The following is a 72,089-nucleotide window of genomic DNA, read 5'->3' as shown; positions in this document are numbered from 1 at the left end:
ACATAAAAATCAGGAAAAACACAAAAGAATTTCTCTTCTATGCACCCTGTGTCAGTGACAAGTACAATAATAGGTCACAGCTGTTTTCTTCTCATCAGAAAGCGTCAAAGTTTAGCTTTCTTTGAGAAAAGATGAAAGGCAGCTGATTGCTCAGTAGTATTGGTCAATATCTCAGTGGAGAAAAAGAATAAAGCACATGTTAAACAAGCATGGACTTGCATGGTAGCAGAGAGCTGACAGGGAGAAGTACTGTACTTGGAATGGAAACAAATGTTAGGTAGCCTGTATCAACACGTGAGCTGCACGCCCAGAAAGCTTGAGTTCTAGGTGTGAACCTCCTCTGTCTTTCAGCCTCATTGTTCAGAGGTTCTGGGCGTTTGAAAATTACAGTTCTGCTCTACTGAAAAAAAAATAATTACTTCTTTTCTGAGAAATGGGCAAAAGAAAACATACTTTACTTAAGCAGCAAGGATATGTAATATTTCAGCAGTTAAAGTACAGAGTAATTTGATATCCTGTGAGGGAAGGCACGATACATTATCATTCCAGATTATCATCACTAATTATTACTACTAACAAAAACTTGCCACTGAGAGAACAGTTTGTTTATTGTAGCTGAACTATATGATTCATGCACCAATGTGCATGACAATTTCTTTTCCCCTTAAAGTCCACAGAAGATTTTGTTCCCTCTCAGGGTTAAAATCCACCCTACTTCTAAAGCTGCAATAGGAAGGACAAAAGAAAAAGTATATTTTCATCTTGCTACATGAAAGCAAGGGCAGGCGAAATTGTGAGTCCCTGAAACTCCTAGATTGCTCCATTCCATTATGACTGTTAACAAAATCCAAGCAACTGACCCACTAGACAAAAATGTTATGTTCCAACTAGAAATACATTGGATAGAGAGTATCTCACTCTGATTTTTAAACTCCTTTGTTTCCCTTTTTTGCCCAGTCAGCATGTGACTCCATAATCATGAGACAACTATAGCACAAGGCAGATGGTGTGTGTGGGAAAGCCAAGAAATGAGTGCCACAGAAATCCATTGTGGAAAAAAGCTACTTCGGACTCATCCACAAGAGAACTACTTCCAGTGACACAGTTTCAATTCATTTTAGTTGTGAGTACACTTAAGGGTTCTTCTGCTCCCTATTTTTATACGTGTTGGTGTGAAGGGGAACTTCTAAGTGTAGTGGGTTTGGTGGAGCTACTTTGTGTGTGGCAGTGCCATGCCAAGCGTGCTCCTTCTGGGGTTATTTGCATGTGATGTAAGAGGCCTCCTTTCTACCAAAGGATGGATTTGGAAAGAAAAGAGTTTTTTTGATCACCACAGGTTTCCACATTCAATTGATTCATTCTGGAAATATCTTATACCTAGTGCCCACCTTCCTTCTTTCAGGTTCAATGTTGCCAAACCTCACATCAGTTCCAAGCACCTCAGCACAAATAACAGACTCAGAAAATGTCAGCAATTGTCATCTTCAGAGAAACAGTCATGCAGGATAGGATAATGCCATCAAGCTGTTTTACTGCCGTGCATTTCAGCATGGTGGGTTATCCCAGAACATTTAAATCAAACATGCAAGTCCCAGATGATGGGAAGGAAGGATTAAAAAAAATATTTTTTAAAAGTACTTGCTTTAAAAAATTGAAGAAAAATCATGAATCCTGATACAACTGAGTTGTAATTTGCAATTGTGTTGCCATTGCTAATTTCCCCTCAGAAGCATAACTAACTGTAATGGTAGTCTGCTTTGGTTTAGGGAACTGTCCATAACAACTTATTTTGGGACTGTTTCTGGGTAATTTGATTAATGATTGATTCAAAATCCACAGTCACAAAGCTATTTAAGCAATGGATACTGTAGCAGAAATGTTGGTACCTGAATAAGCAACTGTGATAACTATTTCAATTACATTGTGTTCCCTGATTAATCACACATTTTACAAAAATACCACACCTCCTAAACACGAAAGAAGAAGCTCTCCTGGGAGAAAGGAGAATACTCACAGAGAATTCATCATGAAGTTGTCGCATGATTAGTCTTCACACCTTGACATACAATATTTCTCACAAAGCCATGACCATCATTTCAACAGCTTGCCTAATGCTTTGCTATACCACATCCCCAAACCACCAAATAAAGCAGATATAATTTGCAGCAGAAGCTTGATGGATATTCTATTAAAGGGCGCAAGTTATCTCCTTGTGTACTCAAATTTATTAAGTTGCAGTCTATAACCATGAGACAGTTTCATGGAGCCTTTGTTTTATGGCAAGAAAAAAAAGACATGAGTGCTATTCTACAACAGGTAGGAGAGATGAAGCCATTAGCATTTGTACAGAAACCTTGTCAATCGAGTGATTTAGTAACAAGTTTGCATCCTCTCTAATTATAAAATTCACAGAAATATCACATTACCTAAAAACTAAAAGACAAATTCTCTCTTAATATAGGTCTACTGAGAGCTATTTCCATGGATAATTTGACCCTAAATTCTCAGCTTCACTGGCTACAACAGGCTGCTTATTTCGCACAATTACTGTAAATTAATAGTTAATCTGTTGCCCAAAATATGTGAAAGTGCTGCAAGAATTTTCATGAGGACAATTCCTGTCCAGGAAAGCCAGAGTAGGCATTTAATGCCACCTCAACCCTTTAGATTTTCTTGCAGTTCCAGCAGGCATGTAGGAGCTAAGGGAATGATAAAAGATGTACAGTGCACATCTTTGCTCTGGGGGTGAAAGGAGAGACCAGTTGTGTGACAGCTCGAAGAGAAGCTTAACTAATATCTTCTCTGACCTCAAGGGACACAGGGCAAGCAAGTGAGGATCTGAAGAACTGAAGTTCTTCCTAGGTGCAGGGATCAGAGTCTAAGACTAAGTTATGAATAGCAGACATCTTTTTATTTTAGCAGTCTTTGCAAAAAGTTGTGGTTCTTCTAAATGTATCTGTATTACCTTTTTATAGCCTGTTCTGATCATACAGCCTGCAGATAGGTATCAGTGTAGCCTTGACCTCCTAGATGAGAAAATCCAAACAGAGAACAGTTTAAACAAGTGCAGGACAGGGTACCCTCTGCAAGGTCAGATGAATTACTGAAGAAAGGAGAGACACCATTAGAATTTACCACATTGATTGACAAAAAAAGTATTTTTTTTTAATTAGATGGGAGTTATTGAATGCAGGTACATTGTTGTATTGCCATGATTAGAAAGCAGACAAGGAAAATTGAGTAGTGTTACTTACTTTTTCCAAACACACAAAGTATTATTTTTTATCATGTCCTGGCTACTCTAGACACTTAAGAGACAAGTAGACAATGGAGGAAACATATATGTTTAATTACTAATAGCCCACTGACCCGAATTGGATGAAATGCTTGAAATTCTTGGTTCTTGAGGAAGCTGAAGCTCATTCCTCCTTCCTCACTTGCTTTTTATTCAGAATGCCTGCCTAGGACTCCAGCAACAATCACTTGCAGCAACTTTGACAACTCAACATTTGCTAATCCTAAAGACTGCAGAAATATAGCTGTTCTAAATTAGAAAAAGAATTAATGCAGAATAATATCATAAAATAACTGAAAAATTATAAATACTCAGCTTGAAACTGTGCTCAGTGTAATTAATTTTTTGCTTTTCATTTAAGCTACAATTCACTTTGGTTTAAAACATATCTACATTATCTTCCTATTTCTGGAATAATACATACATTTGATTGGGTGGGGTGTTTTTAATGCACTGCAGCAGGCAAATTCTAATTAAAGAAACCAGAGCTGGGAATTAAGATCTGGGTATGTCATAGTCTCCCTAATTCATGCTGGATGCAAAATTAAGGCAAATATTTGCACTGACATATTCTATTGTTATTTGTAGAGAACTGCAAATCCACTAAAACTACAGAAAGCAGGGATATATGGAAGTCAGCACTTGCAAAGGCTTTACAGTGTAAAGAACTAGATTCTCCAACCTTATTACATCTATGCTTAGGAAAGACAGTGTCTCCTTGTCTGTGTGATCCTAATGAGACTTCTATCAAGGCTTTTGAAGCATATGCTTGTATGCAAGAAGGCATACAGTGTTGCAGCACTCCTCCATGATACAAGAAATGGAAGAAGGGGGCAAAGTAGCAGAATGCCTGGAGGGTCCTTTGGCTCCTATACACCACCACAATGGCCAGGGCTACCTTTGGGCACAGACAAAGTAGTCATTGCCAAGCATCGGCTATTAGCAAGCAGGCTCCACTGCCATTTTGACACTCCAATTTTGTCTCAGCCACAGCCTTGGAAAGCCAGGCTAGAGCCTGATGCTGGGGGTGGGATTGCATTACTGCTGCTAGGTGAGGAGGTCCTGTTTATCTTCAGTGGTGAACCAGCTCTCGCTGTTTCTCTAACAGTGGTAAGAACAAGAAACCAAACCCTCCAGTACTCATCTCAGCTCCTTCTCCACTTTCTTTCATGAGAAGTAGCTTCACCATCCTTTGGCTGGCAATGCTCAACACCATACGAGTCATTTAAGACTCTCTGAGCTGGGTTTGGCTGTCAGACTCCCAATGTGGTGTGCAGGAAGTCAACTTACTGCCCTGGATAGGTAAAGCATGAAAATTACCCCTGTGTCTCCAAGGCACCAGAAGAGACTCTCAAGAAGACCTGTGTCTCAGAGGCATGCCAGAAACCCCAGACCCCCAATGGTCTGCTTAAGAGCAGTGTCCCAATACTCCCATCCTTTCGTTCCAAAATTAGGTGCTGTGAATGGGGAGCTGCAGGCACTAGGGCTCTATTGAGGGCAAAGCCTACATAGGCAGGCTGCTGTGACAATTGTTTTTCATGCAGTATTTTAAGGCATTTATCTCATTATCTATGAAAAGCTTAAATCTAGTCTGGAACTATTAAATTTCAGTGCTTATTCACACTTTCAAGGTGTGGCATTGGAGGATTGGCTATATTTAGACTAGAAAACCCATACACTGTGCAGAAGTGTTTGCAAATTCTGATTCTTTTATACTCTGCCATGCTCATGGAAAGTTTTCTAGTGTTGATAACTATATGGCTGCTGAATTTCCACTACACTGTATGGATTTGTGTACTTAGGCTGAAACAAAAATTAGGAAACAAGTACTACCATAACATTTTCAATGCAGCCAAAATCTAATTTCCTACATTTATTTTTCAAATACAAGTATGTAGTCAGACATGCACCATAGTGAAGCCACTTTAGCATGAGGGATTTTCAAAGACTATCTGGCCACCAAAAGAATCCCTTTTCTTGACAATTTTTGTTTATACCTGAATTTTCTTCAAAAAAGTGTGTTCCCACTTCCTGACAACTGCTTTCCCAGCACCTGGCTGAGATCTGTAAGAGAAAGCACTGTAGGCTTTAAATTAATCTTGCTGCATAGCTGTCCATGAATATCTAAAGAATACCTGTCTGCATGTATAATTGTGTCACATGTCTTCCAATTCACAATGCTTGCATGACTCTCAGTGGTAAGATGTGTTATAAGCATTTTCTAGCTCAGTAATGTAAACGAGGCTTAAATTATTTGCATATGTGCAGACTCTGAGATGAGCCCAGGGTAGGACCCATTTTAAAACATGCCTACGAGATTTCTGGAAAAGTCCCTCGTATCCTCCCAGTGTTGGAGTTACGTGGTGGAATGGAATTATTTTGTAAAGTGTTTCTGCTATCTAAGCTGAATTATGCTGAACACATTGAGGCACTTATAATACCTGAAAACTATAGATAAACTGCTTCACTGATTATAAGTTTGCTCTGCAGTACCTGTAATATATAAATATGGGCTGTTCAAAATCCCTGTCTAAAATATTGGATGTAAAATTGACTTCAGCTAAATCATTTCCACCACCACCACCCCTTTGTTCTGTCAAGGTTGCTATTTTTTCTTGTGGGAATGTTTTCTTTTGAGGCTGAAGCAAAACCAAGAAGTTTCAGCACAAATACCAAATATTTCCACTATGTTTGACTTCTGTAGTGCCTCATCATAACTACTGTTTGTTTTCTTTCTGCCCTTATTCACACCCTTTGCTATGAATGATCTTCCCCACTGGTTTGCTTCTCCTGGGAGCATTCTATGGCTGTTGTGATTCAGCTGCTGTCTTCTGCTTTCACTGGAGAGATGACCACAGCAAACCAAAAGAAACATATTTGGAACCCAGCACAGGCAAAAGCAGGGAGAAGGCAGCCTTCCCAAACCTCACATTTCCTGTGTTTGCCTGTACATAGGTTTTGTTTCAAACTCTTCCACAAACAGAAGTTTTCTTGTGGACAGCACTTGCATTTTGAACCAGCCCTCATTTTCCCCCCAAGCCCAGGCTATTAGAACTGTACAGAATTCGAGCTACCATAATGCAGGCGTGAAGGCTGCCAGTGCAATCCTACATTCATCGTATATGGGTGCTGCTTGCTGAGTTGGCTGCTTTCCTTCTCAGGGAAAAAACTAGCTTATGAAATAAGAACTCTCTTTTATTTCATTAAAAACCAAGCTGTATGCAACATCACTACAAAATTATGCAAATTACCTTGTCATACATATCAGACTGACGGTTCTAAAGAGACTGGAACAATGCCATTATAATATGGCTTAGAGCCATGTTGCCTTACTCTGCTAAAAACTCACTTTCCATAGACCACCACTTTCACAGACTGCTATTTAAAAAAGATGTGCTTGGCTGTGAGGGATTTTTGTTAATCTTTTTTTGTCTACATATGGTATGCAGTGTTTAGACTTGTAGGCAATGGCATGAAAAACAGTCTAAATTAACTAGAAGCAACTAGCCACATACCATTAAAACTGTCAGACTGAGCTGCAGGTCATGGCACAGATGGGCTGCCAAATATGTGTCAGAACACGTGGATAATCACCAGAGCACATTTCAGACAGAATTGTTAGTGAATTGAAATAACTAGCCAAGCTATTTCATGGAGCTGAATTAAATTATATTAATTCTTTTCAAGTACATGATATAAGCTCAAGCTAAACATATTCTTGTTTGTGTTGTATAAGAAAAAAAATGCTTCAGCTTAAGCTGATCCTTTGTATTTCACAGTCTCTTCATTTTAGGTGTGTACTTTAAATATATTTACATAATATATTTATATAAATATATCTAAACCACACATACTGTAGCATGTGTGTTTTAGAGCTCTAGGGGAAAATGAGACATACTGAAATATTAGGAGAGTTAAGAGAATCAATCATGTCATAGCTATAATCCTACACAGACTTTTGATTATTGACAATTTTAGTTTGACTTCCCCTTTATTGAGCAGGGAAGACAGGGTTGGAAGAGTACAGAACATCCCAGTGGGTCTCACCTGTGTGTTGGGCAGAGGTAGGAAAAAGCAAAGTCTTCTCACAGGAAAAACAAGTTTTCTGAGGAAAATGCTCTGCTGATATTTCACAACAACACAATATTTGGGAAAAGAAGATGCTAAAATCGTGCTTATAGTTGTATTTATTAAAAAGATAAATTTTTGATAAGTTGCCATGAAATCCCAGTTTGGAAGTTTGTGTGAACTAAGTATATTTAGCTGTATCTATATGTATAATTATATCTATAGCTATATCTGTAACATCTATATCTGTAGAAAAGTAAACTTTTAATCACACTGATATACCAGTTTGAGTTTTAACAGCTCAGATAATTCAGTCTTCTGTTCAATACAACAGAATAAAGCAAAATAAACTAAAACTGATGATTTCATTAAGGTCTGCATCAGGACAGATAACTTATTACATGAAAGTATGCGGAAAACCCGTTTATCAATTTGAAAGCACTAGTATTAACTTGCGCACACAAAAATACCTGAACGAAAATTTAAGCCGTGATCTATAGGTAGCAGTGATGAAAAGAAAGCAAAAAAATGAAGCAATTGAAACTGAAAATCTGATTCACATTTTCATCATGCTGAAGTCCCGTGCTCTTCTCTTTAAACAGTTACGTCTGTACTGATGATCAAGACCCAGTTTTGCAACTCTACATTTTTAGACTATTTTCAGTTGATATAGTTCTGTTACTGCTATCATCTTTGTTTAATCATTAGGTAGAATAAAAAATGTTAGTTTCAGTAACAGATAATGCATAGGTTCTTCTGCTGACAAAGCTGAAATGTTTCTGGTTTCCAGCCGTATCTTGCTGCGACAGGCAGTTTTAAGGCAAGGTGACTGGCTCTGCTCACTCTGTCTTCTAGATCTTATTTCTTTTACAACAGAAAAAGGAACTAACCTGGGCAGCCTGACTTTTGTATTCCCTAAGAGTATCATCAGCCAAAGCACTGATGAACAGCTGGTAAACTAAATAATCTCTAAAGTTTTCATTTTAAAGAACAAAGCCTGACTGAACACACGTTCAAACAACTAGTACAAAACCTTCACAAGGTGAATATCTCCTCTAGTTTCCACGTACAATAACTGTTTTTACAGCCACTGGTGGGACAGTACCTGCCATCAGCCCACCTCAAGAGAAGAGCTGAGCTGTGACACTTGCTGAAAGAATGAGTCCCTCTAATCCCGCAGGGGAATGACACCTGTCAACTGCACTGGGCTGAAGAAACTTAATTCACCTATGAAAACCAGGCATTGCTTCATAGGCTTTTTCTCTTCCCTCTCTCATTCATTTTATTGCCCTTCCCCCACCCCACCTCACACACCCCCACCCCACCCCCCCCGCCTTTTCTTTTCTTCTCCACACTGCTGCCTGTGTCTCTGCCATAATCTGGCAGGAGAAGAGCCACGGGCTGCCAGCACAGCAGTTTCAAAATGATGCCGTGGTGTCTCTCACAGCCCCAAAGAGCAAAGCTGCCTGTGCATGAAGGAAAGGGGATGTTCTGGCAGAGGCTGAGGGCTGCACTCCACCGATGGCAAGCGCCGGGAGAAGAGGGCTGCTTTCCCAGCCAGCAGCCCTGGAAGCGGCCAGCAGAAGCGTGTGTGTGACATCCCTACCCATGCTTTGCTTGATTTGCCTTGCTATTATTTAACTCAGTTTCATACCTCCATGTCCCCTGCTGTTGCCCTCACTGTTCCCCCTGGAACTGGCCTCAGATCCTCCCATAATGACAGGAGTGAGGGTTTCAGGCTGTCACAGTTTATGGGACTACATGTATTGTTTTCCTCACTTTTTATTAATTTAGGAGAATAAACCGGGAATCAGGTGGTGGTTGATAGCTTCTAAGATTCAGAATCACCTTATGACTTGGACATGACATCAGGTCATCCAAGCGAGAGAATAAGATAAAAATAAGAAAAATGACATTGCAAAATACAGATGCTGCACTGCAGCTGAGCTTGTCTAGTTAAGAGGTATAAAAAAAAAAAAAGAGAGAGAGAGAGAGAGAGAGACAAACAACCCATACATCTCAGGGGCCCTGTGCTTGCTTGGAATGGTTGCAGTACATTTATCATTGTTACATAATCCTAAAAGGTTTCATCGCCTGTTTTCACTGGCATGAACACTGAATTGAAAACTAATACATGCATATGTAGATCAGTCCACTGCATGTAGCTACCTTGTGGGTAATTCCCAGATGAGGATTTCTTTTTCTCTATATTGCCTTTTTTGTGTGTGTGTGTTTTTTTTCTTTTTTTTCTCTTTTTTAATAGCTCAAAAGTAGCATGTAGGTTATATAACTAATAAATGAAACCAGAGACAAATCCTAGCCTTAGGCACCATGTCAAAGGGATGGCAACTGTCAGCCTTGACTCCCTGGTTGTCAAATACTGAATAGGATGTTAACTCCTGAACTATTCACAAGCTTGGAAATGTCACAGATATGGGTGAGTCAGAGTTATTGTCCTGATCCACCATAAAAACATCTTGGTGGTAGCCAAGTCTTTTATCTCTACAAATTGAGGTGTGCATTTAAATGTGCCGCTATAAATCACTGCTAAGGTGATCTGTAGCAATTAGCCAAGGGAACAGGCTACTGTTCTGCCATTTTGCACTACGTGGGCAGAAAGTTTAGAAGGAATGATTGCTTGGTCACCAGGAGACATGCTACTGCCATTTCCAGTTCAGGAGGTATTCCCAGGGCCATTTCTCTGCTATAGAATGATCGCTTAGCACTGTTCTCATTTGCACTTATCCCTAGGATGCTCAGCCCAGGGTGAAATTTAGAGAAATTGGTCTGTACATCATAATAATGCTACATTCAGGGGTTTATACAAGTAGAAAACTGTTGCTTTTCTTGCTGGATGAGCTCCAAATACCATGTAGGCAACTTTCACCCTTGGAAAATAAGGGAGATTTAAGAAGCTGTTGAAGGAAAATAAATAAGGTAATGAATAAGATAAATTTGCACATGAAAGGTGTAAAAGCAATAAGGAATACAGAAAACAAAGGCAACAAAGTTCAATTAGCTAATTAATCTTGAAGTAAACATACTCAGCCTCACTGTCTTATTACGTAAAAAAGGGAATACTGCTAGCTTGGTTTAACCAGAAAACTACTTAAGCAGTTTTTTTCTTGGAATACCAAGTAAATCTCTGATGTTTTAAACTGAGTAACATCAAACCTAACATGGTGGATTAAAAAAGAACAAAAAAAAATTAAAGAAGTGATTGATTCCTCCTTATTTTTTGCTTTATGAAGTCCTTTCTAAGTTGATTTTTTGCCAGCTGTTAAAAATGAGTTTAAGTATTTAAGAATTACATGCTTATAACTGACAATGTGCCATTTCTGCTTCTTGAAGTGCCCTTTGACTGTGCTTAATGTTAGTTGTATTGGCAGAAAACAATGTTTGTAACTGCTGCATTTCTAAGACCAATGAACTAATGGAGGAGTCAGCTGTATTTGCACACACTTGTCCACTATCAAGCACATTCCGACTGCAAAACTTAGAAATTAGAATTTACCAATATTTTATTTTCTGTGGTTATTATTGTTAATGATGGCAGGAGTCTGGCTCAGTTCTCAGATCTGTTAGGATGTACAAGGCTGGAAGGTATATTTTCAATACATATGCAGAGAAAACTGGACAGGGAAATGACAAAATGAGCATCCTCACTGTGTCACTGCTTCAGTCCCAACACTGACTGTAACTGCCTGTGAACTTCACCTTTCCAAGGAATACAAATCCAGTGTTTGCAGGGAACTTGTGGCTCAATAAAAAATGCCTGAGCAGCTCCTCAGAGGTTGCTTCCTTCATTCTTCTCGCTCATTGTATAGAATCATAGTTTGGGTTGGGAGGGACCTTAAAGATCATCTTTGGCAGGTATGGTGGCTTTTGTCTTACATACTAGAAATGCTGCAGGAATGGAGCATGGGCTTGTTCTGCAATCAGCAGAGAAATATTTTGAGGACAGGGGAGTTCAATTTCAAAGTCACCTCACTTATGTTCCCCAGAGTCACCCACACTCCCTAAGTCACCAACTTCAAAGGCAACACAGCGACATTAAGGAGAAGAAAGAAAAGGCAGCACATTTTAATCAATAAAAATCTCCTTCCTATGATCTCTTTCAAACATGGACATTCAGAAGAACTTACACATTTGCTTTGAATCCTCTATTCATTTTGAAGCAGAGGATGGTGATACATTTCAGTATGTTGAAATTTGCAGAATGAAATTAATTTAGGGAAGATAGTTGCCTGCTTTTGGAATAAACATCTGAAAACTTCTTAGTGGGAAGCATACTGCTCAAAGCATGAGTCATAAAGGTAGCATAAAAAGGAGATCTGCAGCTCTCCTGAACAAGCTGGCCAGTCTCATCTTTGAACTCTTTACACAGAGCAGCCTACTTTTGCTGGGTTACCCAGTGATACCCATAAAGGCTGTGCACTTGCATCTTCAGATCCAAAAATAAACACCAGGACTCCTGTTTTTCACCTGTCCCTTTCGAGCACAGGCAAGAAATAGCTCTCTCTTTCCCCTAAAATAAAACCCCAAATGTTCCTGAACATTCCAAAACGTTTCAGTAAAAGAGGCCAGTTCCAGTTCATCATAGAGCACTTATGAGAGTCCCCCATGACTTATGTGCCAGAAAGAGCATTTCTTTTTTCTGAAATCAAAATCTTTATCACACGTTAAATTTCATATAATTTCACTCTGAACTAAAAACCACTTTCCTAATACAACAGTGATTTAGTCAGAATTTTTTTATTTTGAAATTAGGCAAATGTGATTCGCTTTTAATTCCTTCTCTGATATTCCTGCCATCATTAACTTCATAAAATAACATTATTAAAAACACTTAAGGAACAGTAAAATTCCTGTGGACACTGGAATGAGACCCAAGTTCCTAAAACACTTTGGATAGATCAAAGAAAAAATCATATAATTACTTAATTATAGTCATTTGAAAGCACCGAGGAAAAAAATTATGAAGGACAGAGCTTGTTTCTAAGCTACACCACTTCCTTAATAGAAGTTTTGCTTGATGCCACAAGAAGAGCTCCTATCTTTACTATGAAAGATGACAGTAGAGCTCCTTACTCTTGCAGTGAAACCATTCTCTTGGAAGACTTTTTCTCCTGCCTGCAGGGATTAGTTTCAATAGCTCCTATCACCCTAATCCAATAGCCCTCCATCTTTTATTACAACACGCAGAGAATCCTGGAATCAAGATTTTAATTCCTATTTGCCCTGCATCCCCCATATACAACTCTGTGTCTTTATTTTAATCTTCTCTCCCACATCCTTTCACAGAGTAAGCCTTAGTATAATGCAGTGTGAGCTGTGGTGGTGTTCACATACTTAAATGAACTTATGCTATGTGACCAAAGCACAGGAGATAAAACAAAGGAAAAAATATGTAATCCTGGGAGAAGGCATTTGATGTGCGATAGCCAACAGCTATTTCAGCTACAATATAAAATCAGGATTTATGCAGAAGATGTCATAGTTACTGAAAGCTGGGCTTTGAGAAGAATGACAGCACAAGCTGCTCGGTCCTGTGAAGGTTAGCCACTTCTGTATCTGTGCAGAAGCAAATCTTCCGGTGTGTGGGAAACTTTAAATGCACGTGCAGTGTCACCCTTGGTGCGTAGATGACCCTGGCACTAGATAGCCACAGCCTAGCCATTGGTCTACACCACCAGGGATAAATGTCTTACTCTCGAGTCTTTGCTTTTTTTATGGAAGAACAGGAGTCCTTGGCATCTTCTCCAGCCCTGATCTCCACTAGTACCCACCAGGGACCTATCTGAGCCCTCCATGACTCCTTTCAGGACCAAGGCCTTGAGTTTCTTTCCCATGGAAACCAAGGTGATGGGATTGGAGGAAAGCACATATGTAGATCCTGTCCTGGTACTGAGTTAGGATGCAGCCTAACAGGGTCACATCCAGATTCAGGAGGTGAGAAATGGTGCCAGCTCTCACAAAACAGGCACCTTTAGTTCCTTAAGTTATCTGGACATGGCCCATATAGTTTCTAAAAATCCTACTTGATGCCTATAAATAAGTATTCTCTAGTATCCTGAAAATCCATGTTCAGATTAACTGACTCATTTATTGGAGTTATGAGTCATTTTTTATCATATATTAAGAGACCAGATACTTAGGAAAAACATGAACACAGAGAATGAGCCATGATGCAGAAGGACACAGGATGGCTGTGGGAACTAAACTATAGAAGCACAATAAAATAAAATACGCTGGGTTTTTTTTCCCAGGAAAAGAAATAGGTGGAGTTTAGGTTTTTGTAGAGAAATGTGACCAAAAAAAGGAACTTTTTTTTTTTTTTTTTAATTAGCAAAAAAAAATTCACAGCCCTTCTCTTTTAGCAAGTATTTCACCTCTTTTCCTGTTTGTTTCTGGAAAATAGTGTATACATTTCCTTATGTGGCTGCTCAAGCAGGGGTGGCTGCTCTTACAGGATCCTCTAAAGGACAAAGTTTGAACAAAAATACCAGTTTCTTGTGGAAAACAATCTGCTCTGTGTATTACAAACTTTTTGGGACAAGAGCTATCTCAAATGATGATGCATCAAACTTTCATTTTAAATAATGTGCCATTTTTAAGCTTTCAAAGTAGATTCATAAAACAGTATGAAAGGAAAATTATTTGCAAAAATCAGCATTGTAGTATGTGGTTGTAAACAAAAAAAATACTTGTGTCCAAACACTTGAATAAGGGTTTCAACATGGAGATACTCTGGATTACAATATGTTTTTCTTGTTCTCAGCAAGACAGAGAAGGGTATAGATCTGTGAAGTAGCACTATCTCTGACACTCATTTTGATCATGGTATGTGCATACATATGAAATATAAGATTCTTTATTGTGTTAATTCCATGTCATCCCAGATGCCTCACAGACATCACTGAATAGTCCTTCCCACCACCCCCTGAAGGTAAGAAAACCCCTCCATTACAAAAAAAGGAACTGGCACTATTTTTGCAAAGGTGGCAGGTATATAGACATGGCAGAGTTAAGGGAGCAAGCACCGAGTTGCTGTGGAGAGGGGAAGAAGTCTGAGGGATCCAGAAGTAAGGCTGCTACCAAAGCTGGCTACCTTCCATTCAGGGAAAGGACCAACTTTTCAGCCTGTACTTCTTCTTAACCTTCTCTGGAAACCAGAAGAGTGATGGAGTCCTCTCCTCTCTGTGGTTCCTGTGTTCTTTCGTGTCTCACTCAATTTTCACCCTGATCTAAATTCTAATCTATCAATGGAGTACTGAGATCCAGGAAGATTTTAAGCTACAGTTTTCAAAAGTCCATTAATGGTAAAAGACTATATTTCTATAAAAGCTTTCACTGTTCTATCTATACTTGTTACTATGACTCATCACTACTGTGGCAAGTAAGGTTTTGAAATCTTTTCCTAGGCTTTTCAGGTTTTTAAAATATGCACATAAATAATCAGTAGGATGTCAACAAATATATCTAACTAATTTCAGGTAGAAATTAGACACTTTGAGGCATATCTGATACTGATGCTGACATCTTTTGTCGTTGATTCACCCACCTTTTTGATTCTATCCAAGTGGGAGGAGATAACAGCTTTTGCAAAGTAAGCACCAAAATTCCCTTCAAGGACAAGAGAAAGAGGTAAGGACCTCCCAGGGGAGATTCAGACCAGCTATGGGACTCTTCTCACCTCTGGCTGGATTGGCACTGATGAGGAATTCCAAACACCTACCTCCATAGGAAGTCCGGTGGTCCAAACCATCCTGTGAGGGCAACACCTCAAAAATACACATGGCTTTCCAAAAGAAAAAAGAAGAAAGGGACTGTAGTAAGAGAGCGAGCGGTAGAGGATGTTTCCTTGAAACAGGTACTAAAGTAGTGGGAAATACCAAGTGCAAAATATTATGTGTGTATAAAATTTAGGCAACTGTAATAGGTCATGTTGTGAAATGAAAGGACTGGATCACCCTAGGATTTAGAACTGCCAGGCATCCAAACCTCAATATAGCTAGACAGGAGTGCTTTTCTCAGCATTTCTGAGCACCTGCAGCCCCCATTTATGAACTGAATATCAAAAGCAATGGACATTTAGAGGACTATCCTGCATTTTACAGAGTCTATCATCACTTGCAATTATTCTACTCTGAAATGTAATACTTGTTTTCTTATTCCATACACCTGTGGAAGAGATGTTAACAGAATATTTGTTACTGCTACCTGGTTTACTTGGTAAAATTCAATACCTTTATATTTATTAAAACATTTGAATACAAAATAATTTTCCTTTCATGATGCTGTCTGGTATGCCTTATCTCCCATCCTTTTGTACAGGAGATAAAAATGCAATGGAAGATGGAAGAAATTTCCTACACTGAATTATTAAGACTTCTCTGAAATCAAACCAGTCAGAAACCCTTGAAAGAGCTTTTATTTGAGAGAATATCTATTATAGAAATGTTGGACACATGAGCAACAAGTGGCATATTGAATTTTAAAATGGTTTTGAATGTTGAATGTTCATATTTGCCTGAACTGTGCCAGAACAGAAATTCAAAAGCTTCATCAGAGTGTTTTGATTTGATGCCTTTGAAGGAGTGTGTTGATCCCTTGCCAGAAGAAATAGCCATGCTGTTCGTGTTTGAAAACATCTTACTCAAAAAGATTAAAGTACTTCTAAAATGTTACTTGTCTATATAGGAGAACAGAGGTCCAACAATTAAAAGACTTAGTATGGGCTTTGATGAATTTAATTCCCTTTGTCAAGAAAGTTGGCAACACTGAGTCTGTTATTTCAGTAGAAAAAAGAATTTGACAAAAAATACATCTCTATAAAAGCCAAGTAGGTTTGGATGGTTTTTGTTTGTTTAGTACATAAATGACATTCTAGATATTCTCAAAGAAGGATTAACAAATGGTAACGTAATATTGTGGCAAGCTAAAGGTAAAGCAGCAAAGGAAACAAATGACAAATGAGTTGTCCAGTCTGATACATAAAAATGGAAGAGAGGCATATCATGCTTTGGCAGCATAAAAAAGCAATTGTTTGAACAGAAATATCCACAAAAGTAAATTCCTCTTACCTCATGGATGAACCTGTTAATTAATGAAATATGCTTTCTATTGAAAGATGTTCCTTGATTATGTCTCATATTATTTCCTCTGCTAAAATTAGCAGAAAGGGAAGCAGAATTCAGTGGGGAACCTGACCAGAGAATGTAAAAAGGCATGAGAAGCAGTTTTGCAGCATACAGTTATCTTTCATTTTCTCTAAGGAAAAAGGAGGTTTTGCAATCAAATTCTTCAGAATTTTATTTTCTGTGTGAGAGGATTCTACTGCAGGCAGGAGGGGTATGGCCAGAAAAGGCAGTGACTAAGGAGTTCTGTATCTACATCAAGGTAGAAAATTGTCTGCATAGCTTCTGAAAGACCACTTTTTACAAGGAAAATATATGAGAATTAAAGACCTAAGGTGACGGTATTTTCATTGCAGATGCCATACAACAGACCCCTTTAGAATAATGAATGAAATCAATATGCTGTTGGCCATTCCTACCTCACTGGCAAATTCTCTCTGCAGTACATCTCACAAAAAGCAGCATGATCCATTATATAGTCCCAAGCCAGAAAATACACTAGAAGATACTGCAGCTACCTTTCCCTGCTGGTCATGCATCATGCCTCCATACCAGTATGGAGTGCAGAGATGGCTGACGTACCTGGGTAGTGAGTTGCTCACCGTAGAAACAGTCACTGAAAGTTAATCCTAAAAATTCCATGGAAGTGAAAAGAACAAGTTTATTTCACAGCTTTCCACAGCAGGGTCACATTCACAATAGCTGGCCTTTAACAAAGACTGTAACTCCTTCTTGATCACTGATTGAATATAGTGAGGATGGACAGCGTAGTCATCAATGAGCAGCACAGCTCTGACGACTGCAAACAGTAACAGTTTTCCAATTAATACACTATTCAGAGTCACACAAATATGATCATTCCCTCCTGCTTCAGGGAAAGGTTTATTATTTTGAAAACTCTCTTGAATATATGCTGTCATTTGCTGGTACTTATGTACTGAGTATAATGGTTTGTATCAGTTTCACAAATGCACCAATTGCTTTGCACACATACACACACATACTCTCACACACACACTACCTACTAGTAGCAGCAGCATTCTTTAGAGCTAGCCAGGTATTATGCATGTAAACACTTTTTTTTGTTTTTCATCAGAAAATGCTAATTATTGAAATTAAATATTTTAGGGAAAAAAACTTTTCCCTACAATTTCTCTTAAAAGTAAATTTGGCAACGTTTTGGTTTTGAATTTTGTAAGTTAAAAAAAAACCCAACTCTTGGCCTTTCTAAAATGTATTTCTAAATTATTACATAAACTAATAGGTGAATTAAAAGAAATTCACTGATTTTTGGATATAGATATAAATACAGTTATTTGTAACGGTTGAATTCATCGATATCTGCCCATGAAGTCTGATTTTCAGGTTCAGGCATGAATAACCAAGCAAAGAATTTGTGCATACATCCAAATATTTCTTCAGGTTTCTGTTAGCTATGTCAGCGAAAGTGCTGTGGAATGAATTTTTGCATAACACTGTCTAATTGCTTCTTATTGTGCATTTTCCAGACATGTTGGTTACATGATTTAAAAAAAAAAATAATTAAAAATAAATCCTTCCCATGACTCTGCTTAGGCTTTTACCAAGAGTTTTCAGTCTTACATGAGAGTCATTACTCTTCCTACATGAGGGAAATATTTTTGATGAAAAAAAAAATCGATATGACAATAAAATGTTGATAAAATCAAAAGTATTGCAAGTTCAACAGAGAACACATTTTCTGTTGAGAATTCATTTTGATAGATTTGTGATCAAGTTCTCCTATTTGTCATGAGACAGAAACTAATGTAATTTTTTGATGCTTTCTTTCCATACTTCATGTAGATTTGAAGATATATAATAGTCACATTTGTTTCCAAGCAAAGAGTTAGCTATGGTTTATAATCTTGAGCGTACTGGGAAGAATCACTCATTGACTTATCCCTCCTTGAATCTCCATTGTGAGGAAGTACAGTGCGCTATTAGTTTAGTGGTTTTGACATCAGCATTAATATAGAAACATTTCATGATTTAAAAAGAAACCTAGAAAAACTAAAATTGCATTTTTTGTGTACTGTGATTTCCATTCAAAACTCCCCAATGGCAATATCAAAGGAAGTTTGCATGAAATTCATGAAAACTCATCCCACACAAGTGAAAGACTTTACAAGACTTTTCTCCATCTAATCCCTGTTGAGTTCTTGCCACCAGCCCCGCAAACTATTCATTTCATCTGGGTGATTTGTGCTCTAAGAAGACCCAAGCACAGGAAAAAGAACAGTGATACTCATCGGGATTTAGCAGGTAAGTGGCAACCACTTAGGGGAAACTCACAACATCTTTCTGAATTAGTCTTGAAAAGATCTAGGGACACATATGGATTTTGAGGAGCGATCACTAATGTATATCTTTATAAAATGTAAGGGAAAAAAAAACAACTCCCCCCAAAAAATCCCCAAACACTTTCCCTCCTTTATCCCTCCTATACTACTCCCAGGTCAACAAACCTCTAATTTAAGTTTTAATTTTTGTTGTAAAACTAGAGAAGGACTTTGTGGCACTTCTTCATTTAGTATCCCTATCAGAATATTGACATTTTCTGGAAAAATATGAAACAGTTGTATTCATACCTTCTTTTTCCCTCCATATGGGCAATGGTACCTATGTCTGCCAAGCTATGAAGGCAATCTGAATGGAGACAATTTATTTGAAGAACTCAGTTTAGGGGATGCATTCTTTTACCTGGAAGCAGTGCCAAGAGAAGGCTGTAGTGGGAACGCTGTGGATCCTTTCCTGGTAACCCAGGCTGCTGCTCAAGTCCAGACACAGCAACAGATCCTACAGTGCATTTATTAAGCAAATGAGGACCAAAAGAGAAAAGACAAGAGCTCACATGACTGTGGGTCAAAGTCCACTTGGCTTTCCTCATGACCTCCCTGGCAGGAATCTTAAAGAACAAGGGCTATAGTAGAAACTTTGATGAGGAGTTCCTTCCCTCCAACTGCTCAAGTCTCCTTCTGTAGGGCAAACCCTGACTTTCTCAGCAAAAGGCAGCTATAAAACCACCACCACTGTTTCCTTGCTACTTGTCCTAAGAGAGTTCCTTCCTCTCTTCTTTCTCCTCAAGAAAGCCTGATGGCTCTCTTTTGAGTCAGACATTTAACCTGAGCAGTCCTGTTGGCCCTGAGGTAGCACTGTCATTATCTCCGTGTTTAGGTAGTAAGAGCTCAGCAGAGGTGACCAGTCTGGTGGCATAGGATGATATTCCCGGTTTGGACCAGTTATGGCCTTAACGAATTGCTTTTACTCCTTCTAACAGGAAAGGCACAGAGGCAACACAAGGGGCCTTACCATACCAGCAAGAAATTTCAAATAAAACTTGCAGCTACTTCATCTTATATTTCTTAAAGTACCTGTACAGATAAATCCTAAAATCTCTCCAAAGACATTCAAGCATGTCATACAGCCTCTCATTGAGCCTAAATGCTGCAACCAATAACGCTCAGCCCAGCAAAAGTGCCCTCAGTCCTTATAGGAAAGGATTCTAGCTTAGATAGGAAAGCTGGTAATCAGAATAGCTAGAAGTGAGAGTTAATTTAAGCAGCCAGATTCCCTAGCAGAGTTCCACTGACTGCAATAGGTACTTTGTTTTTTACATACACGGAGGAACTGGTTGTCTTTCTCTCTGAGCTGCATTTTGAAGGAAGTTTTCTGCACTCTTTTCTCCTGATTAGTCCACAAAGGTAAATTTGGCTTCAGCACAAGTGTTTTTAAAACCAGCATGGGGCATGCATGAGTGATCTATTTTTCATCCAATTAGGGAAAACAAGTTGTGTCTTAGACTTCCGACTGTGCCTAGAAACTACCTCCCACTCACACTTGCATTCTTTATTAATTCAGCTGTACTTCCTCCATTAACTCCATCCTCTTTGCAGTTCCATGCAATTTGGTGTCATTCACATCACGCTGACTAAATGACAGGCATGGAAAATCTGTTTTCTATTCAAAATTCTTGCATTGTAAAGCCTGTGAAACCTGTGTGAAGGAACTTTGCGATAGTTCCTTGTGAGCCAAGCCTGGGCGGCCGAGCACTGTACCTGGTCTTTAGGTTCTTCCTTGAGTTTTGAGACTTCTGTACCATGTTCAGAATACTGGGCTCTTCAACTTGCTTTTCTTCTTGAGCTTCCTTTTTATATTTGAAGAGTGACAAGAGAAATACATTATAGTATTGATAGTATAATCTCATGCTTTCCAGCAGCTCTGCAGGTGTGCATGTGGTGAAAGGGAAGTTCACATGGGATAAAATTAATAGATTTGCAGTCCCTGTGTTCCCTACCTGTGATGCATGGGGAGAATGTGAACTCACTCCAAGAAATCACTGTTGTGAGTTATTTAAACATTTTAAATCATTAAAGTTTAAACCTAAACTAGCTTAAATTCTTAAGCACCATGAGTTTCAAATGCCGTGTAGTTAGAGGCATGAAGAATGTCAAGGAAAGATTGTCATGAGAACTACTTCTCCTCTGGTAATTCTGCCAAATTTTAATGGGTCTGATATAATGGAAAGGGAAGCCAAACAGGCTTCACTTTATGCTTGTTTTGATGTAGAGAAACCTGAGTGTCAAATGAAAAAGTGAGTTGTGTCATGTATGGGGGTCTGCACACCTGTCAGTACCACCCAATATTCTGAAACAGGTCACAGGATCTGTGCTTACCTTATCACTGCATGATACACAGCTTTGGCCACGGAGCCAAGGAATTAGAGGATTTGGGGCTCACACAACAATTTGGTTTTCTAAGATCCACTGAGCTGAGCAAAGTTCAGTCACATGTGTCTTGTCTATTCTTTGAGATACTAGTTTAGCCAATGCAATGACGCTTCAGTGGTCCTGCTCATGACTTGCACAGAATGAATGAAGAATCACTCTTCCTTTGTGGCCAGTGAGAAAAAAATGTAAATACAGAGAAGTTTGCCATAGTGTGACCATTAACTTAGAACAACAGAGACAGCACTTGGAGCTATACAGTAAATGCCAGATTTTTTGCCTCTTTCAAGATAATTGTTTTTCACAACTCAGGGGTGGGGTTTTTTTTATTTTTCAGAAGTCTCAGTCATTGTGTTTCTCCCCACCATGAAACTGTCAGTTATGTTTCTTCTCTGATTCAAGTGGTTTATGACTCATCCCTTATTGTTGTATGCTATACTGTAATTGTTATTTCCATTATCTGGTATGTGAATCATTTTCTTTGCAGCTATTTGTTACAAAGTATGATTTTCACTTCTCTTAACATCTGTTAGAGTCTCTTCTGCACTGATGATGATCTTATTTTATATTCATTGAATGTGATTTATTTCCATCTCAAGCATTTAACTGCACTGTTGTTTACTATATATGGAACGCTACAAGCATCACCTGTAGATCATGAGTTTTCCCTGAAATTTTATTCTGTGTAGTCCTGATCTATCCACTTTCCTGGGTCATTTTGCCACGGTCATTGGGTAGCAGCTTGGGACTTGTCTGATTTCCTGGCATCATGTCTACAGGTCACCAGGAAAACAGCTTGCTTTCAGTTAACCCTCTCTCTTTTGCATATAATAAATCATGTAGTGAAACAGTGAGTGAAATTTTTGCCTCCGTTGAATCTAGGAGGGTTTAATTATTGACTCAATGTGGGAAATCACCTGAAGTCCAAACGTGTTCCTCTAACTGTGCTTAGCTGCTCACTGCACCTAGGCACAGGCTAGCTGTATTTCCTGAATGTATCCATCACTTGTGAATCTCATGCCATGCTGTGCTATATTTGACATCACGGTTGGCAGATATGATGGGCAAAAGCCAGCCTGCAGAAGGCGGCCAAGAAAAAGTCCGTGTAACATTACAATCACATTGAACTATTCAGAACAGTAAGATAGAAGTATTGCAGACATTTTGTCAAGGTTTTGTCCACATAGGAAAATTATACATTCACTGCTGGAAGTTTCAGGGTACTCATAAGAAATAAATATGCATACCATCATAATAATCCAGCTCAGCAAAATAAGTAAACCTCATGTTTAGCTGAGCTTTTGTCTCTTGTTTATAGACAGGTTTTTTTCCAATTTCAGTTGATGTATTTTTATGTTGTTTTCCATCTGAACAGTACACTTCCTATCCTTTTTTTTCATGATTGATGATTGATTCAGGTTCTCTCCTTCCAAAATAAGGGAAAACTGCCTGAACATAAATTTTCTCCTCCTCATGCCCTAAAGGCAGTACCTTCTTATCCTGCACTGCTGGTTTCACTGAAAACCTCCCATGGAGAGGAAAAAGGGATGCACTCAGAGTGTTCACATGTGAAGATAAGGAAAATCAATTTCTATCCCCCAAAAGGCAAAATTGCTTAGTGCAAAAGTTCACTAAATGTTACCAGTTATATTTTATATTTCAAGAAGAGAGGAGAGGAAAACAGACAGGGACTGGAAGCAGGTGTCTGTAGATTTTACTCCCGCATTGCATGCAGTGGGAGGCAAAATTTCATCCCTTGCATTCCCTGATGAAGAGGCCAGACACAACAATCCTGAAGGGCACATATTTTCATCTGAAGAACAGATTTCATTTTAATGCATAAGAGAACACAGAAGGCCAGAAGTTTCTTTAGATTCCTCGGATAGACAAAATTGTATAACGCTAAGTATATTCCTTTTAACACATGTTTTTGAAGTATGAAAGTGTAATTGCCAAACTAGAGACATAAGTATCATTCTTTAAAAAGTTCTAATTTCAGGAATATATTACATACATTCATATCATAAGGAAAGTTTGTATATCTTTTCCAGCTTTAGCTTTATAAGGTTATTTTGATCAAGCTTATACAGCAAGTAACAGTATCCAATGATTCTTTATAGGAGATTATTATTTACACATGCTAGAATTTTTATGTATAGGAATCCCTGGACTCCTAGGAATCTGCCATGTCCAAACACACCTGAAATATTATTGGGCCCTCCTATTCCTCCTTTTCCTCCAATTCTTTCCAATCTTTCCTGTCTTCTGTTTCACTGCTTGAACAAAATTGGATAATATAACTGAATTTAGCTATTTATTGAGCTGTATTACTTCAGTCAGATGAAAATGGAAATACTTGTCATACCTAGGCAAAAGGTCTGCAAAGTGAATTACAGATCACGCTTCCTCAGTGAAAGTGAATCTATAAACATCTGCCAAAGAGTATGCTATAAAACATGAACAAAGTAGTTAATAAAATTTTATAAATTTTCTGGTATCTCAAAGAAGTTCTTCATGTCCTAAGGGAAAACCATACTATACATACCTGAGTGTGGCACCATCTTATATTTTCCCACTTGTTTCTGGTTTTTCCTTTAAAACCAAACCAAAACATACCCCAAAGTCTCTTGTATGTGATTGTTAGCCAGTTTGTTCATATTACTACAGGTTTTACAGATATATCATGTCCAATGGCTATAGACAGAAAGCAACAAATTCAGTCCAAATGCATTTTAAAAGCTTTTTTGCAGAGCATCTCTCTGAACAAGGCAAGTATTTGGCATATGTTGCTTACAGGACTCATAGATCCCAGATATTTTGTGCTGTGCTATGGATTGCATCCCACATTGAACAAGTTGAACACACTGAAAGGAAGAGAACTAATTGCATTTCACAGTCAGAAGGTCATTTAAACATACCAGTGTGCTTTCAATCATGCAAAACATTTATATTATGGACCATTTCTTTTTTATTTCCCTGATTTTTTATTCTGCTAGTTATTTATTTATAAATACCTGGATATCTCTCTTATCTAGTGATTCATTGGGCATTCACACAGTGGGAAGCTTTGCATGTTTTCTGATCCTCAAAGCTATGTTGGAAAGAGTTTAAATTCTGGCAATACCTCTCATACCAGACCTTATATAGGCCTTTGCAAGAAAAAATTGAAAGAGAAGGACAGAGGCTGAAGGCCTGGTAGGGACCAGGAGTTTGCTACTGAACTTTACAGAAACAAAAATGTTACAAACCTTGCTTATATGAGACCATGTAAAGTGGCAGACAATAGAAGAGTCAATCTGTTCTGAACAGAGTAATAAACATTTCAAAACATTGGGTGACACAGTTTTCCCCATGCCCCCCTCCCCCCGCCAAAAAAAAAATATGTTTGAATTAAAATTAAATCTTTCAATTTTCTCACTTTCTCAAGCGCTGATGTGGTTCACACTGAACCAGATCCATTTTCCATGCAAGTTAATACGCAATGGGTTGTGCGTATGACCGATACCAGGAGGGAAGAAATAGCAGAACATCATCATTTCCTCAGGAGTTATTTGGATGAAGGAAGAAGGACCAGAGGCAGAAGCAGTTTGGGAGGAAGATCTGCAAAGCACTCAGTTGTTTCTGGGTCATTAACTTTCATTAGTAACATGTATTGCTTAAAATCTTTTCCTGCTTTATTTGCAAACGCCATATAGTTTTATTGCTCCATATTTCTTTCTTTTTACTTCCCCTTCTTTCCCCAAAGAGTTTATAGCTTGCTGGAAATTAGAATCAATTTTTACTATAATGAAACTTACTGCAAATTTATTAAAACCCTCAGAGCTGCAATATGAGGAGAGCGAGTGAAAGCTCAACGTTGGAGGAATGAAATTAGTCTACAGGGGCCAACCTAGCATAGGTGTTGTTAAGATTTTGTAAAACCAAAATGGGAGGGTTTTCACTTCCAGGTGGTCTTTATCCTCATATTTCACAGCTTAAAGGACTGCTGGAAATGTTTGTGAGAGACCCAAACACCTATGAACAACGAATAACTGAATTATGAAAGGAAGAAAGAACAGAAAGAAAAAGCTGACTGAGATTGTATCAGTAAGAAACTGAATTCCATCTGTCCTCTTGTTTTAAACCAGTTTTTAATTTAAAAAATCATCCATTACAGAGGCAAAAAAACAGCCAAAATATTTACTACGTCTGCCTTCGGAAAACTTTGCAAAGCAAAGCCAGAACTTGTAGGATCATTAAGATCATGTTCTTTCTCTTCCAACAGGCAGGACTTGAAGTAAAGAACCTTCCACTGCAGGTACGCTTTTGGTGTTAGAGTCATGTTTTGTTTATTTTTGTTTGCTTTGCTGTTGTTTGAGGCAGGCCTGGAGCATTTCTGCCTGAGATTAAACCACAGGCCCGTTTTCCTCACTGTTTCTGCTGAGCACTGCCAAGTCCAACTCTGGAAAAATGCACATCGCTCCTTTTAGAAAGGAAATATTTTTCTAGTTCTCAGTGCTCAGCTATCTCAGATTTATTCTGCTGAGGTCCAAAAGGCAAAATACCTTTTCTTTGTGATAACCACATATAAAATGAATTTTAATAACTGAAAGCTTGACAAAATTCTGGGTAACATAGTGCTGCTTGGGAAATGGCTACTTAATGCAGACTTTGGGGAAGGCTTTTCAGGAAAAGAGGATACACGTCAGGTGTTTAATCTATTGGCTGCTTTTTCATACACATATGACTGTTCATGAGTATATGACTAAGTCTGTACCTCTATATCTTTTGATTTGCTGTGATTTTCTATTAGTATGGCTAATCAAAACCAAACTAAATAAAAAGATCCCATATAAGGATTTTTTGGGAGCTAGGTCTTCTTGCAGGGGAATCATGAAGACATACTTTAAGGGTTTATAAGATCTAAAGCAATAAGGATGATCAAACAGTGAGGAAAGGTGCCCTCTACAATTGGCATATATGTTGTATTCTGACTTTGGAAAAGCCTTGTTGGTTACTAGCAATGTCTTTGTACTAATTCTTGTTTAATGTGACAATGATTGGACCATTATTAAAAGTAGACACTATTGTCTAATTTCAAACTCCTCAAAGGTCACCTGAGTTGTAATAAAACTTTGAAATAAATTCATACTAAGAATGGAAAATTTCAGGCCCAAAATATTTGTGATTTAGGAAGTTAGGAGTAACCAAAACCAGAATTGCATTACAAATAACAGACTGTGTTCTGAAATATTAACTACATAAAAGCTGCTCCACTCTAACTGAACTATTTTATTTCAAAGAGCAAGAATCTATTTTAACTGTGACCATTTAAAGGATAGTGGTGCTCTTCAGAAGAGTAGGCATGAGGAGACATGTGAATATTCACATTGAGCAAACTCTACAGTCAAGGCAGGTTCTTATCTATGCATGTATTAAAAAATAGACTCTTAAAGTAAACTTCAATCACCACTTGTAAAAATCCAAGCTGCTGTTCCAGTAAATACTACATTATTTAGGAGTCTCATCGAATATAACTGACTCTTAGGTCTGGATGTAATCTGTTCTCGTCCTGTAGCAGTATATCTGGGATATACTTCGGAGCACTGCAGCATTCTTGAGCGCAGTGGGCAGCGTCTTCCATTAATCAAACTACACCTCATTGGAGATTTTCTCCAAGCCATCCTCAAAAGTCCATGTTGTTGTAATGCCTTTTTATTAGCACAAATCCCACAGACCCCATTGTCCATTGGTCGCCACTGTCATCCCGACTATAAAATGAACATCATGCATACATGAATCTTAGGTCTCCAGAGTCTTCACAAAGTCTGAAACATTCATAGATAAATCCAGAATCCTATGCTTATGCTGGAACCTCTTTCTCTGTGTAATCACAAACCACCCCTTCCAAAAATACATACTTAGTCACTGAAGACTGATATCCTGTTCTGAAATCACACTCAAGCAAGTTAATTCATGTATCCTGCTGAGTTCACTGTGCCTGCCTGTATGAAGAGCTATTCAAGTGCATATATTCCTAAATCTGTCTAAGGCAGCAGATGTTTATGTCTAAACAGGAATCTTTATCTTGTGTTTTTTTCTCAAGTTTTTTTTCTTTTCTTTTCTTTTTCTTTTTTTTTTTTTTTTTTTTTTTGGGGGGGGGGGGGGGGGCGTTGATGAGGTGTTGCGGTAACCATGACTATTTCTCAGTCTTTTTCAAAAAGTTTCCAAAATCATAACAACAGGGAACATCTCATGCACAACTACCGCATAAAAATTTGAACTCATTGTTGCTGTATGTGCTAGAATTCTTGAGAAAAATCAAACTAGCTGCAGCTGCTGACAACTCCTGAATATTCATGTTGTTCAGTGGGTGGTTTGGAGCCTGGCAAAAGAAAACAACGCATCTGTCACAAACAAAATGTAATAAATAAAAGCTAATTCCTGCACATATTTCTCTGCTGTGCATCTTTGAGTTCAGATAAATGAGAACAGTACAGTCCTTTAAATTTGGTGGTGTTTTTTACATCAAAACCATAAGACACAATGAAATACTGGGTGTGCCTGGAAATTTATTTACGTGACTGAGTTCTATATGAGTTACACACTTATTTTACTTATCTTTGACAGGCAGCGGAACACAGTTTGTACAGAGTGCTTTGAGTCTAAAAGAATAGTAATAACTGCAGTGGGACTTCTGTCTCTACAGGAATTACTCTACCTGGAAACAGTGGGAAGTGTAGGAAGCTCCTTGGAGCTGGAGCTGTGTGTCCCGTGTCTGTGTCGCTCAGCAGAACCCCAGTTCACGACCACTGTGAGGCACCACTGGACGTGCTCACAGATCACAGTGGCAGTTAAATGAGAGACTAAGGGTATCCGCATTTCTGCTTCAAAGGCATCTATATGACGTGACAACAAGGTACTAATCATCCTTCTTTCAGTACCCTGGAATATTTTACTGGAACAAAACAGGAAAGAAACTGTATCTTTGCAGAAGAAGACCTAATGTTTTGGCTTGCCTGGTCTGAACTGGCAGGCACTGTACCACTTTGTCCTGGTTACTTCACTAAGAAGAACACTTCTACTCATAACTGGTGTTGCTCTTGCAGTTTTCTCAGCCCATCTAATTCCAAATAACTATCTTTTCTCTATGAGTTACTGAGTTCCTGCTCAGCTCACTGAATTTATGTTCTCTCATTCAAGACTCAGAAAATGGATAATCTCAGTTGCTTACCCAAGAACTATTAGGTCCCATACAGTTAATCAATCATAAGTATCTATGAGAAGATGCCTTCCTTTTCTGAATGTATACACCTCTATTTACATCTGAGTCCTGTCATTAAAGGTGACTACCCTGACCATTGGCTCTCGGGGCACAGGAGCAGACTTTGCATCTGGCCCCAGCTGTCATGGGACTGTTTGGAGTCTCTGGGGATCTTTGGCAGCCCCCACCCTCCCACCCCCGGTGTGTGTGTCTAACCACAGCGTAGCTGCATGAGTACATCTGTTGATGTGCAAAGCTGTGAAATGTAAAGCAACAAGTGTGGCAATGGGAGCACACTACTCCAGAGCCTGAATATCCCATTTGTTGGTGTCCTTTGCAAAGGTGAAACAAACACTTGTGACTTAGAGACCCACATGTTGTCTAGGCAGCATTTGGGGAGTATCTGGACTAAATCACCATTAAAAATGAAGTCATGGAAAACAGCCCTGCTCACCTATACGTGCACAACAGACAGAGTATCCATGTGTGAATAGATGACACAGGAATTCTCCCACTCTGTGACAACTTGTTTGTATTTTCTTAGGGTACAGTTAATTAATGAAATAATCCAAGTTAAATACAGCCTTCATGTAAAGGGCTCCTGAGTAACTGGGACCACCTGTTGAATGACCACAAAGACAGTGGGAATATGGAATATTCCTTAGCAAAATCCCTGCATGAACAGCTGTAATAGAGCTGATAGCAGTGAAGCAAACATGAAGAAGAATGTTTAATTTGCCTTTTTCTTTAAATAAAATTATCTCTTTCCCTTTCACTTAATCCTCACAGTTAAATTTACCTACAAATATTTACACTGTTTTTCATGAATTCTTTATTCAGTCTAGTTCATCATGTTAGTTTGTTGCCAAACTGTCCATGTTTATTTTTATCTGAATAATTTAGTACAAAAGCTGGCACTGTACAAGTCAAGCATTCATTATAACAATATTTGCTTGAATAGTTTGGACTTCTCATTAATGAGACAGTATACTAAAGAAAGAAAGCTAACTGCTTGAAAGACAGAAATCTTAAGGGAGGGGGGAGGGAAGGAAGAAAAAAAAGGTCTGGCCTTTTAAGATCCAGTTCTTAAACTTTCTGCATGCAAAATAACAGCTGGAGCCCTGAGGTGAAACTGGGGCTTGGTATAGTGAAATGTAAAACTTAGTAGACAGCAAATGCAATATCAAGTTCTGTGAAGTGAACACTGAATGCTTTGAATATTATCAGAAAATAAATTTCAGCTTCCAGTCTATACAGACATCTGTTATATCCTCAAAGGTGACACTGAATTTGATTTAACAAGTCAACCAAGACTAAAATCCCTTTTTTTGTTACACTTCAGTGATTTGATTTTACTATTCCTATTGTTACACTAACCATCCATAAAACAAAAGATTTTTCTAACTATACAGTTGTTTGCTTGTTTGTTTTTTTTAAAAAAAAAAGTTTGCTAACTTTTATAACTTATCCTTTAAATTGGTCCCAGCTATCTTTTTTTTTTCTAACTTTCTGATAGGTGTATATGTATTCAGTTAAACCAAAAAATTCTGCAATAAATGCTTACAGGATTTGTTAAGGTCCCTTTGTTCTACACCATGACTGCAAGCTCTGGGTTTCTGAAACAGGGATTTTTAGAGCTCCACTCCACCTGTTATGTTACCAGTGTCCTCACTGCACCTCTCTGTAAGAGAAATCATTGAAAGACTGAAAATAAGTCAGATCCAGGTTATCAGAAATGCAATGTTCAAGTTAGTCACTGCCTCTGTCAGTACAGTTGTCTCCCTGACCTCAGGCCCTCTAGCCACGTGGACAAATCCATGGGCAATCCATATGGACAAACCAGAGCAGAAGCATAAAGCTCCATCAGGGTTGTATCCAGCACAGCCCTGCTGGCTCCTCGGCTGCCTCCCCACCAGCCACAGAGTCAGGCTAGCAAGATTTCACACCGAAATGGCTATTGTCCGTGTCATGAATGCCCAGAAAGTGCTAAGCTGAACGCAATACCAACATAATTTCTTAGGGTTTTTATTTTGTTGGGTAAAAAAAGCATCTGACCTACTCCTCGTGGTAGTAGCAATTTTCTGTGAAAGTTCACATAGACTCTGAAGCAACAGAACAGGGATGAAAGAAAGGGTGCATGCTGCAAAAATAAAGAAAAAGTGTAATACTTTTTTAAGAATGGGATTAGTGTACTCTGCACACCTAGCCATTAGAATGTGCTACATGAGTTAATGGTACAACCACACACCAACCATCCTATGGTTCCTCAGAACTGTTGGAAAAGAAGTTAAAAAACAAACAAACAAACAAACAAAAACAAACATACATTAGGGCTTGTGTTGTTCTGTTTTGTTTTGTTTTTCTACACAGGGAATTTTTTTTCATGATGTCTCTCTTGCATTGTATATATATCAGTTTCCAATAAATGAAATAGATGTCATTAGAAGCAAGAATCCCACATTTCTATAAGTGCCAAGCTGACACTGTGGTCAAAAAAGCATCTGATGAGGTTTTATTTGTAAAGTATAGGAAAAAAAATCGCACCACTCTCTAATGTCATGGGAGGTGTGCTGATTTACAACAGTTACATAGCAATTTCACAAAGTTTTGTAATTTAAAGGTAGTGACATTTCAAAGGCTTAACTTTTAACAAAACAAGAAAATATGGCAAAACATAGAATTAAACTGTGGTGGAAGTTTGTAACTACCCTTACATTCAATTTGAAATAAGAATATTAAAATCATGCACTGTATCATAAAGCAACATTTTGAAAAAAATAACTTGTATAGATTGAGAAGCAAATTCAGCATCTCTCCTAGGGTAAATACTTCTTATTCCTAGTCACTTCCTGCAACTCTTAGTTCAGTACATTATAGAAAATGCATTTCACTGTTTTCAGCTCTAGGTTACATTTTAATGTGTACACACAAGCTTCTTAATGTCAGATATCAATATAAGAAAGTCCAGCTCCTGAGCTACTGGATCAAGGTCTGTATCCAAGCTGCATGTAGGAAAGGAATGGGGAAGTAAAAAGGGAATTTAAGGGGTGTTTATGTAAATCATCCTATGCAGACACACAGACTAGTGGTAAAGCTGGCAAAGAACAGCAGATCTTGCAGCTAGTTGACTCTCCACTGCTTAAATCCCATTATGGCAAGAGAACAATCCCCAGGGTTTAAATGCACTGTGGCCATACTTCCTTTTCCACCATTTGGACAAAGTCATACCAAAAGTGAGCTGCCACAGTAGCTCCATACCATTTTATGATTTTAATTTGTCAAAAAAGGTCAAGTTTAGCAGCTCAAAGTAACTATACTACAGGAGGAATCCACCCAAAAGTTGTCCAATTTTTAGTGCTCCAAGATTTATGAAAATGATGGACATATGCAAAACTGATTAAACACAGACCTTTGTCCTAGAATTTTGGCTATAGTGAAGGTTACAGCTTGTCAGAGTACATGGATGCTCAGTGTTTCAATCATTTATTGCTTTCACTTGTTTATTTTTAAACCGTGTTCTACCAGTCATCACGTAGATAACTGTTTCCACTTGGAGTTATCTTTGACACTGTCTTAGGCTTCACTTTCACTTCTGAGTACTGATAGAAGTACTGTAAAGCTGCAACAGATGTTGATATTGCCATAAATGTCATACGTAGCTTCAGATTAGATTTGAATTAATTCCCCTTAATTTGAAAAAAATGGATTCTTCTCATCCATATACTCATAAACTAGAGTAATTTAACTACCACTCCAAAAAAAACCAACCACGTAAACTACCAAAAGATGATTTATGGTGGCAGAAATCCGGAGCACACTCTGCATAGTCTTATCTGTAGCTGATGTGTCCACACTTCGAAAATGAAAAATAAAAACCCTATACATATTTACAGATGGCGACTCTGGGACATGCTGAAAGCTACTTAGTTTTAAAGTTTACATTTTTGGGGCTTCTATCATAACTATCGCTGCCTGCCGATACCTTTACTTACTTGTTTTGGTATGAGAATGAGTTTGAAGAATCATTGTCTGAACATTATAAGGTCACCATCCTGAGGAGTGATAAACTAACACTGTATAACATGCTTTTGATTTGTTAAGTTATTTTATTATTGTTGGTTAGATTCTTGAGAAGTTTCTCAAGTGAATGTGTCAGAAATTCTTCTGATATTTGTCACCCTAGCAGAGGGGTTTACACTGTCAGTCTGGGTTTGGCACCGTGCAGGCTTTTATAACTGGGCAAAAAGTCTTCTGCTTATTTAAAATCATATATTTTTCTCCCTAGTCTTTTGAAACTTGCAAAACAGACATCCAGTACAAAATTCATGTTATATTTACCCTAAGGCATACTTGCTTCTTAATATTTTGATTAATTTAGGCTTTGCATATGACTGCAATTTCAGAAAAATCTACAGAGTTCACATACAGTGAAGGAAGGTAACAATTCTGGTTTGTATATACCATGAAAGAAAAGTTGAAAGTTAAACAATTAGTGCAATCTTTTATTTTTTCTCAGTTCAGTCTCCCTTTAATTCCTTGATTTATATCTCCTGTTCCCATAAGGATCAGAGAAAACTTAGATGTACAATCTAAACATAACCTCTGACATCTTCTACATATCTAAAACTCTTGGGCAATAATGACTATTGTCTAGTCTCTGGCATTTTGAAATGTACCTCTTATGACATTCCGTTATGGATGTCAACAAATTCTGCAGTTGTCAGCTAGATATACAACTGGTGTAAAAAAAATTGTGAAGAAGGGAGTGAGGTACCTGTAGACAGGGAGCTAGAGAAATTGAGAGGATTGAAAAACAGGGAAGTCTTTCATTCAATTAATATTTTTGAAAGAAACGTACTCCTGCTTACCTGGGGGGGGGGAACCAACAACAACAACAACAAAACCCCAAACACAAAACAACCAAAACTTTCACCAGCTCTTCCCAAACAGCATAACAAAAAGTTATACTTGTCTCTATTCTGCCTGGTAGTCTTTGTAGATTTACGGTAGTCAAGGACAGCAGAAATAAACTGACAAACACAAATACTTTTATGACTAGACTGAGTCTCACAAGAGAGACCAAACAACTAATTTTCTCCTTTATTCCCTGCCTGTTCCTCACTCCAGCCTTAAACTCTACTGCAATAGCATTTATCAAGCAAGCTAGAAACAGAATATTGCCGTATTTACCGTGCTTAGTTGTTCTATTTTTTATTTTACAGGAACCATTATTCTAAAACAGGTTGCCATAGAATTGTATCAAGAGAGTGTCTTTTGAACGTCAGCTTTCCTTGGCTGAAGTTGGAGGAACAACCATGCATTATGCATACTGCCTTTGACATAATTCCTACTAGAGTGAAACAGTCATTCATTTTCAAGGACAGTTAGACACTTCACTATTGTAGCAGAGTATCCAACATGCCAGCTACCAAAAACATGTGGTGTTCCTCTACATTCAACAAATCTGGTATCTTCCTATCAATGTTCCCTATAAATAAGACTAACTATTCTTATAATCAGTTCCTGTAAATTTGATGTGTGGCAATACAGATTTACAACTAAGTAAAACCCACCCATGGTGGAAATGTTAAGAGTATGACAAAGTAGTGGGAGGTTCTCATAGTGGGTTTTGAGTCCAAACAGTTTCTCTACAAACACCTAGGAAAAGTTTGAAGTCTTTAAGGGATATTTTCAATAAATCTGATTCAATAATGTATGTATATTTTCTATGCCTTGGAAGATCTCTGATGAAAAAAACATCTAAGATGTTAGTGCTTCAAAGCCAAATATCAAATGGGTTGTGTAAGAACCGATTCTTACACTTACTACAAAAAGAGTATTTCCAAAATAGCCAAAAGGGGAATATTGACACAACATTGAGAAACTGTGCTTGGGAAGCTATAACATGGGGTGATGAGTTCTGTCAGGTTTCTAAGGTCCCATAACTTCATAATGCTTTATTAGATGTTACATCTAAGATTAATGCAGAATTATTACAATTATATTACAAAATCAAACCTTTGCCCTTTTTCCTTCCTGAATGAAAGCAGTCTTAATTAAAGTAGTATGTGATAGAGCTGGGATAGAGTTATGTCAGTTTTAATGTTCTCATAGAAAAAGCAATTTTCTTATTAGATCAGGATGTACTACATAACACATGTCAAAATAAAATCCACTACTAAAACTGTTGTAGGAGCGTATGATAATTTAAATTCATGTATTGAAGCAAGATATAATTCAATCATTAAAATAAATCCTGAGTGTTATTACTGCCCTCTCAAGAGTTAAATACCAGCTGTGGAAGGTCCTCATGTTGCAGCAGCATCTGGCTGCTTGGCAAGGTCCAACAGGTGGCTGTGCTGGCAGTGTGAGAGTGGATCTTGGGACTGTCACATGGTTAAACTGCTGATGGCCATGCTGCCTCATTGACCTAGATGTCATTTTCATTAGATTCACCTATGTTTTTACAACTGTATTTGTCTATGAAAAGGTTTCCAGATAGGATTAAAATGATAATGTTGAATATTCTCATCTCATGCCATTGCTATACTTACCTGTTGTTCATTCTGCACATTTTTCTTCATATGTTTTTGCCTTTGTCTCACTACCAATCAGCACTGAATGTCAGGATTTCTTGCTCTGCCACTTCTACTCATGCATGACAACAACTCTTTCTTCCTGAGTGTGTCTTTCCAATCTCTTCCCAGTGGTTCAGCTTTAGTAAATCAATGTGAAGAGTTTTTCAGACAAGAAAAACTAAACATGTTAGCTTTTTTTTTTTTCTTTTTTTTTTTAAAAAAATCTACATCCTGAGCAGATCCTCTTGTGATCACAGGTCAGTCTGGGGCCCACTAAATTCAAACGTGAATATCTGAATATAATTAAATATTTCTTTTTTAAGTATTTCCTTTAAACTAGTCATGAGTTTTCCACTGAAGACTGCAAGAAATTTCCATATATGGCATATTTTTAAATATGCTGACATTAAAGCATCCATTCTCCTACCCACTCAGATATTCTTTTTCTGGCACATAACTGCAAAGATTTGTTGTACCCATTTACTACATGGATTCCAGGAGGGCCCTATAGGTTCTTTCAAGGGCTGTGCTCCTTACATGGTAGAGCTTTTATAAAAACTCTGAGATAAAACCTCAAAGAGACTTACACAGCATTTAGTTACTTCATCACTACCAAAGTCCGAAGTTTAGATCATGCTTGGTTTCCTGAGGGCACAAAATTTCCTAGGTGCCTACATATTTGATTTGATTTGAAGATCAAATACCTCTGCTTCTAAGGTAGAGGTGAAATAATTCACCTCATTCAGAACAGAGTTTAGCAGCATAGACTTAATTTAATCCTAACAGCTGTCAGGATCTTTACCCTTAGATCTTCATATCTAAATTGCAAAGGTACAGTAGCTCTGTGACTAGCTTTTCTGTTCTTCCACAGGGATATGCAAAAGCAACCAATAATGAAGGGAGGTCTGCTCCCCAGCTCCCAGGACAGAGGGACAACTTGGGATAGAGTCAGCTACTGAACATGGGAGCCAAGGAAGGAGCTTGCCCTTCTCTCTCCATTGTGGCACAACATGATGAAAAAAATCAAACCTTAAGACAAGAATGACATAAAAGGAGAGAAAACAGGAAGATAAAATCCCCAATTAACACAGTTCATTTTGTATGTAGAAGCATCCAGTCTTGCTCCTCTTTTCTCATGTGTTCTTTGTAAAACCATACTGTGTCATCCCTCCCCTTCACCTCAGTACCTGTTAACTAGCCGATTCTTCAGTGGCATTTGTATGTAAGGCTGAGATTTTCAGTAGTGCCTAAAAGACTGGTTAATAGAAATCAAGCAAGTAATTCCCCTTCAAAAATTCTGTCCTTACACTTTGCCCTTTAAGAGTTTACAAATCCCAAGAAGTTAACATTTAAGATACAGAATCACTTCATTATGAAAGCTATTTCATTACAAAATCCTGCTGATTCATGAGCAAACCTTGAAACTCTTTTATCCCATACAAAGGCATTATTTCCCAAAATTCATCTATTCTGTGGTGCCTTCTACAAAGCTGGGTTTTTTGCATACTTGATGAAAATGCAGCTTTCACCAGCTTAGAAGACAGATCAGCATATTAATGTGTTAGTGGGGCCATTGAGCATGTCACTTTCAGCAAAGTTTGTAAGTACTGGAAGTGAAATAATTTATTACTTCATCGGAGTAGTCCATCACTCCTGACAATATCTACCCTTCCAATAGTTCGACTTTCTTTGGAGCAATCTGAAGATGTTTTAATATAAGCAGCTTATCTCAGGAGTGTGTTTTATAAGCAGGAAGAGATATGCAGATACAATAAACCTACTAGTAAACAGATTCATAGTACATGCATTTCAGAACGTACATTTTGCTGAAGTATTAAAGAAATGTTGGCTTAAATCTTAAAATTAGAATGAGGTCTAAAATGTAGACCTTATTCAAAACTATCATTCTTCTTCTCAATAGACTTGCTCACATAAAATACAAATGTATTTGTAAAAGGAAGTAAAACTAAGAACCTCCAAGAAATTATGAATATGTGGTATTTGACTTTTTGGTATCACAGGGCATTTTAACTTTAGTATCCTGGAAGCAAAGGAATGTAGAGATGAGAACAAGTGTCATAGTTTAACCCCAGCTGGCACCTAGCACCACACAGCCACTCACTCACTCGTTCCTTCCCCCTCTCCTGGTGGGATGTGCAGGAGAATTGGGAAAAGATAAAACTCCTGGGCTGAGATAAGAACAATTTAGTAATTGAAATAGAAAGAAATATAATAATAATAATAATAATAATAATAATAGTAATAATAATTGTAATAATAATTGTAATGAAAAGGGGAAAAGGAGAAAGAACAATAAAATCCAAAAAGAAAAAAACCCAAGTGATGCACAATATAATTGCTCACCACCCACTGACTGATGCCCAGCCAGTCCCCGAGCAGCGACTGGAAGGCCCTGGCTACCTCCCCCAGTTTATATACTCAGCATGACTTTCTGTGGTATGGAATATCACTCTGGCTAGTTTGGGTCAGCTGTCCTGGCAGCATCCATTCCCAATATCTTGCATCCCTCCAGCCTTCTTGCTCGCAGGGCCTAAGAAACTGAAAAATTCTTGTCTTAGTATAAACATTACTTAGCCATAACTAAAAGCAGTGTGTTATCAACATTATTCTCATACTAAAGCACATACTAAACGCACAGCATTGTACCAGGCATTGAAAGAAAATTTACTCTTTCCCAGCCAAAACAAAGATAATGGGCAAGATCACACGTAATTCCTTATTCCAACTCCAAACACATCCACTTCAGGGCTGTTTCAGTAAAAGGCATAAACAGTGCCCTGAGAATTAATGGGACCTGTGAAGCATGAAGTTAGATGTCTGGAATATTCTTGTCTCATTTATTGCAGGAGTTGCACAGTCCTATGACCTGGGCAGCTGCACACTGCTAAACCCTACCCTACTTAACTGGCCTGATTTATTTAAACTAAACCACTCATGGCTGTCAATAGATCCTATATTACTCACAGCTGGTTTTCCAGCTTCAGAGACTGGGGGATGTCTGATCTGCAGAAGCACTGAAAATTTGCAACTTAAAAGATAATGAGATTGCTCTATAGATAAATCTAGGACTAGAAATCAGCAACATATTTGAGAAAATAGCCTTTTCAAAGTGATACACAAAAGGACTGATATCTTCTGACATCTGTGTGACTGAAATCTTCCATGAAGAAGAGTTTGGGAGCATAAGAAAGACACATTCTTTGCTATCCCTGACGTTAGTAATGTGGGCTGTTGAAATACCTATGAGAATGCTGGATTTATGCACCATGGCGCAAAAAAGCAAGAGATATGCATTTGGTGAGGATATAAAAATGGAATGATTGTTCTTTCAGTGAACACCATGTATTTTTTGAAACAAATGACAAGAAAGTCTTCTGGAAAACATTTTATAGCTGATATCATTATAGCTCTGTACTTAGGGGTACCTGCAAAGGAACAGGAACCAATTAGGTTTGTGTGGAAAACTTTAATTCAGGTATTTTCTTACTGTTGAATGATTATTTAAGATCCTTTACATTCATATAAATATTGCATATGATAGTGTAGTTCATTTAAGTATTTACCTTTTCCTCTGAAGATATGATAAAGGAGAGGACCTTTATAAAAAGCCTGAGGTATGGGCAGATCATGGATCATTTCCAAGAACTGCATTTCCTCATACTGACTGCTTTATACCTTTATAATTTGAAATAACCTGAAGGTCTTCCAAAGATGTAAAAGCAGCCTCCCCAGCCAGAGCGAGGATACCAACCCAGATCATTGAAGGCTATTTTTTAGACTGAGCTTAACATATAGGTTAGCCCTAAAGCTTTAAACTGTAATTGCAAAATTCTTTCAGTCATCTGGTTTTATTATGGATTTCTTAAAGGAATATTGTGCTAATAAACTAACACAGTCAGCTGTAAAATTTCACACAAAACAAATAATATTTTGGCTTTAGGGGCATAGTGAACTACTGTGATGATACACCATATTCCATATTGTGTAGAAAAAAATGCCAGAAAGCATGGCTTAAAAACTAATGCAAAATCATAAAAGATCTTCAAAAATTTTAATCTTGTTCTTCAGTCAGTATCTTGTTATTTTCACACATGCAGCTAGGCCAACATGTCACAAACACTAAGTTTGTTTTGTCAGCTGAATAAACAAATCCTGCATCTAAATTAATGAGAGGGTCAGCCAACTAGCCTACTGCCCTGCTCCTGAGCATTGATAATGCCCAGGGAGGCAGCTCACAGTAATGAGCCTTCATACATGTTTTTTACCATCCCATGTGCCATCAGGAATGAATAAGTGACCATATCCTCCTTGAGAGCCTCTTCAGTATGCACACACTTGATGTGACTTTTATTAAAGCACCCACCCAACTTTCAGAAGGTTTGGAATCCAAACTTTCTGGAAAGCCTCAATCTGCCTCCACCCAACAATACTTCAGTGGGTAATGCTGTAATTTTCTCAGGTAAAGTCTCATTTGCTACCCACTTCTTATGGAACAGCTATCTTCCTCATCACATCACTCATCCTAGTTCAGGTCAAAATGTTGTGAGCACGTTTCTCTTTCACTATTGAACATAGCCCATAAAACATGCAATAAGGAGGGGGAAAAAAGTCATTTTGTTCATACATAAGTCAAATAAATCATATTTAAAAACAAGCAAGCAAACATACACTGGTCCAGGTTCTGGTCTCTGGTACAGAAGGAAGAGATAGAGATGCTCTTTAGTCCCACACTAACAGATACTGAAACAGCGTACTGAGAAGTCCCAAGGACTATGAAGACAACTCATAAATGAGCTGTGCTATTTTACCCTGATCCAAACCTCCTCTTAGACAACACATGGAAAAACTATGGGCATTCTTATTTGTTACTTGTCAGATACATTTCTAGAACAACTCTTCGTAATGCTGCAATTACATATTAATTAAACAAGAGTGGAAAAAATGACACCAAACCTAATTAAGAAGTATTCACTAGCAATAGCCCTCAAATATTTGTAGGTGCCAAATGTTAGCCAATTTCTTTCCAGATGACATTTTAAACTAATGAGTATCAAAATGTCATGCTGTCCACAGAAATATAAGGTGTCCTTAGTTAGCCAGTCAGACAATTGCTATGTCAGTTTGAATGACCAGTTTCTCTGGAGAATGAAGGAATTGTCCACTAAGCAGAAGCAGCAAATCTCCAACGAGTAGATTTCACACCTCTTTGGTTTAACACCGTGCATCTCAGTCTTACTAGCAAACAGATTTTATGTGAATGCTTCAATAAAAGCAAAGCTTTTAATAAATACAATATTAACAAATAAAGTGGGTACTATCTTAATCAACATTATGAATATACGAGTGAAATCTGGTATAAAAATTGTATTGTCATTCCATACTTGAAAGTATAAAAGAAGTCTTTCTTCAGCTTTATCTTACCTTAATTCACAAGCTGCTGATAATTTACATTCTGCTTCCCTGTTTTCTCCCCGTCTTGTTTTTTTCAGTAAACTGAAAATCAAATAAAACTTGGAGTAGGTTATCCTATGTGAAACCAAATATGAAAACTAGCTGTTATAGTATAGAAGTATCTGTACAAAACACTTCTCAGACTCTACTGCACCAGTCCTAGAAATAACTTAGTTCCCACAAAGACAGAACTTTACTATTGGTAAACAGAATTTACTATTGGTCTCCTCCACCTTTTGATAATCATCATAATTAATGACAGCTTCAAGACACAGAAGAGGGCAGATATAACAAGAGGGTAAATATTATGAACCTTTCTTAAGAAGTGCCATGGTCAGAGGTTACATTTTCTTTCAGAAAGACCTCTGAAAATGTGAAGTTTATTCTTTCCAATGTCTGTATTTTTTTTTCATGTCTAGATATAAAGTCAATGAGATAGTATTCTAGACAAGCAAAATTGGAAATATCTTCTCCAATGCTTGAATAAGCAACTCATCTTAAACACCTTCTAGTAACATTAAAGAATCTTTACAAAACTGCTTTTGTAGTGCCAGTATTATCTAGTAATTAGTATTAGCTTACTAAATTCTTGCAAGTGATTCTGATAAGCAGGATTCAATATTACCATTTAACAGCTGTGGATATAAGTGTGTAAATTCAGCTTTTGGTTACTCCACTAAGTTATTTCAGGAAATTAATTTTTGGCATTATGTTTGAGCTGTTGCATTGAAACTTTTGAAGAGTAACTAGGGGAGACCCATCAAAGGAGTAAACCCTTAATTTTCAACTCCAGTAATTTCCAGCAAAAGAGCAGCTTTGCTTAATGATTCATAGACTCCCAAAACATGGAAGAACAGACTTTATAGCGGCAGTAAGACCCATGAAAAGGAATAGAGTCTTGATGATTAGGTTTACAATACACTTTCCACAGGTAAGAAACTGTATTGCAGCTAAAGGTCTATGATTTTCTCATTTTACACATTGAATGACAACCTTGGGTACTGGCAAGTTATAGAAAGGGTGGTGTGGTTTGGCTTGGCTGGGGCATGGGGAGGAAGTCTCTATTCATTGTAGGTTTTGGTTATGAAAGTTGCCCAAGTAGGACAAAACTCAGGCATTTCTGTACAAGGTAGGTCACGGTTCAAACACAAGCATGTATAAAATTATGCTTGTGGAATTTACACTTCGAAGGTACGGAAGACTTCTGCTATCATAGATTTATGATTCTGTGTTACATAGACTGAAGGAGGTCTCAAGGGTTCTCTGTGATTTTCAGTCTGCCCCCATGTAAAATTATTTGCTCAGTTCCTGACAGATGCCTCTCTCTTTCAAGTGATGGCAAATTCACAGACTTCCCAGGCAGTGACTTTTTTCCTGACTGGAAACACTTCTATCTAATCTGAATTCTTCATGCTGAAAGGCTTTAAGCCTACAGCTTCTTGTCATACCCATCGTGATTCGAGAAACAGATCCTTCTTTTCTTCTTTGTAACAGCTTTCTGTATATTTAAAAATTTATGTCTTTTCTGTTTTATAGGTTAAGAATAATACAAGTTTGTTCAACCTGTCCTCCTACAGCAAGTTTGCTTTTATTTTGTAGTGGGATATTTTATTCATTTGGTTGGTTTTTTAAACAATAACAACAAAAAATGACTTTGAGCCATTCTTGCTTCTTTCATTTAGACTATTTTAAATTGATTCAACCCTTCGTTGAAGTGAGATGACCAAATGGGGCACAGCACTCCAGCTGAGTAGTCTTTTATGATGCTATCTATGGTGTAACACCTTTGTGTTGTACATATATAAACCACAACTCAGTTTATACATTTAGAATAATGTACCTATCTAATTAGAAGAGTTATTTACAAATGGAATATTAAAAAAATGCATCACATCCATTCTACTTAATAACACTAATCAATAGAGAAGCATTATTTAATGGCTCCTCGAGTATACACAGCTTAGTTCCCAAACTTCACAAAAAGAGCAGCGTGCTGCAGACTGCAAAATGTCTTCTTCAGCACAGCCGCTAACAAATTTAACTATTACTTCTGCAGCTTCTGAAAGAAATACTCTGAGGATAAATATTAATATTCTTTCCTTGAGGAAGTAGTTCATCAAAGATAGAAGTTAGGTATCTATTTTGTTCCTATCAGGAAAATGACAATAATTCTATTTGAAATATCCCTCTGCTTAGCAAATTCCAATATTTAATGTAGTCACAGTATATACGTGAAGAGCAACGCCTGTCCAAGGCCTCTCTCATATGACTAAGACTGTATGTCATACCAAGCAGACCTCTACTTTTTCATATCACTTACACCTGATGAATTTCCTTCCCTCTGCTAGTGGTGAAAGACTGTGAAGCAGTCCTACCATTACATCAGTTCATTTTGCAGCCTACATTAGTGACAGATTTTACAATCTTAAGATGAACCTTCCATATGGATCGTGAGCGGGAGTCAGCCCCAAAAATAAGGGAACTTAAAAAAGCTGCTTTGTGGCATCCACTCCCACTGTGTGCCAAGTGCATTTCTTCATGTAGAGAACAAGGAAGATCAAATACAACAGCTTATAAGGATGTGCACTGGTTGTTTATATTATTTGTTACCATATTTTTGCTCAAACATATCAAGTATGCCTGGAAAGCTCAAGAAATTGGCTAAGTAGGGACAGGAAACTATTAACTTTCTGTACATATCCTTCATAGGAGGTTATTATAGGATGAAAACAAGACTTATGAAATGGATGTATCATATTTGCTTAAAAGTTGCATGAAAACCCCTTGTCACAACATGTCACAAAGAGAGCCACATCCTAGTGATAAGTGTCACAAAAGATCAAAGTGAAAAAGTTTAGTTCACAATTCAAGGTCGACTTCACGCCCCTGCTGAAACCATCAGTCTGTCTCAGAAAAGGTCATCTCTGACTCACAGCTGTAAAGATTTCTTAAAGCAGTGAGTTGTTGATAGTTCAGTTCCCAGAGGACACAAGGAAATCATGCAATTCTGTCACTAATTCAGTCCTATCCTCTAGGGTAAGCAAAGGATAAATATAATGGAGGAAAACTTCGTTTGGGTACTCAGGCACTAGACTGAAACAGCTCTGAGCTGGGGAATGAAAACTGACTCAAAATATTATGCTATGGAACATACACTCAGGTGTATTAGAATGGTCTTTCAATAGGTAATATTCTTATGCCTCTTGCCAAGAATTCAATATAGAATACTGGCAGTGTGTAAGCAATGTGAATTATTGATTAGTGTTGCAGATGGTTTTTACTCTCGCTTTTGTCAACATAAATCTGCTATGGCTCTGATTTAGAAACTTAACCTAGTAACACCTTTCTTTCCAATCAAGATCTTTCCAAACAAGAAACACACCTGACTTTAAAGTTATTGGTAGGTTTATCGCAACCATGAAAATAAAGCCACTTAGGCATACATACAACTCCGACTGGTCTAAATTAAAATTGGTTGTTTGTACCTCTCTGCACCTAGGTTTCTCCATCTGTGAAATTAGGAATTAGCTCTCTACCTGCTTCACATAAACTACATGGAGTTAGAAGGATCCGAATCCACTATACCAAGAGTTCAGCTTAAATTATTAACTAATGCAATTACTTGCACAATATTTAAGTTGAAGGAGAATGTGTAGTATTATCCACATTTTACTTGTGCAGAGTATAAAGGTTGTGACTATGCAACCTCAGTCTCTTTGGCTCAAGTTAACCATTAGAAAATACCCAGCTAGATACAGCCTAAGACAATAATTCAAAGCAACAAAACACAATCAAAAATTTACCACATAAAACTGAATGAAGAACTCTCCTGCTTTTCTTGAGTCAATTTTTTGAAGGGGACACGTGAACTTAACCAACGCATCCATATCATTCAGAGAATAGTTCCTTTGAGTGAACTCATCCAGCCACATATTAGCAGATATTACTCCTTCATTTACTGTGTCTTGCCCTTGTCTCAAAACCTCATAATACTGAGCATTCCTTTTAAAGCCTCACTCCAAAAATACACCTGACTTTCAGCTCAGCGTCTCTACTGATTTGCACTCACCAGATTTGTTGTTAACAACCATGCATGCTACAGCTTCACTTCCACCAAGCTTAACTCCATCTAGATGCCCCTACTGCCTCCCCTACACACACCCCCAACTAGAGATTCTGAAACCAGCTGAATTCTCACCTTTATTATGAAAAATCTCCAAGCACACCTGTTAAGGCATAGTTTAGACCCATCCCTGCCCCTGTTAAAGGTCTGAGCCTTGCAGAACTTCCTAGGCAGTTCTGATGGTGTATTATGTAGCTAGAAGATGCTTAGTTCCAGATAAAGCCTTAAAATTGAGTTAGAAAACAAATTCTCTAAAATATATGTATATGCACTCTACCACTGTTCTTCTCTAGTGTAGGCATTCCTGTCGCAAGAAAATCAAGAAAAGTGTATGTGCTTTGAAAATATTCTGGTGATAGAACCTTCTCATTTGTTTAAATATTAGTACAACCTCTCCCAAAGAAAAAGCTGAAGCTGTAAGCAGCCTGCAGACAGTGAGGCACTTACCAAAGCTGAAATTACACAATGTTACAAAAAAGGAGCAGGATGAGAAATGCAGGAAGGCCTCAGAACAACTATCTGTTAAGTGCTGCAATATACCATGCATTAGACAAAGCTGAGATAAAATTGCTACAGAAAATAAGCTGCTTCTAAAAATTTATCACTGTGGCATGGTAACAGAGTAACATTACATTTGGTACAGAACCAGAGGTCTGGTTTTGAATGCCTCATAGCGAGTGTTCCCACCAGTGTCTGTGCGCTGCTGCAATCCTTATCAGTCCCCTGGCCCAAGGAAGAGAAAGCAGCTGATTGGAGGACAGCCATGTCACTGTGCAGTTTGCCTTTGGTGAAGTCAGCAGTGAGCTCTCTGCACATCATCCCCATTTGCTACCTTGTTTAGGAAAGCCTTTGTCCCTGGTTTTTAATTGAATTCTTACACAGAATTTAGTAGTTATTTAGCACTCAGGAAGAGCATGAGTTTTCCTGCAGTCATCAGTAGTAATGGTGAATACCAATGGCCCAGAGGATGCATTTAGATGATGTACAGCATCCTAGAGCTTTATCTGCATCATCTGAACAGTTTTGTTTCTTCTCTCTGCAGTTTTCTCAACTGTGTGTCTTGGATTGAGACTGTAATCCCATTTTTAGAAAGGGGTATGAAAATGGTTGCAGGTATCTGTTCTCTGTATAGCAATGGAAAGGCCCGGAGCTGAAGCTGAGCAAGCTGAATGACAGGTTTTGTCAGAGGCAGAAGCAACATCCTAGGGAAATGAAGCATTAAAATAAAAAATAGTAAGAAGTAAAAAGTAAAGAATCTATGAGCAAATATGCTGGCAACTCTAGGAAGCTGTCATTTCTGTTTCTTGGATTTACCTTTTTGTGCCACACTGTACAGTCCTGACTAATCTGAAATTGCAAATACCCTGAGTCTGGGGTCCCCAGACTCTATGTTTAGTCTAATACTCAATAAAAATGGTCACCAGTGCAGCTATTAGTAAAAGTAAGTAACATGCTGCCTGTGGATTTTTCCAATTGCTCTCTGGTAACTGTCAGAGCTATTAATGTGTTCAGTGCTGGAGATGCTTCCCCTGAAGAATTTCTTTCAAGGAACAAGTTATTCGTACTGCCAGAATAACTTGCTTTGTTTTTCCCTTATAGTCTGAGCTAGAGTTTATTCCAAAATGTCTGCTGCAGGGGAAAAAAAAAGAGACTCAGACATTCAATGGAAGTAGGAGATAACCTTTCTAAATATTTTTTTATTTTAGTTTTAGGAATATGTGGTCTAAGTATTCTTATGTGCCTTGGTATCATTATCAGCAAAAGCAATATTGCAGTTATAAATTTATTATAGCTAACTTGTTGCATTGCCCACTCTGTCTTTTATGGAAGATGCAAAGGATTTTTCCCCAGGTTTCTACAGCAATTTCATAATAAATGTGCAGGTTGCTGAAGCTGAACCCACAGAACACTGGACTCACCACTCTTTAATTAGGATGTAGGGAAAGGTGCAGTGATGTGGGATCATCAGCTTCTCTCTCAAACATTCCATCTTTTGAGGGAAAAACAAGGAGTGGGATAGCACTAAGTATCAAAGTTTTTCAAACTCCAGGTTTTAAAATATTTCAAAGTTTTGAAAATCTTTTTAATATGCAATTAAGAGAACTCGTGGGCTTCTGGAGGAAGGGAACAAAGTTAACTGGAAATCCTGAATGTGTGTTAATTCCAGTCATACCTCTTTTTGACAAGGTTAACCATTTCACATTTGAAAATCCATGCTAAGATTTCAACAGTGTATTTTACTTATATTTTTAAGCCCCAAAATATAAATATAGAAAAACTGAAAAACTCCTTTAAAAAAAAAAAGTAATTTTTTAAAAAAATATCAAAATTCAGTTAAGAAATCAGAATTTTCATATGAAAATCAGTCCAGTTGAAAATACCTATTCCAATTCAGAATTAGAACTCACCATGACAAATAAAAGCTAAAGAACATTACCCTTTACCACACATTATTCCTGATTAGAGAACACGAAATCAGTGCAAGGCTTGCTGGAGGGAATTTTCTGAAAATCATATTGCCTAAAACATGACTCTGGTCACTGCTTATTGTACACTGAGGCCTCAATGTCATTGATGGATCAAGTGGGGACTTCTTCAAATTGGAAAAGGCTTGATAGTAAAGCTACACTGTTTCATCAGCATATTTACACAGGTATGTGAAGACATCACTGCAATGAAGATAGAACTTCTGACAAAACACTGCTTTTGAGATTACTACATCAACAGGAGCAAAACCAGCTGGCAAGAGACTTACACTGACCATATGCCTGCACGCCTGTTAGGGCACTTGCCAATGCATCTATGTCTGCTTTGAGGAATGGGCTTCTTTGAACTCTTCTAAATGATGTTAAGAGACAAGGTCCAAGCTCTAGTGTCACACAGACAAGAAAGAAAAAAAATACTTTTGTTCATTCTGTAACAGCAAGATTTTCACTGTGACTGTCAACTTCACAACACAATTAAATGTAAATAAACCCATGCATAAGTAAAGACACAGCAAGGTGAAGCATAAACTACAGCACAGAGCACCAATCTCATGTGTAGGCGTGAAAGCATTTCAAAGGGATGTTGAAAGCTTTCTTTTCATAACTTAAATTGCTGAACAGCTGTATCTCTGCATAAAGTGTCTAAGGCATTGCAGAAATCTCTGTCTGCAGAAGACTGTCTGAAATTCTGGGGATCAAAAAGTAGTAGTTTCATTAGTACGTGTATTTACATGCTTAGGCCTTTTATCAGTGTCTAAAAATCATAAGAAATCATAAAAAAAGGATGCTGAAAGATGACCCCTACTTTCCTTCCTTTTCTTTGGGCAAAGGTGAGGTTTATCGAGTCTCCCTGCACTCAGGAAAGCTCAAGGACTGTTTTTTTCTGGCACAGGCATCCCAACAAGAACCATGAGGAGATGCTGCAACATGGATTGTTGAATAATGAAGTGGCATGTGTTCAGGTCTCAAGAGAACCAGGTGCTATTCTCAGCTCTTCCATTAACCTGCTTTATGGTCCTGGGCAAGCGATTTCACTTTTTTTTGTTTCCATTTCCCCTTTGACTGTCTTGTTAATTTAGATGGCAAGCATTTGTCGCAAGGATGGGCTTTTACTGTTGTTTTACTCTTGTCAATAGATTTTTTTTACTAAAGAGACTTTTCCTTCCAGGCTGCACCTCTAGGCATTACTTGAATATTAACTGTGGGAAACAGACGTCCACTACAGACCTGGAGGGTGACCACTGGACCAGGAAGGCATGAGCCCATCTCCTGTAAATAAGATGTGTTCCCTTTCTGTGTGACTAGTAAAGGGCCCAGACAGATGATTAGCTTCCCGTAGTATTCCCTGCCTTATGTTGTCTATCCTGGTGGCAACACATGTCTTTCAAAGGCTACCCACTACCTAAAAGGTGTCAGTCCCTATTCTCACACCACATTTCCTGTGCTTTCACAACCATTCACCAACACAAACATGAGTATCCATGTCAAATATGTGTGTTGGAGTTAGGATTCAGCCAAAGACGCCCTGTTCAGCAGCCATTACCTATTTGTTTTTTGGGAAGGAAAGGGCAAATGGTTACAAATAGGGACCCTTTCACCCTTTTCCTCAGCTTCTTCAGTGCCTTGGTCACTCGGGCAGATGCACATATAGCTCCAGATTTCAGGGGTCTACTATGCAAGCCAGGACCAGACTGCAGTGTCTGGCAGCAGGTGAAGCTGTATAATAGCCTCCCTCCCTCCCAAAACTTCTTACGCTGCTTGGACCACCAGCTCATTTGCTGGTAAGTGCCAGTTTCTGTCTCTAATCTGCAGGTACCATGCCTTGAATTACTTCATTTAATGTCTTGTTACACTTGTTACACACACATGTACACACATAGCATTGTCCCTACATTTTAGAGAGCATTTAATGCATTTAAAAGGCATCAAATTGCTACAGAATAAAGCAGATGTTGTCTGTTTGGATATGTTTCTAGAATGACAAACAGAAAAGCTGAGCTAAAAACTCCTTTGTTTCTAACAGTGCAATGTTCCTGAAAGAAGTCCTTAATGGTGAGGCAAAAGAGGGAAAGATCTAGTTCCAAAACATGTACACAGGGTATGGGGAACAGATGCTAAACCTTGCTTAGGAAGAGAATAAAAGTTCTCTTTTTAAAAAAAAGGCGTGAGCAATCCTACTTTATTTTTCTATTAGTCACTCAACTTTGAAATCAGTCTACACACATTCAAACTAGTAACAAATTGCTTCCATAACGAAGATGGCAACGTGCTAAATGAAAGACTAAGAAATGCAGTCTTGGCAGACTTCATAGACTGACAGGCTGAAACCCTTGCCTGCCTGAATGACACCACTTTCACCACTTTGATTCAAGACAAGGTTTCTTCCACAGATGTTAGGACCTGAATTGTTATTAAGATTATCTCTTCTGATGCAAAGCAATAGAAGTGATAGACTGTCATCCTGTAATTACTGAGCTGTAATCAACTAGACCATTTAAAAGAAATCTTATTTTAAATTAGTCAGATGATTGATTTATTGCCCTTTGAGTTAAATACTAGAGAAAAAAAATATTCTCATTTTATCAAAAATGTTTTTCTCATTTTTCTGTTTGAAGACAATGGATAAAGTTTCAAGAGTTTAAGAGAAGAGGGAACTAAAGTTTTATTAATTTAGGCATTCAAGTCACACAGGAACATTTGAAATTATAATTTAATAGCCAATTAGGACATAATATGGAATCTTTTCCCCCTGCTTTTTACTAAAGGCTGTTGATGTTGTTGTGCATAATTTAATATATAGAATCTACTCAAATAAGATGAATTGGTGTATTCATTCAGGTTTTCAACTTGTTTATGTGTCCTTTGACACTTAAAAAAAACCCATATGCATGTAAAATAGTTACAATTAGTTACAATCTTCTGGAAATATGCAAGTCTATTTTGTAATGCTTTACGTGACTCATTAGAGTGTGGTGACAGTGTCAAGTTGTATCAAAGAATGTCAAATTGCTTGAATCATTCCTGATTCATGCCGTCTTAAGCAGCCTGGCTGAAGTAATGCAACATGACATAGAACCTGATGCAGTATCAGAAAGGTCATTATTTTTATCTACACTTTACTTTATGAATCCAAGCAAGATTTCTGCTTTTAAATTGATGTCATGTTGAAGTTCTTATTCATGGAAACAGGAAAGATTGCAATTTCATTGTTGTTTACTATGAATCCAATATAAACCGAGGAAAGACTTAAGATGTCTGCATTTACACTAGCACAAATGAGGTAACTGATCCCTGACAGAGAAAATTCCTACTGCTAGTTACACACTGTTAAAATATTTTAGATCCGTATCAGTGGAGAAACCACCATGTAATTCTCCACTATATTTCTGCAATTGTTTTAACAGTCTAAATTACACCACCACAAGTTGAGGTAAACATTTTAAAATATTTTTATCTTTGGTTTTAAAAAAGCCTTTATTAAAATAAAATTTCAAAATGTAGTTATTACAATAATGGCTTCATCAAGGAACCCATGATATAGCTTTAATAGCTATATCAAAGGTATTTGTAAAACTTTCTGAAGCCACTTACCAGATCAGGTGTGTATTCTAATTGCTACCTGCAAATTACAAAATTCTGTGATATAGTTTGTAACTTGTAGAAATAATGAACCCCAAAATTTCTTTCTTGCAGCACACTGTGCATCTTATTTCTTCTAAAATAGTAACATTGACAATGTTCAGCATATTACTGGAAAGTAAAACAGTGCTTTATATCTTTTTCTAATTTCTACAGAATCACCTGTCTGTTACACATCCCACCCATATAATTTTTATCTTCATTAGCAATTCCCTTGTCACTATTCAATAAAAAAGTACAAAATGAATATTTTTTTAGAACATAAGCTCAGCTGTCTCGGCTGTGTCTGTCAAACTGACATGTGCCATCTTTATTTAGAAAACCAAGTCATGTTGTTGTTCCATCAGTGTGTATAAATATTGATACTTTATGTAAATAAGTATATAATAATGCACATTGGAAAAATCCTCGGAATTTGTTGAATTATGGTTCAAAGATATTTAGTACAAGATTCTGATGGCCATATATAGCTGATATTGCCAAAATAATTTATACCACAGTAATCTTTGCTTTAGAAAATATCTTTTCATGGTAATATCAAGGGACAGATATGCCTCATTCTTAATCAGAAATACTTCTATTTCAGACATTAATACTTTGTATTTGCTGTATAAAGCAGGTGCCAAGATTATACTTGCTCAGTCTCGTTGATTGTTTCATAAAGATTAAAACAACAGATTATATAGAGAATGACTTCCATCTAGCAAGTAGTTAACCTCCAGATTGTCGGGATGATGTGTTAGAAAATTCTTACGATTTTAGATATAGCTTTTCAAGCTAATACTAACAGATTCTTCAAAGGAAGCTAACTTAGGAAATTACTAGAGGAATATAGGACTTCTGGAATGTCAATATGTGACAAATGCATGACACTACCTATACATTCAAAAGTATCATCAACTTGAACTTGGGAGATAAATCAGTGAGATCCAACAGCTTTTCCTGAGGAACAATAAGAAAAAACCTAATTTGTACATTCCTTTGAAGCTGTCTGAAGAACAAAAATATTACACAGTTCATAAACAGCAAACATTTTAGTTTCTAACTCATGTAGACCAGATTCTGGTATCCCTGCCAATCTGAAAAGCAACTTATTCCACTGGCGATTTACCTTGGTGATTTCTTATCTTAAATAAGCAGGTAAGCCCATGATAGCTTACAAAAAGACTTGGGTTATTGGAGAGTAATGTCTCTTTCACATTTCATGAAATAATTCAAGAAGTATCAATTCCACTCCCATATTTAACAAAATCAAAGACCTGGAAAACATTTTGCAAAATTAGATTCTTCTCTTATAATTAGCCCTAAACAACAGTTCCTTATCAGAGAACCACTGTATAGACATTTTGTAGGAGTACTTTCAGCATTTCTGAATTGGCTTGATAAATAAGTAAAGTCATGCATGCCTGACAATAAAGATTTTCTGTTCTTCCTGAAGTGAGAAACAAACAGTGAATGTTATAGCTTCATCTGTTTGTTTGCTGTTTTGTTTTTTAAGAGCTGGCTATTCACTCCTTACACGTGAAACACACTGACACGCACAGTTTAGGAGGAAAAGAATCAACCAGCTGCTTGCGAAGAGCTGGCAATCTATTTTGAGGGAGTTTCTTTCCCTGCAAGAAGGAACAGGAGCTTCAAAGACTGGAAAAGGAGAATGTATTAAAATACACAGGTCAAGGTAATTTATATCTTACAGCTTCAAAGGTGTTGAGGAGTTTTCTGGATCATTAATGCTGAATTTTAGGAAGGCACGTCACCCTGTAGGAAGAAAGCTAAAATTACACCACTATCTAGAAGGGACAAACGTTGTGACCTGGACTAATCTCATAGGAAAGCTTCTGTGTAGCACTCTGTAAGTTCAACTGCTTGTGATGCTGAAGCCGGGACTGAGCAAATTAAGCTTGTGACCTCAAATGCAGTAAAGTACAACCTACCATTATACTAGGGTTTTTTTTCCCCTGAATTCTTGAAGATAACCATGTGAAGATAACTTTTTAACTGAAAAATATTTTTTTCACCTTTCTTAGACTTAAATAGAATCTTTTTGAGAACACATAAATAGCTATATTCTTTTAAATGCAAATATTAGTTTATTGTTTTTCAAATATCTTCATTGTTTCTGTTATTTTAACCATGCCTTAAATAGGATGCTGACTGCTAATTTCTTGCTTATAATAATTTTTAAGTTTGAGCTTTAGCTGAAAGGAAATAGATTAATGGAAAATATGATGTTTCCACCTGCTTAATGAAAAATTAGTTATCCGATTCCCAGTTTATAAATTTTTAAGTGTTTCACATGACTATGTAAGAACCATCCTACTGCATTTTATATGGATTGATGTTTGTATTTTCTCTTACAGCCAAGGCCTCGTTTGTCTCTGTAACTTTCTACTTGTAACCCTGAATATCATATAGATATTTATTTTCAAGTAAATCTGGCTTGACAATGTTTATAGTGTAGGATAATGTCTAGAAAAATTTCTCTTTGGTGTGCTAAAAAGGAGCCGATGTATCACAATTCCAGAGTTCTCAAACTTAACTCAGCAAAGTAAATCTGAAAGCAATTTTGTTTATCATTTCTCTCAGGGATTTTCGAGGGTTAGCTTTAGCAAAATCCCATGCCAATGGAACTGAACTTGACAATACAGTGTATATGAAGTCTCTTCTCATTAAGGCTTCTGATACAGCTCCCAGTGACTTCAGAAGATTGCTAGATATGGCTCTCAGAAGGAAACCTTTTATTAGCACATGTTTAAAAGCAGTTTACATTGCTGCTAGTCCAGGTCTCCAAGGTTGAATTTTGCAATGAAAATGAGAGGAAGCACTAGAGACCTTAAACCAAACTAGAAACCTTTTTGTGTGGATGCAAGGCACTTCTATAGCCTCTTCGAAGTTCAGAAGAGATTAAGTTCTCCATGCAGGCATATCCTAGGCATGTCGGAAATACACAGAGGAATTAATAGAGTTTAATGCATAACAGGAATTGTTCATGCAACTGCATTAGATCACCAAATTTAGCAACCTTGTCATGAGGAATATGAAACATCTCAGAACTTTAAAGATCCAGACTCAGCTAAAAACAATGATCACGGCATCCTGAAACAAAATGCCTAGTCCGTTTCTAAAATAGTTACAAATATTTGCAATTTATAATAGTGAATTAATATTTGTGATTCTTAATGAAAATCTTAAACATGCAAAAAATTTTGACTTGCTCGTTGTCCATCACACACATTGTACTTTGCATACAGAAACTCCTAAATCAGATTTAAATTGAGGGTCATTGTTAGGTGTTTGAATCCCTCATGGCATTCTCTCTTTTAAAGCGATAAAACTTTGGAGAGGCTATTGCCGGAGTTTTCTCGATGCAGCTGTTTTTGAAAGCAGCAGATCATTAATATTAATACAGGTTTAATATTAATGATAGCATTTACAATATGTTATTAAAATTTAAATGAAGAGGACTGTGCAAATACCAGTTGTGCACATGAATATAAAATGGAGTATCTCATATGGGAAATATTTTTTTCTCAATCCCTGTCCAGTTCTAACCGCATATATTTGGTTCACAATCTGCTAAAGAGAGATCTAACCAACAGAGTCAGGTGGTTTGAGCCTCTTCCCAAATTCTTAGCTTAAATATCCTTTTCTAGAGCCAAAATCTTGGAAGTACTTTGGTTTTGCAGTTCATCTCTTGAGAGGCATAGCATAAAGACTTTACAAAGGTTCTGAAAATAACCCTTCAGATAATAAAACATTAAGAAATATACAGACTGAAAATAGCACCTGTATGCATTTTTACAAGTGTGGTTTCTTGATCAAGTTCTTCAAAATTAGGGGACATTTTTCCAGGGTATGTATTCCCAAAGGATACCACCCAGGCTTTGTCTTAGCAGATGCTACAATGTGGTACAGGAATACTGTCCAAAAATGAGCAGTCCCCCCCTGTATATGCACAAAGTAAGGAACAGCTACTTTTCCAGCAGCTCCCACTGCAACACCCAATAATGTACCTAGGCTCTGATGTTTAAGACCCCGACTAAAAAAGGAGCATATAGCCCTCCTACAGCTGAGCATATGTCTACCACACAAGCACAGTTTCTGTGTGGAATCAGTTTCCTTCTCCCTACACTGTTCCCACAATTAAATAAGATTCAACTGTTATGGAAATATGGCCCTGCTTGACCCTTCTCTACTTCTGTGAACCTTCTGCATCTGTCCAGCTGCTACCACCAGAGGTAGAGGGTTTGGGTGAAGGAATCCCAGCACTTTAATCTTCCCTCCTGCCAAGCTGTTCTCCATCATCCTCATCTTCCTAATCTTGGAGAGGCCAGGCCTGACACCTTACTGTTGAGTTCATCTGCTGGAGTATTCCAGGATGCAGCGATTTAAAAAAAAATAAAGCTAAGTTAATAACTTACTAATATCACAGAACTTCCTGAGCTGCTGCAGTAGTAAAGTCAAAAAGTTATGTTTTGAAACTGGAACACTGGACTTGAAATGCACTTTTTTTATTTTTCTCAGAAACTACAGTGCTAATGGTAGTGCAGGTAAGTAATATCAAGGTAAACAACTGCAGTATTCTTGATAGTTGATGTGGACAGTAGTGCTACAGGACAAACTCTAAATGTGATCAGAAATGGCAAAACTTTCATTTTGTTGGGTAAAATACATGTGAGTCCACATTTAGAGATAAGTATCATTTTTGAGTACCAGACTGTTCTCTGCAGGAATGGTTTAGTCTGGAGATCAAATCTTTCTCTACATTTGCCAAATGTGAGCAGCTTCATGCATAGATTCATCAAAATGCCCTTTTGTACAAAGTATGTATAGCTGCATGCAAATTATGTTGCACATATAGATGAGCACAATTTCTTTTTCAGTCTGCACTCCTTCTTAAACACAAACTATCACTCTCTGCTTTCATCATTGAATGCTTGCTTAATCTGCAATTTGGAAGTAAAGGCTTGCACAAATGAATTTGGGAAAGTCATTAAAATATTACACATAAAGTTCCTCTTTACTTGCTTTTTTTCCTTTCCTAGTTTTCATTTCTTCTCATGTTAGCTCTTGATTCACGTGGCTAAATTCAGTGTGTCCTTATAGTGTGGAATATATATATGTGTATGAATATATATGTGTATGAATAATAAGTATGTGTGTATATATATGAAATAAAAGCCTACTAAATAGAAGTCGCAGGCTGTGAAACCAAAATTGCTTATGCATTTTCCACATGAGAATTTTTTTAATGAGAGTTATGAATATATAAAAACTCAAATGAGTGACTTGAATTATAAGAAGTCTCATTACAGCTTCCTATTCTTTTAAAGAATATTGTTCTCCTTGATTCTATGTTCTCTCTCATAAAGAGGAAAAACATGACAATCATGATAATTAAAGTTTAAAGACTTCATAGATAAGCAAAAGTTAAAAGTAACACTTAATGAAGAGTTATGTCATATGATTACATATATTCAGTATCATGTCCCAAGTTCCTGAGGTTGGAATGGATGGTCACTAATTAATAAGGTGTATTCTGTCAGGGATTTGCTTATACTTGTATAGGATAAAGCTTATGGTGGCTCTGTACAGGGAAGAAAAATAGTTTTGCACTCCAATGAGTGAGGACAGAGTGTCTTGGCGTGGCAAGTAAGAGCTCAAGGAGCTCTGAAGTTTTGTGCCCTACTGAGCTTTGATGTAGGATGTAGACAAAGACATATGTTTTTAACTCTCTCCCCATTCTTCCATAGTCTGAGATTCCAATACTCTACCTAGATCCTGCCTTTCACTTTTATGAAATACAGGATCGTCACTTGCAACCTGAACTCTCCTTTGGCAAGAGTAGTAGCAGTAGTAGATCTGCCTTGGCAGCATGGGTCTGAAGGCCAGAGCAGTGCATTTCATAATATAGGAAAGCAAGCTGTAAGTTAATGCTTTCACTTTGATACCTTATGCTATATGTATTCAAAATCGGGTTTTTTACTTTTCATCTCACTGTAGTTGTGATCTGCAACTGGGGTCTCTGGCCACTGATATTATATAAATAGTAATCATTGAAGTTAACGAGCTGAGCTAAATTTCAGCATTATATAAATGCTATCACAGCTGTATTCAGGATTGCTTCTCAACTCTTTCTAGGACCAACTGGACCGTGGACATCACTGCTCTTGTCTAAAAGTTTCCTGAAAGGCCATTGACTCAAAGGCAATTCCTTTCATTAACCATTTCTGCCCTAAGCATAGTTAATCATGAACAGTAGCTACCTCCAGGTACATATCATACAGCTTTGCATTAAAAAATTATTTCTGCCTTGGTGAGCTAATTTTCTTTAATGGAAAATATCACAGCCTCTCCTGATTTTCGTGAGCTTCCTGTATTTCCACTATCTGGGAACTGTTCGTGTACAGCATGATTCAGTTTCTTACTGTGTCAGACCAGAAGCAAAGCCCCTGCAATGGAAGCATTTAAGAGATGTTGTCAGTTCTACGTGAGCATTTACAAATCCAGAGGCAAGGCTTTGTCCACCCTGCTCTGAGTGTGAAATTTACAACATTTCACCTATTCTTTTTTTAGCAGCAGCAGCAAGCAGAAGTACTGGAAGTGTGAATCTGTCAAGCGTCTGACTTAATGGTAACAGAAACTGACATTCTTACACAGCAAGTTGTATTTCAGGATACAAAAGTACTTTAAAAAGTAAACATAGAGGTCGCTCCCTAGGGTAGTGGGCTCTAGCTATCTCTGGAAAAGAAAGCAGAAGCCCTTTATTACATACAGTATAGCTTCAAACTGCTATTTCAAGAAGAAAATGAAAAATGTCAGTTTTCACAGATAAAGAAAAGCTTACAGTTTTGACCTCACAACTAGCTAGTATTGAAATCCCATCAGACTGAATGAACCCTACTGAGATGAGAAAGCAAATGGAAATATGACTGAGTCAAGTTGTAGTCACAGGTCCTGCTTTGGGCACTACTTGAGATTTCCATTGTGTTTCATTGGTTGCTTTTTGGGGTTGTGGGGTTTTTTGTTTGTTTTTTGTTGTGTTTTTTTTTTTTTTAATTTGCTAGTCAGATATTAATTCCTCCGCATGAGAAACTGTCATCTGTTTAGCAAGCTAACACACAAACAGTTCAGGTTTCAGTTTGCAACCCCTAGCCATCCTTTCAAAAATAACAAGACTTCCCCCACCCCCAGCAACGAAGACACTATGGAACTGTTTATGGCCTTAAATAACCAAAAATGGGCACATTAATCCTAAATATTCTTTGCAAGATGACAGTGTCACGTGTCTAATAGTGTCAAGGTATGAACATTGGCTTGATAACATTTTTGTGACCACTAATGGAAAGAGTGTAACCCCATTTTATAATAAAAGCATATTTTCCATCTTTCAGCTCTCTGACTCAAACACCAATACCTTCTTCTCTGACTCACAAGGGTTGTTGCTCTAGCACAAGGAACAGGCTCATTTCTCCTTGCCTTGCTCAGCTATATCCCCTTTTCTGCAGCACCTGTTCATGACGGTATGTTTGCTCTTATCATTTAGAACATCTGCAAAAGATCAGAGAAACCTGGGTCAGGTATTCTCATAGACATTTGGAGAGAAGAGAGACATCCAGGGAAAGAAGGGGTCGCAGGTGAGACCTACACCAGCCCGTGACCATCACAAAACAGTCAAGGTTGGAAAGGACCATGGAAGATTATCTAGTCCAACCCCAGCCAGCCCCCTTGCTCCTGCCAACTATGCTGACACCTCCTAGGCATAGGCTGTAGCACACATTGTCTTCTCACCAGGATTTCTGCATCATCCTACAAATGCTTCTAAACTTCTGTTTTGACATTAACTGCAGTCATAATGAGTAATGGAAAATAACTATTATACATTTTATAGAATTCACTGAGCATATATTTGGTTTTGGCATGCAGTTCAACAGAGAACTGCAAGATTAAGTAGTTACATCTTGCAAGCCGAGAGGCACATTTGCTGTATCTTTAATAAACATCATGGCTTTGGGTGTATTTAAATTAATATAATTTGTTAAATCTTTCTGTACAGAAAATCAATTTTACTAGGGTAGAGACAAAAGTTAATCAAGCTTAGTCAGAAGAAAATTGGCCTTTTCAATTTTGTTTACAGAAAAATAACCCCATACACTTTTAGCAAAAAGAAAAATCAGCAGCTGAGATTGTGAGGTAAAGCCTCACTGGATTGAGCGAAAGATTTCTTAAAAGTCAGGAAGACTTGACAGGTTGTTTATGGTTCTTACTGAACTTTCTCAAATTACACAGGGAGTTACAAGTACAGCCTCTGTTCGCACTAATGGAATGACAATGAAAATGCAGCCCTTCAAGTGCTCTGTGCTCTGAGGAGTTCGTGCTGCAAAAATATCCCTCCCAAATTATTTTGGATTATATCAGATGCCCAAGGCAAATCGGTTGTTTTCTCTGATCACTACCAAAGTCCTGATATAAAAACATAGACATAAAACAGTCATCTACAGGGCAGAACTCCCCCTGAAAATGCAATCGTTTGTCCTGATCTCGCAGCAGTTTTAGCTGAACAGCTGTTGTGGAGGAGAAATATCAAGATCTTTAAGTGGCTTCATTTTGCCTTTTGAAGAATTGAAGAGCCAGATATAGATACTGGCAGGGACCAAATCAGAGAGTAGAAGCTGGGAATAGACTTTCGGACTGACTGCTGTAGGTGATCATGAGTAATTCACCAGAAGGCATTCCCAGCTGGTGGAACACACCCTTATAATTTTACTTTTAATAGCAAAAATGATAATTATTTTTATTTTATATTTCCATTTTTTCAGGTTTCTCACAGTCCATGTAGGAATCCCTTTATCCACACTACTGAAGCTCATCCCTGAAATAAATAGGGCAATACAGAGCAGTAGATGAGAACAACCTCATAGTGGCTGTGGAGGACATACATTGCAGAACTGCCTTGTCTCCCTCCAGCAGCTGGATCAGCAGCAGCAGCAGCAAAAATTAGGCCTTTTCTTTCAGTCATTTTCAGAAGCTACATTAAGATAATCTGAACCTGACTGAACAGTAGACTAGTTGCCAAAGCCTCCCTCTGCAATGATGCCATGCTATTTCTTGATTAGTTAGAAATAATTAAATAAATACACGCATAGCAGTCGTCATATCTAGGAGGAATGAGCATTTCAAGACCACTTTAGATTTGTATATAACCATGATGATTTCCTGTCTGATACTCTAGAGTCATAGCAGTGATAAGAGAGACTCCTCAGAATACTTGGCCTTGCAGTTAGCACTACTTTTATATTTTGTATATGCAAAGGAGAGGGAGGGGGAACTCAGAAAACAATGAGTTTTGCATTCAACCACTGTCTACTTCTGACAGCTTGACTTCTGTCATCACTCTGGCTTTAACCATGATTCACATTACTGTCTCTCCTCAGATTACCTTTCTAACTTTTTCAAATCATTAAAATAGAAACTCTAAAATTGAACTTCAGAAGACATACCTCTATATATTTTTCAGTATTTACTCCCTTCTTTCACCAGTCACTGAAACTAGACTGTAAAGTCAAAATTAACCCTCTTTCTTCATTTCCCCTCACACTCACTTCCATCCTCACAAATTTACACATCTCTTAGGAATCCAGCTCTTCCTTCCTTTCACTTTCCTTTGTATTTTCCAGACTGGTCCTTCTTTCTCAGGATTTTCTGCTGTGCACTAGTCTACACATATTTAACTTTTAACTGACTTTTGTAATATTTCCATAGCATAAGAATCTTCTCCATTCTTTTTGTAGTTCCTTGATTTATTCTAATTCAAGTTCTCTCTACATGACCTTGTTTTGGAACTTTGCACAGTACCCTTTCCACGCTCTCATATGACCCTTTCCATGGTCATGGTTCTCATCTCCATCTCCATCTCTGATCACCACTCTGCCACACTTTCTCTTTTACTGAGCCGTTGATTTTCTCCTCATAAACAAAATTTTGCACCTTTTAACCCTCTATTTTTTTTTTTTCTTTCCAGTTCATCAGACTAAATCGCTCATTCCTTTGACATTCTTTTTCATGATCTGTTTTGGAGCTGCTATTCCACCATCAAGACTGTACATACAACTTCCTTCAAACGGATCTATAATAGTGAGCCTGATTTGTAAGAATGCAGTTCATTTTTTCACAAGTTGTTCCAGGAATAAATAGTAGCCATATACTTAAAGAAACTCCACCAATGCTCATAGTCTCACTGACAATCATTTGCTCAATAACGATGCAGAGGAAATCTGTGCAGCTACAGTTACAGAATTGGACTTCTATTGACTTTTTCCTTGAGGCTACAGCTCCCAGCAGGTAACTGAAGTGATTCTATGTACATGACAAGGTCATAAGCCCAGAAGTTAGATGTACAATAATTGTAATTATTGCCTCTAGAAACATAACATTCTCACTTTACCCATCATGACTTCAGTAGCTGTATTTTTGCAGTTGATTCTAGGGACAAAATTTCTATGGATAGGAAGTTAAACACTTCTCAGGATACGTCTCATTTCCCTTTCAGAGGTGCAATGTTGATGAGCAGTTTGATATTTGTGTCCATTTTTCCAGGCGTTCTAATGCTCCTGTCTTTAAAAGTTCTCAAAGTCTGTCCCCATGCCCCACCTTGACTCATATCCACCCAGAACAGGGCAGGTTTTCACAACACCTCCTCTCTTCAGTAAGGTGGCCACCAGGGCTCTTTCATGTGCCCCATGGTATGGCTGGATGATGTGTGGGAGAGACTGAGGACATAAGCCTATCGGGATAGACGGCTGAAGTCTTAGTTATATCTCTGGTTGTGAGAAATCACAGGAGCAAACTATCCCCATAACTGCAGGTGGATTTTATCTCATGGAGCCCAGTTGGCTCACCCTGAAAGAGGACAGAGGAGCAAACAATATAAATACAGGAAAGATGACCAGGAGCCCAGGAACTGGAAACGAGGCAGCGTTGAAATTATAGGACGGTAAACACATCGGCAAAGTTAAGCAAATTGCCTTTTGGAGTTCTCCTAAACTGAAAGTAATCCTTTTTGGTGAAATCAGCAAATTATAGCTTGTGAGTTCCAATCTAAATGATTGCTAGAAATAAATAGACTCTTTCCCCTCCTTTTCTCCCTTTTTTTTTTTTTTGAAAATATGAACAAGATGACCTGACATGGATTACCTGTCATGAAATAGGTCTCCCCATAGTGTGGGATACAGCCTCTGCATTCCATAGACCTAGTGGTGAGACTAGAGCTGTTGACCAAAGGTGGGAAAGTGGATCCTGTTGGTATAGAAAATATTTAGCTGTTCTAAATTGTGAGACGTATGGAGACCTAGATTTATGTACTGTAACATCCCTGTCCAAAGTTTCTATCTCCAAACCTCTGTTATTCTAGACAATTATATATAATTTTTTAGTATGTATATTAAAATGCTAATTATTTTACAAGCATGTTCCAAGTCAGTTCTTCCAGCTTTAAAACCGGATGACCAATATTCTGATAGTACTGGATTTACTAGCACAAGTTTCCATCAGAAAATATTATTACATTATGGACTAACTAAAGGGTCTAATCTCTTTGGGTATAAAATGTCCCTATTCTTCATTTGATTATGGTTTTGAGTAGTATAAAAAAAAAAATCATGCAGACTTAATTAATGTATTCTGCTCAGGAATAGTACATTCAAAAATATATTTAGCATTTTATTTATTATTTAAGAACTTAAAAGAAAGAAACTGTTTAAAGATCACTTCTTTTCTCAGAATTACACTCCTAGGTGCTTGTAATTTTTAACTACATTTTTAGAGCAGCATAGGGCGACTCAGTCAGCCACTCTCCATTGTTTGAAAGTCATATAGTTCTCCTTAAATCTTTACTTTGTAGTTTAAATAATAATCTATGCTCCTTCCTCTCATGCATACTCAATGTCATTCTAGCTTTTTAGAATACAGAGAGGACAACGTCAAAACCGAGGAACTAATATATGTATTTCTAATCCCTTGTTACAAAGATCTGGTTTCAAACCATTTAAACTGATATTTGTCTTTCTGATTTTAGAGCTACCTTGTTTTCCAGAATCACTGATGTGATTATATTTTCCCTAGATCTTAAACTAAGTTTGTCTCAAAATTAACCAGAGACAAATTGCTGCAGAAGAATAATCAATGCACTTTTTCAGTCATAAGTAAGTGTCTCACAAGACAGCCATGGCAGAAATCTGTCCATATAACCAAGCAGAGCAGCACCAAGACATGCCTCCAGGTGAAGAAGCCCAATGAATTGTTAACTCCCTGGCACTAGGATGTTTGCTGAAGTACTCATCAATATAATAGAAAGAAAGGATGGGAAGTGGGTGCTCTGTGCCAAAATCCAATGTCAGTAGGAGTGAGAAACCACCTCCCTGAAATTACACTGCCACTTTGTTGTCAGGATTCATGAAGGAAAACCAGCCACCCTATTTTTATAAACCTCTAAAACACTGAAGTCCCTAGTGGGACTGCCTGCAGCCCGCACAAACTTACTACAGCACATTAAATTCCAAAGACAAGAGCTTCAGCATCCCTGGCTAATTTCCCAACAGGTCTGAAACCTTATAGAGAGAACAAGATGTTCCGACAAGTAGCAGAGAGAAGAGCATCATGTCCATAATAGCAACTGAATACATGATGACTAACAATAAGGGAAGAATAAATATATAGAGCTATGTGCAAGATGTGCAGTGAGTCCTAACTTGGCTTGCAGACCACTTAGACCTGAATTCAGTGCTCGCTCTGGCAGTAATAAAATTAGTTGCCCAAATGCTTCAACCATGACTATAGAGTCTATAGTTATCATCTGCATATCACATGCCAAGATCATTCACTTCAATGAGAAGAGAATCACAGTATCTAAGTGGCACTGCTGAGCCCTTTCAGTATCCATGCATACTGCAAAGTAGGCCACTCTCAGCATGACTATGCTATTTTATTTTTTATACAGTATCCATATGGTAAAAATAAGACCTAGATTTTGCAAAGAGCTCTGTACAGCCAGACTTGTTTTTTTAACTAAACCAGGTCACTGTTTTGTTGATGCAGTTTCATGCTTACAAAAAGAAAAAAAAAAAACAAACCCACCAAAATTCTTGCACTGAACTGAAGACACCAACTGTAATGTCAGATACATTATTTTGTAGATGCAGCCATCTGCGTATGTTTGTAGCACAACATTATAGATGGAAAATTATACCTGCAGATACAGAAAAAGACTAAATTAAGACAGACTCTAAAGGTCCCCATCGTCGGTATCATTTGTCACGACATGAAAATCAATGATTTTACTTTAAAAAGACATCTTTGCCATGTGCAATGTAAAGTAAAGTTTCAAATCATAACTTGAGCAATCTCTTTATGAAGCTGATAACATCTTAAAACATTTTCAGGAGTGAACATCCCTCTTCATATTATCTTTGAAGCCTACTGCTCCCCAGCTGGGATCATCTGGGAAAAGCACGAAAGGTCATACCTGTTGAAATTCTAGGTAATAATCTGACTCTGAAAATGGTCATCCCTGAAAATCAGGTCAGTAAAACAAAAAAGATCTTCAAATATACATTGTAAGCATGAAAAAATGAAACTATGTGCATGGGGTATCACAAATATCTAGCTACACATTTATTGAGTCATGACAGTTCATGACTTTTTTTTTTTTTTTCCTAGGTCCCTGACCATCTTGTCAGCATTCCACTGGACATTCTCCTGTTTTCTCAAAGTCTTTCTTGAAATGAGGGCCCAAACTTGGACAAATTTTAGCTGTGACCTCACCAGTGACTGCTGGAGGGAAATAATAACTAGAACAGTTTTCTTTGATCCATTGGCCATGTTCCTCCTAATGTACCTCTGTATTTCATCTTATTTGGTTTGTGAGGTTTGTCTTATCTGAAATGAGAGCACAATGTTGGCTGATATTCAAACTGGCATCCACTGTGACTGCTCGGGTCTTCTTCAGCAGGTTAGCTACTCAGCCAGTCAGTGCCCAGCCTGTGCAGATTTACATGGTTATTTGTCTCTGGGTTGAGACACTTATACTTTTCATATCAAACATCATGAGGCTTCAGCTGGTCCATTTTTGTATTTTACTCTGGTCCTTCTGGATTGAAATTCTGCCATTTGGCATGTCAGTCAATTTTCTCCCTGATGTAGCATCATCCATAAATTTGCTGAGAGTGTATTCTGTCACATCATCCAGGCTGCTTGTGAAGATATTGAATAATATCAGCTCCAATATTGACCCTAGGGTAGCTGTGTTACCTCTGCCAAATGAACATCAAGCTATTGATTACTGCTCTACAAGCTTGGCAGGTTGGCAGTCCAGCTGGTTTTCAACCTGTGTAATGGTCCATTTGCACAGCCCACAGTTCCTCTGTTTCCAAGTAAGAATGCCTGGGAGCTGTATCAAATGCACTGCTGGAGCCAAGGTGCATTAACCCACTCTCCTCTCAGCCACATAGCTGGTCTTTTCTTCAGAGAAAAGGCAAGCAGCTGAATCCAGTAAGATTTGCCCTGGTAAATCCACAGTGACTGATTTGATTTCTTTCTTGCTTTGAATGAATTCCAAGAGGACACATTTCTTGATCAGGGACTGAGGTGAAGTCTATATTTCCCTGGTTCCTCCTTTCTGTTCTTTAGATGGAAGTAACATTTGCTTTTTTCCAGTTATTGTGTGTAGAGGAATGAAGGCAGGTTAATTAGCATTGATAATATACAGCTGTGGGCTGGCTTCAGGGGCAGCGGGTTGGCTGATGTAGATAAGGTGCAGCTGTGGCTGGTTCTGTTGAGTGGTTGAGAGCCGATGAAGAGAGAGCAGCCAAGGAAGAGAAGGTGAGAGAGGAAAAAGCAGAGAGAAGAGAGAGAAGAGAGAGAAGGGGAACACAGGCCCTGGATGAGGCAAGACAAGGAGAAGGCAGCAGAGGGACTGGCATGAAGAGTGTGCTGGTATGAGATGGTAAAAGACCTTATTGTAGCTTGATAGTTTGGAGAGTGCTGTGACAGCTGTGGATCTTTAATGCCCCAACTTTTCACTGGATGGTAGACACTTTGTGCTATCTCTTTTACTGCTTATGGATGACTCCCCTTTGCAGAGCGGCAGTTGCACATGTACAGCTTCTGCTTAGCCCCTAACTTGTTGTTCCCCCCCCTGCCCTTTTGCTGTCTTCTCCTTCCTAAACCATTGCATAACATACTTTAAAAAAAAAAAAAAACAACACCAAAACAAAACCATTTTCTGAGCTTAACAGCTTTATGAGTACTACTGCTGTAACCCCAAAATGTTTTCCTCAGTCAGTTAAAAGTATCTTATACTTTCCACTATACAGAAGCATTTTACTATTGGCCATGCAAACTAACACAACTGTGCTGCTTTTGTTACATAGAAAACCTGAACAAAAGTTAGGGAAAAATCCAGTGAGGCAGCACTATTCAGACACTTGCAGCAAAAGTCGTGACATAATCTTACGAAGCGACAATCAGAACAGATATCCAAAACCCTGGGAGGAAGTGGGGGTGTCATCCTGCTCCTGGCAGGAGAGGTGGCTTCCACAGCACATTCTCCTTGCTGCTGTCGCCACTGATACAGCTGTCGGAGTTTGAGTATTGATTATATTTCAATTGCTGGAGGTATACCTAGTGATCTGTCAGTGCAGCATCTGCACTCAGACTACTACAAAAAAATAGATTAAATCATTAATCTTAAATTGATGTTACAAAAAAATGAAAAAAATAAACTTTCTGAGGGACTTCAGCTGAAATATGCAGCTTTTCTTAGGTACTGTTTGTCCAAGACAGGCGTTCCCAAGATAAAAGAATCTAATGAATCTACAGAAGAATCTCATACATATTGTAGGTTGAATGAAATAAGCCTTGACGTATGTTCCATATATTATTCCTGCTTTTCTTCTGCTCTGAAAATAACCTGTTAGCCACAATTCCCTCAGAGCAGGGGAAAAAAAACCCAAAACTCACTTTTTCTACACAGAATTAAAGAAGCAAAACATGAATAAATGTTAGAAAAGTCTCCAGCTGCATTCTGATTTTTATTGGTATATATTTGAAATTCCTTGCCATGATCTCAGTAGGGGGATGGTTGTCACTAGCTGTGCCATTAGCAAAGGATCATTGGGAATTCCAGTCTGTTCTCTGCTTCATACGTAAATCACAAAATATGATCATCACCTTAAAGAAGGGCTGACAGTAGCTACATGCAACCTTAAAACATCCTTTACTGCACTTTATGTATGCCATGATATGAGATAATCAAAATCATTTATGAATGTGACGCTACCTACAGGACTACTTGGTGCTTTTGTGAAAGTCAGCCCCAAGCTATCATCTTTTTATATCAGATCAGACTTGTTATCACATGAGAACTATTGTCTAAGATATGTTGGGACAGTAGACTTCACACTTGACCCCCAAATCTTCCAGCATAAGATGCATCCTAGGATAAAACTGGAGAGGAAGTGATGATAACTAATGGATAAGGTCATTTATTATTTGGATATCAATAGCTTCCAGAATCCCCATGAACAAGTTTTGCAGGCTTCATGAAGGTCTTATGAAAGGAAGCACATACTGATTCCCCCCATATTCCAGCTTTTTCAGGATGAGAGTAGCAGCCCAGAACATCTCCTTATGAAAAGGCTTTAGAATTTTGTCTTCAGATCTGTTTCTCAAATCTCTAGTTGCACAAAAGAAATCAACATGGATTTTTTTCCTCTAACAGCTAGAAGTATGTTTTTCTACTGGGAGCTGTAGTCCTCTTAAAGGTCACCATTTCATATGCAACAGCACACATGAAAGTGCACATAGAAAGAGCCTTGTAGGGTCAAGACAAAGTGTTAACCCTGGAAGAGGAACTTCAGGGAAAATTAATAGATATTAAATATGTGTGTGTACTAACATATTTTAGTATAACTTTGTGGGGTAGTGCGGCATTAGACCTGTCAATGACAAAATGCACTTTGTCCTAACATATGACCCAGACCAGCTCCTTTCTGAGACTACCTTGCACTGTAGGTAACTGAACTAGCTAAAAATCTTTATACATCACCTGAAACCTTCCTTGCTGTTCACTTGAACTGTCTACAGTCTCAGAAATGTTTGGTTTTAGAGGACAGGAATTAATCTCTAAATTTTAAAAGTTTAAAGCCCAAATGTCCCACTAGTGTCCTTGTTTTACAAAATAATGGTGGTAGTTTCATTCATTTAACTGCAGTACTCAAAAAAGGACAAAACTGGATCCCATGTGTATGCAGGAACTTCATATTTCTTATAAAAGATCTCCTAAACAGGTTTGACTAAATCCTACCAACAGTTATTACTGGTAAATCTGTACTTGCTAGTGCTTTATATGGCTGTGCTTAGAACCGGAGGGGGTGGGATGAATTTTGGAACAACCAAGACTACAATACCCAGACTGTCTTACACCAAAATCACCTTGTTACATAACTGGTATATAGCACCCACTAAGTGATCAAAATAAAACTATTACTTCATCTTTAATGTTATTATACCTAGATAATATTAAAAAACCCGTACAGATCTAAGAACTAATCAATTCTATCACAGTGTTTGTAGCCTCTGATTTTAAAAGCATTTCAGATTTTTCAAAAAATTGATTTTTGGATGTAATTAGAATCTAGGTTAGGCTCATCTTTGAAAAGGCAGACATAATCTTATCTATCTCACTGTAATAAAAGGGAGGAGTTCCTTAAAACATGCCTTTTGTAGATATTGAGTTTCAGCTTCAGAAGAGGCTGCTGTATTACGTCCCATTAAGGATAGCTAATGATAAATAGCACATCATTATTTTAAAAGTGAATCCAGTAATCAGTAGCTGAGCTTGTTAGTGCATCAAAATAGATAAATCTTTGAGAAAGAATTGGTATGAATTTTAGTGATTAAGATTTACCAGATGTCACAAGTGATTAGTAAACAATAGAGCAGTTTCACTAAGCTGTTGTAAACTTAAAATTCCCAGAGAAAATAGGCTACATAACACACACAAAAACATTTTTTGACACCTGGTATGCCTTTGATAAAATCTATGAGACATTTGCCTCTGCACATTATTGCAATTTACCCTGTGGATTTAGGGAAACAAGATGAGTCATCACTTCTGAAAAAGCCATCAGAGGAGTCTTCCTGGATAAGAAAATCATTAAAAAATTAATAAAATAGGTTCTAACATGGACACTTGCTCAGGTGACCACAGGAGTCTTTGATATTCATTTAAAATATTGAAAGCCCAAACGTGATCTTTGGAACATGCTAGAGAACTTGCAGTAAGCCAGAAGGTGTTTTTACATTATTATTATTAAATAAATCTATCATTATTTTGCAACTAGGAAGCACCATGGGTGTTTGTGTTGACTGTAAAATAGAAAAAGGAGGAAGCAAAAAATGAAATGAAAAATCAACACCTGCAGTACTCGTAATATCTCAAGGCAAAGCTAAGGAAATTAGGGAAAAGAAGAGAAAGAGTGAGAGAAAACTTGTCTCTGAATCTATACCTGTACTGCTAACAACCATATGCTGCCAGAAGACCCCTTTAGCTCTCAGACAGGTTGTTACAGCATAATTATGCCTGTACTGCTGAAGTCTATGTCTAGAGCTGACCAATTACAGCTATACAGTATTACCCTTGCCTTGGGACTTCTCTGGGACTTCTGTGTCTGCAGCAGACATGCTAGTTACCTCTTGTTTCCTTCTGTTCAAATGCTTCCGTGTCACAGCTTGAAACACTGAGACTGGTGGAGTTTTTTGAAATGTTGATTGCCTTGGGGTGCAGTAAGTGGGCAGGTGTTAAAGGGTACAAAACCAGTGGAGCATCAAGGGTGCCAAATCTGGTACAGGTTTACCTGTATATCTATACCATACATGCATACATAAACCCACCTTATTTTCATTGGAGTTAACAATCTCCACCGCCTCACCTGAGTGGGTTTGTCTCTGAAGGAAACAGCTGACTCAGCTAAGTGAAAACCTCAGACTTAATTAGCTGTTACATTAGCACTGTGAGATCAGGACCCAAAAAATGCATTGGAGAGCTAGCTCATCTGACAGTGTTAAATATTCTGTTAACAGGTCAGGAGTTAGAAGAATGGAGAAGACTGCAACTGGAAGAAACACCTGATTAGTTCAAGAATAAATGTGCATCTCTAGAAAATTAGCACATGAAATGTTTCCAAATTAGAAATGTTTGGCTTTAGTATCTGTAATGATATATTTAGATCAGCTTTTCTTCATCCATGTCTAGCTGGATATTCACAATTCTTTTTTATGTGTCTTAGAGAGTGTTTTATTCAAATAAAACTATGAAACCTGGTGATGGCTGCTGGCTGATTATCTCAGCCAGCTTAAGAAGTTATATTTGGAAAGAAGTTAAGTGAAACAGGTAAGAGTCTGGGATAGTCTAGGCCTTCAAAACCAGTACAAAGGAGCTCTGAAACAACTGAACCACTTCTTCCACACGCAGGTGATCCTGCCTGAACAATTTTCTGTGTTGTCTGGACAAACTGACCAGGACAAATTGACAAATTTCAATTGTAACCTGATATTAAATCAGGAGAAACTGAAAGATGGAAGGCTGTCATTATCTATCTTTTAAACCATGAGATATTAAACAGAGGAAGGAGGCATTGTGGACAGGTCGTCTCTCTTTCCAGTATGGAAGAGAAAGCAGAATTTAGATCAAGGGAAAATCTGTTAGGCCTCACAGGTGCAGTATGACTTGGAGTTGTGGTTTAACCCCAGCTGGAATATAAAACTGAGAGAAGGAAAAGGAAGAGGGGGACATTTGACGTTATGGTGTTTGTCTTCCCAAGTAACAATTAAACGTGATGGAGCCCTGCTTCTCTGGAGGTGGCTGAACACCAGCTTGCCGATGGGAAGTGGTGAATGAATTCCATGTTTTGTTTTGCTTGCGCGTGCAGCTTTTCTTTGCCTGTTAGACTGTCTTTATCTCAACTCATGAGTTTTGTCTCTCTTACTCTTCTGATTCTCCCCCGTCCCACTGGGGAGGGGGAGTGAGTGGCTGTGTAGTGCTTAGTTGCCAGCTGGGGTTAAACCACAACAGTGCTTTTTGGTGCCCAACATTGGGCTTAAAGGATTCAAGACAACAACAGGTTTGATTGGAATGTCCTATATATAATTTATGGCTGTTATTTCTATTTAACTATTAATTGAAAGGCTTCTGTCTTGCCATGGGTCTTGCTTGCAGTACTGTATATTAGAGTCTATTGCTTGTTAGCAGCTGCTTTCACTGCTTGCTGTACTGCTGTACATCATCTTACCGTGCTGTGCCCAGGAACATTTTGATAACAGCAATGGTGATGAGCCTGGGGCTAGCAAATGTCCAGGGCATCACTGCTGTTTCTGCACTGCTGCACTGGACAAGCTGGAACTCTAGTGTGAACTTGAGTCAAAGGGACTGTGACCTGTGGACAAACCCATGTGGGAGAAGGACACCCCAAAGTGTCTGTGGCCATGAATAAGCCCACACCAGAGCAGGTACATCTTGAAGTGTCTGTGGGCATGGTTATGCCTGTGCTGCAGCAGGTATACCTCTAAAGGCAGTGTTGCCCAAGGAAAAATCCATGCTGCAGCAGGTACACCTTGCATCAGTGGCTGTGCATGAGGTCATGCAGGAGCACCTCAAAGTATGTGTCCATGGATAAGCCCATGACAGAGCAGGTATACTTGTGGAGGGACTGCAGCTATGGGTAAGGTCATGCTGGAGCAGGTATGTCTCTGATGGCATTGTGGCCCATGGAACCTCAAAGTGACTGTGGCTGTGGATGAGTCTGTGCTACAGCAGGTATACCCCTGGAGAGACTGTGGCTTGGAGCCGAGGCTCCGCTTGGAGCCAAGGGACTTCAGTCTGTGGATAAATCCAAGCTGAAGCAGGGGCAAGGAGAGGAGTTCACTGCCATGTTAAACCTTATAACCTGGCCCAAAGGGACCAGGGATGGAGAGTGTCATGTACCTTTAAATTGTTGTAACCCATAATCTGAGTTGCACGTTACAGGAATTACTGTAGCAGGAGCCACATGAACCAATGGAAGACAAGCCTTACAAGAAGCAGTGCAAATACAGCAGTGACTCTGCCTCAGCTGCTTTTGGTGCCCCATAACTCCATGTGACACATCACCTCTCCTGTCCTGAGTGACCACCATAACAGATGGAGCCCAAAGTCATGGACAAAATTAATTCAGTGGACATTTTGTGGACATTTCACAAGGGTGGTCC

This window comes from Falco punctatus (genome assembly GCF_963210335.1).
Source record: "Falco punctatus genome assembly, chromosome: 1".
Taxonomy (NCBI): Eukaryota; Metazoa; Chordata; class Aves; order Falconiformes; family Falconidae; genus Falco; species Falco punctatus.
Note: the sequence above shows the minus strand (reverse complement) of the source record.